This window comes from Zingiber officinale, chromosome 2B (genome assembly GCF_018446385.1).
Source record: "Zingiber officinale cultivar Zhangliang chromosome 2B, Zo_v1.1, whole genome shotgun sequence".
Classification (NCBI taxonomy): domain Eukaryota; kingdom Viridiplantae; phylum Streptophyta; class Magnoliopsida; order Zingiberales; family Zingiberaceae; genus Zingiber; species Zingiber officinale.
Window position 1 is genome coordinate 40,932,356 of NC_055989.1, and position 72,089 is coordinate 41,004,444.

Below are 72,089 nucleotides of genomic sequence, written 5' to 3' on the forward strand. Positions count from 1 at the left end.
CTCACAAATGCTAGGAAGAGAGAAAGAAGGGAAGAAGAGAGAGAGATTGAGAGAAGAAAGGGAGAGAATGAGCGTAAGTGAGTGAAGGATGATAGATTCTAAGATTTCAGTTTCGTTATGATGTTGGTTATTATCTCTATGCATTGTTCATCTACCTAACTCCATGCTTAAACTCATGTATACGAATTCTAACTAAAGTCTAACATAATTCTGCACAAGTCACACCAAAGAGTTTACCTATTTTCTAACGCTATTAAGTAAAGAAGTAATTCTAGAAAGTTCGATTAAAGAGATACCTTCTGTCATAGGATCCCCTCGGTCATACAATCGCTAGAGTTATCCAATTTACTTCCTAATGATAGATTAATGCAATTAAGTAGAAAAAGTAACATAGAAAATTTGGTTAAAGGGATACCCCTGTCATAGGGTCCCCCGGTTATACAATCACTTGATTATATAAGTCACTTCCTAACATTAATTTGAAAACAAAACTCTTAAAACTCTAATTAACCTCCCATGTAGAGAATTGATCTCCGTTTCATGGAAATACCATAGAAAGTAAGGGATACCTTATGTCACAAGGTCCCATGGTCTTACAATCCAAGACCCTTCCTTTATATCATGATCAAAACTCTACACCTGAATGTATTGACCTCGCACATATTTCATCAAACATATACAAGACACAACACACAAGAACAAGTCATAAAACATATCATAGCATAAGAAAATATCAAAATACATAGTTCATACATCACATCATATCATAAATACTCCCTACACCCTAAGAATTAGAGGATTTACTCCATAGAGAAGAAAATATAACTAAAAGACAAAGAAGCAAAGCAATCTACAACTCAAAACATAAAGAGAAGAGAAGATAAAGCCTATCCATGTAGTGTCAGTCTTCTTGGATGTAATCCTTGCTTTGGAGGTGGATGGATCGATGAAGAAGAAGCTTCTAGGGTTTCCCTAAGGGGAGAACACTTTCCCAAGGAATGGGGGTTAGCCCCAAGTCAAAAATTAGTCAAAGAATGGGGGTTTTTGACCTTTTTATACCTCCTCCAAACTGCCCAGGAAAACTAGGATTACAAGGGTATGATAAACTAAGTTTTTCACTCCTTAAACTCGGTTTTCTCATAATCAACCTTGAATCAAAGTTGCAGCCCTTGAAATTATCTACATTCTAATATTTTGATAAATCCTTGGTTCCAACTAAGCTGAAAGTTATGGTGGTTCAAATTTTGGTGTATAGTTTGGGTAGAGGTCCCGATGAAGCCACAGTTGAGAGGCACGGCTGGGTCTTATATCATGGCTAGAACTTGTTTTCTCTCTATTGAACCTGAATAAAAGTTGTAGATCTTGAAGTTAGCTACGTTTTGATATAAAGAATAGCCCATAATTCCAATCGAACAGAAAGTTATAGCCATTTCAAAATAAGTCTACAATCTGCCCAAATTCAACACAACTCTATTTTTGGTGTGACACTACTCCTTGTTTTCTCTGCCATGGTCATGCCTTTGGCACGACCACACCTTGCTATCATGCTATTTGGGAGACACAGCCATGCCATTTTGGCATGACCATGTTCTTCCTCTTATCTGGATGAATGGCATAATCATGCCTTTATCATGGTCGTGTGCTGCTTAGCCATGGGAGAAGGGGCACGGCCACGTGGAACCACACGACCGTATGGAACCCCACGACCTAACTTTGCTTCATCTATGGAAATTACACACAGCCATGTTGATTCCACAAGGCCATAATCTGCCTCTTCTCTGTATCATTGACACGACCATGTGAATTCCACATAGTCGAGATTTGGTTCGTCTCTACTTTGTGGCATGACCATGTGGGTTCACAAGGCCATAGCCTTCTCCTCCTTTGGGCATGTGGCACGGCCGTGTGGATTCCACACGGTTGGGCTCTTTTTCTTCCTTTGTTCTCTGAGTCGTCTACAAGGGGTCATTTTTTCTCTAATAGCACATCCTATCAACAAGAAAATATACAAAGAGAATATCTCTGACAAAGAAGAGTAATTATACTGAAAATATGATAAGAGGTGTAAAAGTGCATAGATCAAGTGTAAATAAAATACGTGAATATGTGTCAAAATATGCATAAAAATATATATAATCTAAGCACATCACACCCCTAAACTTAAATCTTTGCTTGTCCTCAAGCAAAAACTATAATCTAAACTCATGTGGTTAAATAGTGCATCATACTCTCTAACAAGTCAATCTAATCCTATCAAATAACTTCATTGGTGAGCAAGATACAAAAGTTGTTTGAGTATGACCTAGGAAATAATTCTCCGTGCTCAATGCAATAGTGGTCTAAGCTTTTCAAGTTTCAATCCCTAAGCCGAGTCAAGATGTCATAAAACTATGTTCCTTGTGCTTTTGGTGATAGACATTTACTTGCCACATGCATGGTTCATATTTCTAAAATTACATTGTGAAGACCCGATTTTGTTCATGGAGATGGACACTAGTCGATACTATGCTATGTTGTAATGGTATGGTGACCATTCATCTAGTCATGACCCTTCACCTAGCCTCTTAATGGATGACCCTTCACCTAGCCATGACCTTTCATCTAGCCATGACCCTTCATTTAGCCTCTTAATGGATGATCCTCCATCTAGCCATCTCTTCATATGCCTTGGCCACCCCTTTCATGATTATAAATAGCCAATGCATTATCTTCCAAAGGCACACTCAAATCCTTTGATCAACACTTTGTGAAATTTGTCCAAACCTCAACTTCATTTTATGAAAGTTTCTGCCCAAGTTTCAATCAACACATGTAAGTTCAAGTTCCATAAAGTTTCCATCCAAAATCAAAGAAGCTTTTGACCAGGTAAGTGGGCTTTTCATTTTTGATTATAGCTTTGTATGATCTATGTTTTTTTTCATTATTGATCATTTTATACTGCTCATTTTATTTTTCTGAATTCCAAGATGTACTTTCTGAATTCTAAGATGCACTGTTATGACTCAAGTTAGATATGATAAAAGAGAATTTTTGAAAACATACTAAGATATGACAAGTTATGGCCCTAATGCGGTAGATAATAATAACCAATATATGACCTCACCCCTTAGAGGAATTATATATAGGGGACTGATCAGTAATACCATGGAAAATAAAATGATTAACAGTGTTATAAGTATATATTTTCAATTAAGTTATGTTTCTGTCATGTTTCGTGAATTATGTTCCCGTCATAAATTTTGAATATCTTGTTATGTTTTGTATTCTATCATTTTATGTTCGATCGACCCCCATTTACTAATGTTTTTCTATAGTACTAACCCCCTTACTCCCATCCCTAGATAAAGACAAGGAACAAGCCGAGAAAAAGGAGCAAGAGATGTTTTGGGGCTGGTAATGGAGCCATGTTCAAGCAATTCTTCCTTTTAGTTTATGTTATCTTTACTTGTATGCTTCCACTTATCGCTTTTGGATTTTCACTTTGTAAAGACAATATTTCCATTATATCATTACTAGTTTAGTATTCACCATATGTGGCCTATTGTTTTTAAGTATTTATATTCACGAGCAACGCCGGTGTCGGTACACCTAGGTCTTGGGGAGTGACATTATAGTGGTATCAGAGTCAAGTTCAAAAATCTGGTTGGGACATTTTGTTCGCAAATTTGACAAAATTGGATTTTCGACAAACAGCTAGTGCCCCTTCGAAACGACCTAACTAGCAAAAATCACGATCCATTCATCGTGGTGCATGTCATTTTTCTATCGAATTCCATTGTTTAAACCTCCTAAACCATGTTTTTGTCGTTTCGGGAAGGTTTTCGATTGCCTATACCTTCACATAGGAGAGTCAAAATCTGATTTCATCATTACTTAAGCAGTTATCTTTGAACTATCATGAACCATTTCGCTTATCCACTTTTAGGAAATGGCTGACAGATCCGTCCGAAACAACTGTAACCAACTACACCAACCACAACAACAATGAAGATGCAAACTCTCTCCTAGGAGTTAGCCTCAGTCGAGAAGATTTAATGGCCATCGCTAGCATTGTAGCAATCACCCTGCAAGGCTTAGCAACTCCAAGTATTAATCAGAATGCCAATCTGCCACTAGAAGCTCAACCGTGTAGCATTAACTACCACTATGAGTCTCTTCAGAAGAATAGAGCCTCAACATTTGATGGCAATGAGACTCAACTTTGACTACTGGAAATCTTGAAGGTGTTTAAGGTGGACGTCGTGACACCCTTCCTAGAAGATAAGGCACGCAAGTGGTGGGAAATTGTTTCACCAGTAATGACTGAAGTCGGACTAGTGACATGGAAACAATTTAAAGATATATTCTTGAACTAGTACTATCTGACTGAGTTTAGGTTACAGAAGCGGAGTGAATTTGAAAACTTTACTCAGGCTCCGGGTATGTCCATAGTGGAGTACACCTCAAAGTTCAACTCGCTCGAGACCTATGCCCCAACCATCATGGTAGATGACACCCTGAAGCTACATTGCTTCAAGAAGGGTTTGAGTTGTTGAATTCAATCAGCACTAGCAGTCTACAAGCAAACTAACTTTTTCGATATGATGGGAGGAGCCATTAGAGCCGAAACAGACATCAAACGGCGTGAAGATGAAGGTAAGAACAAGCGACCCCTCGCAAGTCAGTCTTCCCCAAGTGAACAAAGCTTAAAACAACCCAACCTATCAAGTGGCTCGTCCAAAGGACCCCCTTTTACTTCACCCTCCCATGGCATTAAGCATGTCCTACCTATAACTTTAGACATCTTGAAGAATGTCGTAGGATCTTCGGTGCATGCTTCAACTATGGGAAGAAGGGGCACCAAATTGTGGATTGTCCTGAACCCAAGAAACAAGTGACTGTGTCAAATTCTTTTGCAGCCCAGAATAAACTAAAGGAGAATAAGCCCAATGCTCGGGTGTTCTCTATGACTCAAGAAGAGGCGGAAGATGCAATCGATGTGGTGGAAGGAACCATTCTAATCAACAAAATGGATGCCTATGTATTGTTTGACTGTGGTGTCTCTCATTCTTATATATCTAAAAGATTCACTAAGAAGTTAGGACTCAAAACTGAAATACTTAGTGAACCATATAGAGTAGCGATGCCCACTAATAAGGCCATCGAAACTCATAAGTTGCATCGAAACTATCAGGTCAGTATTGGTAATCATACATTCGAAGTTGATCTGATTCAACTAAACATGGTTGAGGTCGATCCCATCCTTGGAATGGATTGGTTTGCTAAGAACCACTTATTAGTGGATTGCCATATGAAGAATGTCAAACTTCGGACTTCAAGCCAAGAAGAAATCATCTACCATAGCAAGGCCAAGGAAAAGAGACTACTCCTATCTGCATCTCATACTTGGAAAGCCATGAGGAGCTGTGGTGGAATCTATCTAGCTATGATAAGTGAGGTGGAAGAGAAGACCGAGGCTAGGCTAGAAGAAATTCTAGTCGTTCAAGAATTCCCAGATGTATTTCCTGAGGAACTACATGGCACCGTTCTAGACCATGAAGTAAACTTTGAAATTAATTTGGCACCAGGTGTGACACCAATATCGAAGGCACCCTACCAAATGGCCCTGGCAGAGCTCAAAGAACTAAAAGGATAATTTCAAGAGTTGTTAGACAAGAAGCAAATCAGACCGAGCGCATCTTCGTGGGGAGTCCCAGTTTTATTTTTGAAGAAGAAATACGGGAGTATGAGATTCTGTATCGATTATCGGGAATTGAATAAAATCATAATCAAGAATAAGTACCGCCTTCCAAGGATAGACAACCTCTTAAACCAACTTAAAGGAGCTACAGTGTTCTTCAAACTCAATTTAAGGTCAGGCTATCACCAGCTGAAGGTCTAGGCCGAAGATATACCAAAGACGACTTTCAAAACCATGTATGGACACTACGAGTTCATGGTAATGTCATTCGTCTTAACCAATACCCTGGTAGTATTCATGGATCTCATGAATAAAGTGTTCAAACCATATCTTGATAAATTTGTGGTGGTGTTTATCGACGACATCCTCATATATTCACCTAGTGAAGAAGACCGCAAAGAATAGCCAACTTATCCAAATTATAATTTATGCGGACGGGTAGGAAGTGTGCAGATTTTGTGAGTCTATCCACCACTACCCATATCCCATCATGGCTTTATCATGAGTTTGGAAATCCCACCACAAAGTCCATGGAAATGTGCTCCCATTTTCACTCTGGAATCTCTAAAGGTTAAAGAAGTCCTCCAGGTCATTGGTGTTCTACTTTGACTTATTGGCATACTAGGCACCTAAAGATGAATTCCTTGACATCCTGGACTGGGAATTTTGATTTGTGGGCCTCAGACATTACTTCTTGTCGAAGATTATCAATGTCAGGCACCCACAACCTTCCTTTCATCCATACGATCCCGCTATCATTTGTTTGAAGATCAGGTACTTTCCCCTTTATGATCTGCTCTATAAGTCTTGCTAATATTGGGTCTTGCTTCTGCTTCAACTTGATTATTTCTCGAAGGCATGGTTGTGCTAAGAGCGATGCCAAAACTATCTTTCCCATGCTCTTCTGACTTAATGCATCAGCTACCTTGTTTGCTTTGCCTGGGTGGTAGCTTATTATTAAGTCATAATCCTTTAATAGCTCAACCCATCGTCGTTGCCTCATATTTAATTCTTTCTGTATAAATAGATACTTGAGTCTCTAATGATCTGTAAACACTTCTTACCTGACATCATATAGGTAGTGTCTCCAAATTTTAGCATGAATACTACTACAGCTAGTTCGAGGTCATGCGTTGCATAGTTTTGCTCGTACGGTTTCAGTTGTCGTGAAGCATAAGCAATAACCCTTCCCTCTTGCATGAGGATGCACCCCAAACCTCCTTTTGATGCATCACTGTAAATAGTGAAGTTTATCCTCTACGGGTAGTACTAGTACTGGTGTAGATGCAAGTATTTTCTTCAAAGTTACAAAACTCTTCTCACATTCTTCACTCTAGTTAAATTTGGAGACCTTTTGTGTGAGCTTGGTGAGAGGTATAGCTATCAAGGAAAATCCTTCAATGAATTTTCGATAATAGCCAGCTTGCCCCAAAAAGCTTTGAATCTCTATTACTATCTTTGGTCTTGGCCGGTCTAAAATTAGTTCCACTTTCTTGGGGTCTACAGAAACACCCGCTTTAAAAATTATGTGACCCAAGAAGGTGGTACTTTTTAACCAAAATTCACACTTCTTGAATTTGGCATATAGTTTCTTTTGGAGAGTCTTCAGACTTGATCCTTGGTGAACATGAAACTGATCCCTAGACATATGATGAAGCACTCCAAGATAAAGATGCAACATCTTGTCAAAGTACAATGAACTCTGAAATAGAATCTATGCATTCTAATCAGGTCTGGGAGCTTGTAGAACTACCAAATGATGTAAAAGCCATTGGATGTAAATGGGTCTATAAAAGGAAAAGAGGAAAAGACGGGAAGGTGGAAACCTTTAATGAGAGGCTTGTTGCGAAGGGGTATACTCAGAAAGAGGGAATCGATTATGAGGAAACATTTTCGCCGGTAGTCATGCTTAAGTCTATCCAGATTCTTTTATCTATTGCTGCTCATATGAATTATGAGGTTTGGCGAAAGGATGTCAAGACAACTTTCCTTAATGGAAATCTTGAAGAAAACATCTATATGAAGCTACCAAAGGGATTCATTGCGAAGGGAAAAGAGCATCTTGTATGTAAGCTCAATCGGTCCATTTATGGACTGAAGTAAGTTTCAAGATCTTTGAACATCCTGTTTGATGAAGTGATTCAGTCTTATGGATTCATTCAGTGTTCAGATGAGTCTTGTGTATACAAGAAAAGTGGCGGAAATGTGGTGGTATTTCTTGTACTATAAATATATGATATTTTACTCATTGGTAACAGTGTCAAAGTATTGTCAGACGTAAGGGTATGGTAATCCAAGCAGTTTGATATGAAGGACTTGGGAGAATGTGGGCATATTCTTGAGATCAAAGTAATAAGGGATCGCAAGAAAAGGATGTTGTGCTTATCCCAAGATTCATATATCGATACTATCCTAGCTCTTTTTAGCATGCAAAACTCCAAGAAAGATTTTCTACCTTTTAGGCATAGAGTACCTTTATCTAAAGAAATGTGTCCTAAGACATCAAAGGAGATAGAGGAGATGAAGGCAGTTCTTTATGCTTCGGCTGTACGAAGCCTAATATATGCGATGCTATGTACGAGACTGGATATCTGTTTTGCCATGGGCATGGTTAGCAGATATCAAAGTAACCCAGGACCGATATATTGGACTGTCGTAAAGCATATATTAAAGCACTTGAAAAGGACTAGAGATTATATGCTGGTTTACCAGGCAGATGATTTTCTCCCTGTGGGTTACACAGATTCGGATTTCCAATCAGATAAGGACAATAGTAAGTCAACCTCGGGGTATGTGTTTACTTTGGGAGGTGGAGCCATAGCATGGAGGAGTGTTAAGCAGAAATGTGTTTCAGACTCTACAATGGAAGCTGAGTATGTGGTAGCCTTTGAGGCAGCCAAAGAAGCTGTATGACTCAGAAACTTCTTAATGGACTTAGATGTGATTCCTGGTTTGCCCAAAGTTATCACAATTTATTATGACAACAGTGGTGCAATAGCAAACTCGAAGGAACCACGAGTCCATAAGGCAAGTAAAACATTGAGCAAGTACCACCTGATACGAGACATCGTGAAACGAGGAGAGGTTATTGTCGCCAAGATTACATCAGTAGATAACCTGGCAGATCCTTTCATTAAGGCCCTTCCGACGAGAGCTTTTGATAGACATGTTAAAGGGATGGGAATCAGACGTATGACAGCATTTATGGCAGTATAGTCTTTTAGTATAAGTGGGAGATTGTTGGGATGTATACTATAAGCCTAGCTTTTGTATGAACATCTATTTTGAAATATTTTGAAATGAGAATTACTTTGGTCAAATGTCTGCATTTTATATTTCTATATATATTAATATAGTTGTCCATTTAATTTATATTGTAGATAACATGGTGTGTGGTGTCACACAGATGATCATGTTATCGGTTCCTTATAAATTATAAATAGTAGGTCACAACCAAGATGGATTGGAACAAACCATTGGAATGGTTATAGTGTAATTTGGTATTAGTCTGTCTTGACTATAAAATTACACTAGTACACTATGTGTGTATTGAGTAGGACCATTTGAGGTTGTTTGATTTATACTTACTACATAAAAGAACAGAACCTCTATTATTATGGATGTGCGTCCTCTTAATCCCTATATAATAATAAGCACGTATACTTAGTATTTATTTCTTTGACTTATCAATGGGTGAGATTTATCCGTTAAATCAATAGACCCGATGAGTTGGGAAATAGTATTATTTATATGGTGTGTTGTTGATTATAGAAGGAATCTGTGTCCTAATTATTTAGGCTGATGATGTCCCCTTGAGAAGCTCATAAGGATTATCATGTAAACCTTGCAGGTGGACTTAGTTCGGCATGATAACAAAGTTGAGTGACACTACTCTTGGAATCAGATGTTAATTAATTGAGTTAGCAGTAACTCATTTAATTAATGGGCATACGGTATCTTAAACACGGGGAGATTAACGCACTGATAATAAGAAGGAGCTCATATTATAATATGGGGTTGGTGCAGTAGTTCAATAATAACCCTTTAGTTGTATGGGTTATTATTGATGAACTTGAGTTGGGTGTTCGATGCGAACACGGGAAACCCAAGCCCATCAGGAGGCCTAAACCAATTCCTCCTCTAGGTCCCTGTTGTAACCTCTATATATATAAATCCTCGTATCCACCCATCCATAACCGGGTTTGGTTTAACTTAACTTGGTTTGATTTAACTTAACTTGGTTTGGTTTAACTTAACTTGGTTTGGTCTAACTTAACTTGGTTTGGTTTAACTTAACTTGGTTTAGTTTAACTTAACTTGGTTTAGTTTAACATAGTTTGTTTGGAATTTTTCTAAACAAAATTTTGTTTATTTTTCTTTCCTTGTAACCGACGGCAAGTCTATAAAAAGGAGTAGGATGTGGCCCCTAAAACCTAACTTTCTAATTCTCCACAACTCCCTTCTCTCCTTGTGGTTGTCACCCCCACTTCCCTTGCTAGGGCCGGTGGCACAACTAATTCTCTTCTACCCTTGTGGTCGGCGCCACCTTCTTCCCCACCTAGGGTCGGCGCCAACCTCTCCCTTGCAAAGGGACGGCGGTTTCCTCCTCCACCTTGGCTAGGGTCGGCGATTCCCCTTCTCCCTTGGCTAGGGTCGGCGGCTTGAAGAAGAGGAGGAAGAGAAGAAGAAGAGGAAGAAGAAGAAGATGAAGAGAAGAAAGAAGATTAGAAGGTGCCCCATCCTAGAGACTCCTTTTGTGGCTGGCAGTTTGGAAGAGAAGAAAAGAAGGGTGGTGTTGTCTTGGTAGATCGCCGCCCACATGACGTCTAAGAAGAGGAGAGGAATACGACAGAAGATCAAGAGGTCTTTAGCTACGAAGAAAGGTATAACTAGTTCTTTAATTCTGCTGCATAATTGGTTTTGTTTTCTTCGTGTCGATTTTGGATGTCGATTTTGAATACCAACACAAGAGGTTAGCGATCTTGTACTTCAATCAAGGTGTGCTTTGATCATTCAAGAACTTGCTTGATTGATCAAACACATGTCTGATCGGACGTGTGAGTTGCTAGGAATAGTTCTGTACTTGTACAATTTTTTTGTACGGGAAATTTAAACAAAATGAAATTCCAGCGCCCTTCACTTTCATCTATCCATGACCCTTCACCTAGCCTCTTAATGGATGACCCTCCATCTAGCTATCTCTTCATATGCCTTGGCCACCCCTTTCATGACTATAAATAGCCAATGCATTGTCTTCCAAAGGCATACTCAAATCCTTTAATCAACACTTTATGAAATTCATCCAAACCTTAATTGTATTTTGTGCAAGTTTCTGCCCAAGTCTCAATCAACAAGTGTAAGTTCAAGTCCCATAAAGTTTTGTCCAAAATTGAAGAAGCTTCTAACTAGGTAAGTGGGCTTTTCATTTTCGATTATAGCTTTGTACGATCTATGTTTTCTTTTCATTATTGATCATTTTATACTACTAATTTTAGTTTTTTGAATTCCAAAATGCACTTTCTGAATTCCAAGATGCACTGTTTGTTAGAGTGTATACTAAAAGCCTACCTTTTTATAAACATTTATTTTGAAATAAAGAATCGCATTGGTCATATGTCTACATTTATATGTTAAGTGTAGTTGTTCAATTAATTTATATTGTAGATAACATGGTGTGTGATATCACACACAGAAGATCATGTTATCAATTCCTTATAAATTATAAACAGTAGCTCACGACTAAGATGGATAGGAACAAACCATTAGAATAGTCGTAGTGTAATTTGGTATTAGTTTATCTTGACTATAAAATTACACTAGTACACTCTGAGTGTATTGAGCAGGACCATTTAAGGTAAGTTCTTTTTATACTAACTGCATAAAAGAACAAGACCTTTGTTATTATGGAAGTGTGTGCTCTTAATCCTGATATAATAACAAACACATATATTTAGTATTTATTTTTTTAATTTATCAAAAGGTGTGATTTAGTTCGATAAATCAATAGGCCTGATAAGTTGGGAAATAATATTATTTATAGTATGTGTTTTGATTATAGAAGGAAATTGTATCCTAGTAATCTAGGTTGATGATGTCCCCAAGAGGAGCTCATAAGGATTGTCATGTAAACCCTGCAGGTGGACTTAATTCGACATGATGATAAGGTTGAGTGGTACTACTCTTGGAGCTAGATATTAATTAAGTGAGTTGTCAGTAACTCATTTAATTAGTGGGCATTCTATATCTTAAACACAGGGAGATTAACACACTCATGATAAGAAGGAGCCCATATAGTAATATGAGATTGGTGCGATAGTTCAATAATAACTCTTTAGTGGTATGAGTTATTATTGATGAACTCGAGTTGGGTGTTCGGGGCGAACACGGGAAGCTCAAGTTCATCGGGAGACCAAAACCAATTCCTCCTCTCGGTCCCTGTCATAGCCTCTTATTTATAAAGTGTTATACCCACTCATACCCACCTTAAGGTGGTCGGCCAAGCCTAGCTTGGAGCCCAAGCTAGGGCCGGTCAAACCAAGGTGAGATGGTTTAAAGAGGTGGCCGGCCCTAGCTTGAACCCAAGCTTAGTATGGCTGGCCACAATAAATTAAAAGGATTTTATTTTTTAAAATTTTTCTTATATGGAAGCCATGGTTTTAAAAGAGAGTTTAAAAATTTAAATCTTTCCTTTTATAGCTTTTTACAAAAGATTAAGAGAAAGATTTGATATCTTTCCTTATTTGTAGTTAAAAGGAAGATTTTAATTTTTGATAAAACTTTCCTTTTTTGTAATCATCCTCATGGTTTTAAAAGAGAGTTTTAAAATTTAAATCTTTCCTTTTATAGCTTTATACAAAAGATTAAGAGAAATATTTGATATCTTTCCTTATTTGTAGTTAAAAGGAAGATTTTAATTTAGGAGAAAACTTTCCTTATTGAAATCATCCACATGTTTTAATAGAGAGATTTTAATTTATAAAAGTTTCCTTTTATAACCAACCATGAAGGGAATTTTTAAAGAGAAATTTTTATTTTAAAAATTTCCTGAAATAAATTAGGAAGTTTTAATTTTGTGTTTAAAACTTTCCTTCCTTGGAGGATTAGATATGGCCGGCCACATTAATAGAGAAAAGGATTTTTAATTAGTTAAATTTTCCTTTTCAATGGCAAGGAAAATAAGAAAGTTTTTATTAAAACTTTCCTTATTTGCCAAGACCAAGTAATATAAAAGAGAGGGTAGAGGTGTCTCACCCCACAAGAATATACATCTAGTATTCCTCTCTTCTCTTCCTTGTTGTGGTTGACCCTCTTCCTTCCCCTCTCTTCTTCTTGTGGTTGAACCTCATCTTCTCTTGGAATTCTTGTGGTGGTCAGATCTTGCTTGGAGAAGGAGAGAAAGGAGACTTTGTTTCTAGCATCCCTTGGAGCTTGGTGGTGGTGGTCGAACCTCATCTTCTCTTGGAGTTCTTGTGGTGACCGAAACTTGCTTGGAGAAGAAGGAAGCTTGGGTGGATTCTCGTCTCGGTAGATCGTCGCCCACACGACATCCGAAATAAGAAGAGGAATATGACAGAAGATCGTGAGGTCTATAAGCTATAAAAGATATAACTAGTTATTAGTTTCTGCATCATAACTGGTTCATCCTTTTATTTAGATCTTGAAATACCAAACACAAGAGGCTAATGAATCTAGGTTATCGAATTTATGTTTACAATTTTGTGTTTCTTTTGTTTTTCAAATTTGTGATTCAATTGTTCTTTTTGGTTAAACCTAGGGTTACTATAAGGAAATTCAATATTAAATTTTGTTGAAAGACTTTGTCTAGGAAGTGGTGGATGCTCCCATACCCAAGAAGGCCTAGTGCCTCACCATGTTTAACCTGGAAGCCAATCTCTGAAATTAATATTTAATTAAATTTGTAATATGGGTAGATTTGGATCAATAATGTTAAGCATCGTTTGCGATCCAAGTCTAAACCACTAAGAATAGATAAGTTGAACTTGGAATCAATAATGTTAAGTTCTGTTTGCAATTCCAAATTTAATTTCTAAAGAACACAATAGGTTGTTAGGAATGGGTCAGGACTTATACAAAATTTTTGTACAGGGGAACCAGTACGATATTCCGAGTTGCAACCAACAATTGGTATCAGAGCTAGGGTTTGCTCTATGTGTTTGGTTTTCAGTTTAATTATGCACATGTCATACATAATTTAGGCAGGATAATAGTAGGATATGCTAACTCTGTGGTTGCAGGCTCCAACTATTATGGTTTATGGTTGTTGTGCGTGATTGGACCCTTGAACATGTCAAGGGCATTTTATTTGTGTGCATGATTGTATGTATTAAATACAGCAGGAGCTGTATTAGTTTTAGGATTTTACATTTTTGTTTCGATCTAGATTACATTTACATTCCTTTATGGAATATAGGATCGATATATGTAAAATTCTATTTTTTTCGCGGATCGTATCCTTGCGAGGCGTGGTACTATTTGAGAACTAGAGACGTAGTAGAAAAGGAAGCAAGATAGATGCGGTGACTAGACCCGATTGCGGTGGCTAAAGATGACAGCAGCTAAGGTTGGCAACACACAGAGGACAGTGATGGAAAAGGCCATAATAGTTGAAAAATTATTTTCCCATATTTATTACTTTATTTGCTGTGATGTGTGTGTGCATGGTTAAAATTCCTCACCTTAAATAACTAAGTGGGAGAGGAATTAGTAAATAAATTTCACGGTCTCCATTACTGGTTTGTAAGTGATGCAACAAACTTGTGTGTTGGCTCTGAGTGCCTCCCTCCACAACGGATGAGTTTGTTTGCGGATCACTAGATCAAACTTCCTTAAGATAATGAGTTAGATCGATGATGAGTTATTCATAATTACCAGATTCATTGTAGGGATATACTCTGGAAACAGTAGTGTACATTCTGAATATGGTACCTTCTAAATCAGTACTCTCTACTCCCATAGAATTATGGAATGAGCGTAAGCCTAGTCTGAGTCATATTCGGATATGGAGTAGTCCAGGACATGTGCTAAAGGGAGATACTGACAAGTTGGAATCACGTACAGAAGTTTTTCTGTTTGTAGGATATCCTAAGAGAACGAAAGGTGGTTTGTTTTATAATCCTAAAAATCAGAAGATCATTGTTAACACCAATGCTCGATTTTTAGAGGAAGATTATATAACCATAAGCCCATGAGTTAAATTATTCTTGAAGAAATTAGAGAGGACATGTCTAGTCTATAAGCCCATGAGTCCTAAAAACCAGAGGGGTTCATTGAAAAAGACAAAGAGCATCTAGTGTGTAAGCTAAATTGGTCTATTGATGGACTGAAGCAAGCTTCAAGATCTTGGAACATCCGATTTAATGAAGTAATCCAGTTGTATGGATTTATTCAGTGTCCGGATGAGTCTTGTGTATACAAGAAGTGTGATGGAAACGTGGTGGTATTTCTTGTACTATACATAGATGACATTTTGTTAGTTGGAAACAATATCAAAGTGTTGTCGGAAGTAAGGGTATAGTTGTCCAAGCAATTTGATATGAAGGACTTAGGAGAATACGCACATATTCTTAGGATCAAAGTAATAAGGGATCACAAGAAAAGAATGTTGTGTTTATCCCGAACTTCATATATCGATACTATCCTAGCTCGTTTTAGCATGCAAGACTCCAAGAAAGGTTTTCTACCATTTAGGCATGGAGTAGCTTTATCTAAAGAGATGTTTTCGAAGACATAGATCAAATAAAGTGATCCAAATAAAGTGATCAAAAAGTAATTTCCTAGAGTATCTAAATAAAGTGATCAAAAAGTTGTTGAATACATAGATCAAGGCAAGCAGATACACAATATATATAACTGTGCTAAATACAATCAAGTCTGGTCATCATCGATAGGTGGAGGTGGAGGTTGATCAATCACTCTTAAAGCTTGAAGGATCGACTACATCTGTAGGTCTAGCTGCCGAAATCCGATGGTCATCTCCTCCTGGAGAGAGGTAAATACGGTGGTCATCTCCCCCATGAGAGAGGTGAATCCCTCCGAGACTAACTGTCGGATCTATGCAGAAGACTCCTCAAATCTAGCAAGTCAGTCCTCTACAGAAAGTGAAGTCGAGGGTTGAGTCTAGGTCAAGGGTTGGGTCAAGATCGGAAGAGGTCCAACGAGCTCCTCCATCGTAAATGCTAGCATCTCCTTCCCCTTGGCTGAAATGATAGGTGGCACATCTGTAACGACCGCCCTTCTTGACCCTAACCTAAGGCACGGATGTTACTCTTTTCATACCTTCTAAGGACATTGTTATTTGCACATCGCTCGATTCAGAAATCCAGCCTGAACTTGTTTCGACTGTTAAACCATGGTTTGGAGCGAAGTAGAGCTGAGAGGTACTCTATAGTTGTGAAGGGGTCTGGACCGTGTGACCCTAACCAGCCCTGTGGCCCTACCCGTGAAGGGGCATGTTATGGCCATAAGGTGATGACCGGTCGTGTGGCCTTATCAGACCCAAGTTTGGGCACGGCCGTGTGCGCCACACGGCCGTGTAAGGCCTTCCCTGCTGGAGTAGGGCACGGCCGTGTGGCTTCCACATGGCCATGTCACCTGGCAGTGAGGAAGAGGGGCACGACTGTGTGTCTCACACAGTCGTGTAACCTCGGCTGTGACGAAAGGGTGCACAGTCGTGTGAAACCACACGGTCGTGTCATCTTTCCCAAGAAGAAGAGGTGCACGGTCGTGTGCTTCACACGGCCGTGTCACCTTTACCAAGACCAAAAGTGATGCACGACCGTGTGAAGCCACACGGTCGTGTCACTACGGCCGACAGGAAAAGGTGCACGGTCGTGTGAAACTACACAGTCGTGGCACCCTGGCCAAGAAGGATCTGGTGATGGCCGTGTGAATCCACACGACCATGTCACCTAGGCCGAGAGGGGGTAGGTGATGGCCGTGTGAATCCACACGATCGTGTTACAGGCCGTGCAGGAGTCACACACAGCACTACAAAGGAGGTTGGTTCTCCCCTTTGTACTCCCTCCTGGCTTACGTTCTCTCCCATTTCTTTAGAAAGAGTCTTTGACATGGTAATTACTAACAAACTGTCAATTTCATCATACACAACTCTTAATTGCATTTTTATACTAAGCGGAATAAGACAATAGGTCCATCAGTACCAAAATCTAACATATTCCATGCACTAGCAAGTTCCAAGATCACTTTCCACTATTCTGTCACACGCACCAGCAAACATTGCTCCTGCTGCCCCTCCTTACTCAAGCTTTCCTTTACCTTTATATGTAGTATAAGGAAAAGTAATATATAAGTCAATGCTTAGTAAGTACCATCTACTCACAAAACAATGCATTAAAAAGAGAAAACATGCTTTGCAAAACTGCTTGAAGGAACACAAAACATGCACTCAATAATTACTCATGCTAAAACCCATAATTTGAAAATATGTACATGGCATGTATTTTCAAATAGACTCATCATGCAAACATCAACATTTTTAAATAGGATTATCATGAGACGTCAATATAAAACCATGCTTGTATTGAAAATAAGTAATGAAAACCATAAACTTTGCCATACAATAGAGTTCATCAAAACTGCACCTTATAGTCTCTAATTCCCAAACTTAAGAATGCCTTCACTTAAATAAACAATGAACTTGGGAAAACTTCATATTACGTACTAGTGAAAATAATAATCAACTTGCTTTGGGCCCGGCATTGTACCACTTTGTGCGCATCCTTAATAAGATCTAAGGTAGCTAATTCCGAACCTATTAAAGTACTACTAGGCGATCTAGGGGCCTAGGGGTGATCTAGGAGCCCACCCATGGACCTTGTGTCCAGTACATGTCATCTTAAAGTAAAATACTTTCTTTTTTAATACTTCTTTCTTATACTTAAACTAACTTGTCATTTCAACAAACACCTTATGTGCACTTAATCTATCACACTTATAGAGAAGCACTTTGGAGCACTTGATTATGCTTCTTAGTCCCAAAACTTAATGGGAAGCAAATAAAATACTCTTAACGTGCTCTTAATCCCAACCTTTAGAGGGCATCTTACAATCATAACATCTATCTCCTTTAACATACATAAAACATATCATGGCATGAATCTTCTTTTAACTTACATAGATACATACTACAACATGCATCGATGAAGCAACTTATACCGCGGATAACAAGTACTTGTAGGACCGTTGCGGCCGGCTAGAAGGGGGGTTGATGGATATCCTACAAAAATAAAAACAAACAACCCTTCCTCGAACTCTTTAAGCTAACACTTGCATAAATAATAAGCAGAAAGTAAATAAAACATTAAAAAGACGAGGCACCAATATTTACTTGGTTACAACCGATGTGGTTGTTAATCCAAGGAAGATAAAGCCCACTATCAATCTCCTTCAGGCGGAGAAGCCTCGTACAGCAATGAAGCGCAGAAAACAGAAGCTTAACTCTAAACTAAAGCACACAAGCGTTGGAATTACAAGTAATGAGTTCGTTGAAAAGCTTCTGGACCAAGGCTATATTTATAGCCTTGGTCGGGGCGCCCCGAAGGGTCCCGGGCGCCCTGGGGGGATAAAACTTTATCCCCCAACGTTCAAACGAGCGAAAGACTCGATCTGGTCAAAACGAAACTCCGGGCGTCCAGAATGGTTCAGGGGCGGTCGAAGGTCCGGGCGCCCGGAATGGATCCGGGCGCCCGGAATGGATCCGGGCGCCCGGACCCAAAGTCAACTTTTGGTTGACTTTTGGTCTGGGCTCTCTGCTCCAGTTCAGCTCGCCTTTGGTCTGGGTCTTCCGCTCCGGATTCGCTCGCTTGGGTGATCTTTGCCATCCGGAAAAGGGTTCACCCGAACCCAACTTCCGGTCTTTTCGAGCAACCTTCCGCTCCGACTTCTCGTCCCTCAGAATCGTCGCGTGTTTCATTCTCGTCCACCAGCGTACTCATCCACAGTCTTAGTCCCTCAGTCGCACCCCGTGCCGACCTTCTCGCTAGCTGCGTCTCTTGCTCCCCGAGCAATCTTCCGCTCCGGCTTTCGTCCCTCGGAACCACCGTCCACTTCCTTCTCGTCCACCGGGGTACTCTTACGCAGCACCTCGTCCCTTGGACGCACCGCGTGTCGTCTTTCTCGCTAGTTTCATCTTCCGCTCGAGTATCTGTGCTCCTAAGCTCCTACACACTTAGACACAAGGTTAGAAACACACAGGACCTAACTTAACTTGTTGATCACACCAAAATAACCTTGAGGTTCCAACAGTACTTATATCCTTTTGCTATTTCTTACTCTTACACCGTAAGGGTTAGGGAGAATGAACTCTCTTGTATGCCTCACCCTCCAAATAGACCTTCCCGCATGTACCACTTCCTTGGGAGAATCCTCCTCGTAGATTCTCCCCTTGAAAATCTTCAAAACGTAGAACCCTAGGGTTCTTGGCCGAAAATTGAAAAGGGAAGGAGAGGAAATTCGGCTAGGGAGGAAAGGAAGAGGAAGATGAAAGTTAGGTTTTAATCTCTTCCTTTCCCTTTTATACTAAGTGGAAGTTGAAGAATCTCTTCACCCAAAATCTGCTTATAATCAATTGCTTCCTATTTCCAAGGTGATGTTTTACCACCACCTAATGGATACTTAAACTAATTTCAAGTAAGAGGTATAGGGCTCAATCCTAGCCCAGGTCATTTATGATTATATTTTTATTTCTTTTTCTCTTCTTCTACTTCCTTTTGCTTTATTTAAATAGAGGAAATTTATGGGCTTTACAACATCCTCCTTGACCTCGTCTAGAATGTCTGGTTGTGTTCCCACTCTCCAAGACAGTCCCTCCCTAAGCGGTTACATCTATATACACTAATGCAAGCTGACGCTGACCAATTTAAGCATATGCACTTACAGAAGTGGGCATACCCTAGGTCATATATGTTAGGATCGGTTGAGCTAGAGGGGGGGTGAATGGCTCACTTCGTTTTCTTGATCAACTTGATTTTACGCAGCAGAAACTCGAAGGCAATGCTAACTCAGATATTTACTTGGTATCCACCTCCCCAATGAGGTGACTAGTCCAAGGATCCACACCACTCACACTTTTCCACTATCAAAAACCCTCCCTTCTCGGAATCACACCGAAGGTGGAGAAACCTTACACAGTTACAACTCTCCCTCTCCAAAGTAAAGGATCACACTCACAACAATAAAGAAGAAAAGAAATATTATAGACTTTAGAAAGGCTTCTTCTTCGCTGCGTGAGATTTGAGAAAGTAGCGAGAGGGAGATTCTGAACTTGAGCACCTTTTAAAGATCTTGAGCACTTGAGAGAGTTGAGACCTTGGAGAGCAATGGAACAGTATCTCTTTGTTTTCTTATCTCTTTTCTTTTTCTTCCATGCCTTTAAACGTTGAGAAAACTAGCCGTTTCTCAAGTAGCCGTCGCCGTGAATCGATCGGAGTCATATTTGGATCGATTCATAAGTATCCGTTGGAAACCATCATGTCACGATCAATGGCTTACATTGCTTCACTTGAGTTTGAATCGATCGGTGTAATTCTTGAATCGATTCAGACCACTGCTCGTGAAATCGCAGCTCTGTGGATCGATCGGCTGATCAATCCAAGGGAAATCTGTGCTTCGCACAGAGGCTTCCTGGATCGATCGCTCGATCGATTGAATTGCCCCAATCAATCGGCTGATCAATCCAGAAGCATTCTGTGCTTCGCACAGAAGCTTCCTGGATCGATCGCTCGATCGATTGGATTGCCCCAATCGATCGGTTGATCGATCCAGAAGCATTTTGTGCTTCGCACAGAAGCTTCCTGGATCAATCGCTCGATCGATTGGATTTCCCCAATCGATCGGCTGATCGATCCAGAAACACTCTGTGATTCGCGCAGAACCTTCCAATCGATCGGCCGATCGATTGGCTTCCTTTCAATCGATTGACTTATCGATCCAGAGGCATTCTACCTCATAGTCGTGTCTAAATCAATTTTCTAATCGATTTCTGATACATGAGGGATCATGCATCCAGCTTTATGACCTACAGGAACTTCTTTTGCCAAGAATCCGGTCCTTGACCTTCTTGGACTTCTCTTGCCTTGCATCCGGTCTTCTGACCTGCAAGGATTCTTTTGCCAAGAATCCGGTCCTCGACCTTCTTGGACTTCTCTTGCCTTGCATCCGGTCTTCCGACCTGCAAGAACTTCTCCTGCAAACTCACACTGTATGTTAGATCCAACGTATTAACATAAACTTAAATAGTTGTCAACACATTGAAACTTCCAGGGCATGATTGCACCAACAATCTCCCCCTTTTTGATGTTTGATAATCTATTTAAGTTTAGGCCAATTTCCAATATACCATAATAGTACAATTGATAAATAATGATTGCAACAACGCTGAAAATCATAAGCAGTAAGTATGAGCATACACAGTAAGCTTGAGTTTCAATTTAAATTTTATTTAGAATGAACTTCAACATATATCTCCCCCTTTGGCAAATATAAAAAAAAATAGAACTCCCCCTCAAAATGTGTAATAAGAAAACACAATAAACCCAAGGATTACTCCCCCTAAACCACACAGATATCAACAAAATATAACCACATGAATTGGAGAAACAAAAGAAAAGGTAGAACAAGTAGCATATCATACATCCAAAAATAAAATAGGGCTCACATAAAGACTCCATAACAACCATCAATAAGACATATAATAACATATCACAAAGAAACATAAAACTCGATAAGATCATCGCCCGAAGGAGGGGGATCAGCAGTAGCAGGAGGAGGAGCCGAAGTAGTAGCTGGAGCAGGAACCGCCGCAGAGTCAGCACCAGCAGCATCCTCAGCCTGGGGAATGGGAGCTGTGGATGGAGCAGACTGAGACGGATTACCCGTCACCCAGGAGCTCACTAAATCCACTAATGTATCCATAGTCGCCTGTATCGAAGTCTGTCGATGGACCACGGTTTCCATCATGGAACGCAGGTCAGCTACCTCCATGGTCAGCTCCTCCAGGCGAGTGTCGACAGTCTCCTCGAATGTCGGAGAAGCTGGCTCGGGGATATCCTCCTCAGCATCATCCGCCGCAGGAACCAATGCCTGTGCATCCCCCCTGCAGCGAGCCCTGGGTCCCTCACCAAAAGCACATCCATCGCGTCATCGAACTCCCGCTGGACCACCAACTAAGCCCGTCTTCATGAAGGAGCGGGAAGAAATCTGAGAATAAGCCACAGTCATGTGCTCCAGCCATCCCCGGGAGACATCTATCTTTTGGGACTCCAGCCAATCTGTGATAAGATGCCCGAAGGGCATATGGATCGTCGGCTGCACGGGCTGGGTAAACTGAATGATGCAATGAAAGATGTTCAGAGCGATGTTGATGTCAAGGGAATGACGAATGGCATAGAGGGCAAACATGTGAGGAGGTCGCAGGGCGGCTAAGTCACGAGAAACAATGGGGAAAAGGCAGTTAATGATCACTTTAAACAAAGCGGCGTTCTCAGCCGATAGCTCAAGTGAAGAAAACTTAGTGATATGAGCATTTGGCCCATCCGGACGAGGACGACCAAAGAGGAAATGATGCATGGATGCAATGCTGATATGCTCAAAAGGTGGAGGCAACTCATCGGGAAGATTTGGATAAAAGACAAAATCATTAGTGGATGGTAGACAGTCAAGAAAAGATTGAAGGATCTTATAGGAGAAGTCTAAGCTCCGTTTCGCAACACGAGTGCGATAATTTACACCATCAGAAGTGTGCAAATTATTATAAAATTCGGAGACAAGACCTACATTGACATCCCTCTCACAGGTTAACAAGGAGTCAAGTTTATAGTGCTTGAACCGGTTATAGGTATCAAAACAAGACGTCCTATAGTATTGCAAATCAACTGATCTAGGGGTTATAAGTTTGAAGGTGTTTTTGCTAAAGGCATGCTGCATTGCAGCATTTGGGAATCTTGGATCAGTAGGAGGTTGAGGACGTGATGGAGGTACGGACGATCCTTCGCCTGATTCACGAACCTTTTGTTTCTTTCTGTGGGATAGGAAATGAAAACAAAAAGAAACACAGGATATGGTACACGGTTTGGCAGTGCAACAGAAAAAACAGGGAAGGATATGCAAAAATGCAAGGACAGTGCAGATAATGCAATGCATGAGGGATAATGCACAAAGACACACAAGACACATATAGATTAGGTCAAATATAGAAGCAAAAACCCAAAAAAAATAAGAAGAGAGCAAAGAAATTTACTTAGGGTTAGGGTTTTGAGATCACATGGTGTGTGAGGATGCGGAGACGAGGAAGAAAGGCTGCCCAGTACGTCGAGAGAGAAGGAGCAGAACCGGAAGAGAAGTGGAAGAGGTCCCCTTCGCCGGAGAAACACGTCAGAGTGAACGAGCGAGGCAGACGAGAGAGTCGCCTGGAAAATCGCCTAGGGCAAGATAGGGTCGAGAGAGAGAAAAGGAAGAGATGAGAGTAAGTGGATCGATTCGGATTTAGGGGTTTAAGATGGGTTTTAAGTTCTCAATCGATCGACTGATCGATTGAGATCAGGTGAATTGATCGGTCGATCGATTCACGAAGCTCCTGTGAAAATTTGGAGAGGCGTCTCAATTGATCCAACGATCGATTCAACCGGGATGAATCGATCCATTGATCGATTAAAAAGCCTTCTGTGAAAATCGAAAGGGCATCCCAATCGATCCATTGATCGATTCAAATGCACTGAATAGATTTGTTGATCGATTAAAAAGCCTTCTGTGAAAATCGAAAGGGCATCCCAATCGATCCATTGATCGATTCAAATGCACTGAATCGATCCGTTGATCGATCCAGATGCTTTCTAGAAAGTCGAAACTGCGTTTCAATCGATCCATTGATCGGTCGAAACGCGCTGAATCGATCCATCGATCGATTCTGACGCTCTCTGTGATGAAAAGCAAGTCGCCCAATCGATTAACTGATCGATTGGGAAGGCTGATATTTCTGCATTTCTGAAAACTTTCAGATCCAAGGATTGGAAATGTACAAATAATTGTACACGCCTCTAAAAATCATGAGATTTTGTGTAGTCACTATATATGTCTCGTATTATCAAGGAAAAATAAAGTTTGACATAAATTGATTCTTCTTAGCGAAAACTTACACAAAATCGAAAAGTGTCAAAAACTCTAATACTTTGAGTAAGTATGTATCCAATTGTGTAATGATAACTCTCATTCAACACCAACCTTCAATCAAGGTGTTAAACAAAAGTTTTATACATACTGTAAATTTGAAATTTTCAATCATAATCGTAGGGTAAAATGCACATGATTTGTGCACCTGCTTTCCCTATGATTGGACAAATGAATGTTTCATATGAAAATCACTTTTCTTGACCAAACTAATGCATCATAACAAGCATCATGACCAAGATAAATGTCACTAACCTCTCACCCCATCTAAATCATAGTAAGAGGACAAACCTATGTTCTTGTGAGAGGCAATTTTAAGGTGAATAGAACTTAAATAGCTTTACCTATAAAGTGAGCATGGAGGATGTGATTTTGTCACGCCCCAGAGGAGTCCCTGTCCGAAGAAATTTCGGCAGCACCTCCCCTGTACGGGTGACAATCTGAAGCATTTCTACAGGCATAATATACATCAGCCACAGGCGGCTGGAATATACACACAACCACGCAGTTATATATATATCATCAGCCCACACGGCTGGAACAAAACCAACACAACAAAAATGACAGAAACCCAATACAAACCAAAGCACAAAAACTGCTAGCCGGCTAGGCTTACACAACCAACAACAAATACAAAATACCACATAACAACATCAACACTCAAAAAATAAAATCGGAGTACAGAGCTAAACAAACTGATACATAAACAAACAAAACATACATGAAACCGATAAGTCCTCTGATGTGACGTAAGGACCAGCAGACAGGATACTCCAAGCGACATCATAACAACCTGGTACTTGAAAAAATATAGAGTCCACGGGGGTGAGTTCAACAACTCAGCAGATACCTAGTTGACATGTATAGTAAACTATATCAAATAGTAATAACTATGGAGTACAGTCTCCTGAACGAAAGAAGGTAATGCATAATCGAAAAGGCTGAAGAGTACTGCACTCACCAGGGCCACCTATCAGAATAATCAGGTCATCAGACCGGAAGTGTCATAAATCCTGTATGCATGTCAAACATATGCATCCATCCAAATGCAGCATATAAGTGCAGCAAACACAAGCAGTAAATGTAAAAATGCGTATGATGCCAATGATGCGTCCTGGTAACCCCTGACGCCAGTCAGTCATCTCACACACAATGGTGAGACCGAGTGGGTAGGGTTGTGACAACCGTGCACTCTACTATCACTACACCTGATGAGTGAGTGAGTGGACGGGATGCTGTCGGAGTACTCCTGTCCTCTGACCCCAAATCATAAATGGGGGAGCTCAATGCTCTCATCTCCCGGTACACGACGACGGGGAGGTATCTCTGCCGGCTACCACGCTGAGTCACCTGACCAACGGAGCCAAACAGAGTCCACCGTCTGCCGGCTGCCACGCTGCTACACTAAATGCCAGCGGAGCCAAACAGAGCGGAACTGTCTGCCGGCTACCACGCTGAGTCCTCAGACCAACGGAGCCAAATAGCAGAACCGCCACACACCTGTCTGATATACCACTAACCCATGAGTGGTGGTGTGTGCAGTACATGTAACTGGCGATGTGCTCAACCATAGTGGAGCCGACAATCGCGCAGCATGCAATCATGATGCATGACACTAAGCATGGCAATAAACTGATCAGCATAACCATATCCATATACATAAAATGAGTATCATAATATCGATGGTCAAATACGAAGATCTAAAGTACACAGGTCAGATAGGATATCAAAAACCTAGGTCCTGAACATAACAAGCATGGTATGTCACTATCTCTCTGAGCATATATATATATAATCATGTGGGTACTAGCATAAAATGCATATCAGGTGAGCAAACAAGCATGAAACAGGTATCCCGTAGTGACGTACCGAAACAAGGACGAACATAATTATTACTAAAGGCTATACCCTACTAGACATATCAACAAGACATATCAAAAAGATAAGTCAAGGTACCCGCCTCCAATAGCAGGTCCAATCCAGTCCAATCCAACATCGAGATGCTCGTCTCGAATCAGAGTCCTGTAATACATAATATCCAGATTTAGCTAATTTCATATACATAAATTAGCTAAATCAAATCCTCGAGAAACTATCATAAATTCAGATCCAATTATAAACCCTAATTGGATCATCTAACTCCTCAATTGACTTAACTAATCCATTCGAATTTGGACTTGCAATAAGCATAACCAATCATAGTAATTGACCCAATTTAGCCCTGATTCAACACATATATCAAATTCAAACCTGAATTCAAATAACCTTTAAACTAACTTACCCAAATCCAATCGACTTTGCTGTTGACTCACTCGAAGATACTTGCCGCCATATGATCAAGCAAGATGGTGATTGTTGTCTTCCCAATCAAATACCCAAAATCATCAATTGTTGGTCGGCATTCAATAGGTCCATAATGCTACTAAATGGCTCTGCAAACCCACTGCAAATCAGATGAGTACAACCATCGATCAGGTAGGAAGGAAAACAAAGACAAAAGAGTCTCACCATACTTGCTAAAAACCACCTACCTCACACTTACAAATCGGATCATGAAGAGGAAGTTCTAGCATCGATCCTTCTCCGGCGACCACAACCCCCGACGACAGATACAGGTGTTGGTGCATCTCACTGGTGGTGTCGGAAAGTGAACAGAATCTAGGGCATCTCTCCAAGCTTCGGTGAACAATGATGGAAGGAGACCCGATGCTACTGAAAGTGAGAGATCGGCTGGGGGTCTCGGATGTCGGCGGCCGGCGCTCGAGCGTTGATCGGTGCCGAGAAGAACCAAGAGGAAGAGGAAATCAATTGCTCACCTCCAGAACCCTAACGACCTTTATTCCCACCGGCGATCACTGGATCTGGCCCGATCCAACAGCGTTCATTGTTGGCGTGAGGAGAAGATGTTGGGATCGACAGAGGAGAGGGGCACGGGATCTGGAAAGTCGGGCTCAAATCGCCGGCGATCTGCCCTGCGGCGTCGGAGAAAAGGACGGAGGACGGCGCTAGGGCAGAGGAGAATCGTCACCCGGCGGTGCTAGGGCACAAGCGAGGCGGCACTAGGTCAAAACTGGTGGCCGGCGGAGGTGTTGTGAAGAGGAAGAAGACAACCGGTGGAGGAGGAGAAGGGATCGGGCGGCGGTTTAAGGAGAGAAATCGCCGGGTTGGGGAAACAGAAGAAGTTCGGTGAAAACAAAAGAAAAAGAAAAAAAAAAAAGAAAGAAACAAATAAATTCAACTTTTCCTCGTTAAAACGGGGTAGCCCAAACAGGTTTTCACGGATCCCGTTTTTATCCCCGATAACTCGTCCGTACGAGCTCGGAAAAATTCCCCAAAAATTCCGAAAAATTCCCTTATAATTATTCGCCATTTTCCGGTATTTTACATTCTCCCCCACTAATAAAAATTTGGTCCACAAATTTTATTATCTACCATCAGCAACCACTAACAATAGGTAAAGAGTATAAATGCTGAACGGTAAATTAAATTACACACCTCAAGTAAAAAGATGGGGTATCGAGCTCGGATAGTATCCTCGAGCTCTCAAGCAGCCTCCTCGTCCGTATGATGCTGCCATCCGACCTTAACCAACCGGTTTGTCTTGTTCCGCAACTGACGCTCTTTCCGGTCCTAAAATCCGTACCGGAATCTCCTCATAAGTGACATCAAGCTGAACTGGAACTGAGATATCAGTCAGCGCATGTGTCGGGTCGAGTATATACCTCCTCAGCATAGATACGTGGAATACGTCGTACACGCCTACCAAGGACAGTGGTAGTGCTAGCCAGTAAGCTACCGCTCCAATCCTCTCCAGGATCTGGAAAGGTCCAATGTATCGCGGAACTGGCTTACCTCTAAGGCCAATCTCTTCACCCCTTTCGTGGATGAAACTCGCAGAAATACCTGGTCGCAAATGGAGAACTCTAAGAGTCTCCGACTCCAGTCAGCATAATACTTCTGGCAGTACTGTGCCTCTGACACTCTCCATCTAATAGTACGGACCAACTCTGCCTCATGCTGAGCTCTATGAGGTCCCAACAATTGGGCCTCCACAATCTCATCCCAGAGGGTGGGTGTCCGACAAGGCCTACCACGCAACGCTTCAACGGTGACATCTGGATAGTCAAATGCAAACCGTTGTTGTAGGCGAAATCTACCAATGACAAATGGTCTCCCAACTGCCTAAAAAATCCAATACACAAGACTTCAGCAAGTCCTCTAGAGTCTGAATGGTCCGCTGTGACTATCCATCTGTCTGAGGATGGAAAGCTGTACTGAAACAGAGTTGCGTGCCCAAGGCCTGCTGCAGACTCTGTCAAAAATGAGACGTGAACCGGGGTCTCTATCCGAAATAATAGTCAACGGAACATCACGTGATCTGATGATCTCCCAGCAAAACAGATCTACCAATCGATCCAGGAAATCTGTCATCCGAATAGCTAAAAAAAAAATGTGCGGATTTGGTTAATTGATCAACGATTACCCAAATCGCATCATAGTCTCGTCATGTCCTCGGTAAACTCACCACAAAGTCCATAGTAATATGTTCTCATTTCCACTCAGGAATAAAAATCTGCTGAAGTAAGCCGACAGATCTCTGATTCTCGGCCTTCACTTGCTGACAGACAAGACATCTAGCCACAAAATCCGCGATGTCTTCCTTCATGTCGTTCCACCAATAGAAACACCTCAAATCTTAGTACACACGGGTACCGCCTAGGTGGACAACAAATCATGAGCGATGAGCCTCTGGAAGTAACCCCTATAAGACCGGATGAGACTGAAGTACGCATAATCTGCCTTGGAAGTGTATAACACCCTCCTCATCTCGTGTGAACTCGGTCTGCTGCCCGGAAGCTATCTGACTGCAAATAAACTGTAAATACTTATCAACAGCCTAGGGCTCTCGGATCCTCGTCCTGATTGACGACTGAGCAACCATGATAACCAGAGTACCCTGCTCTGTCTGTCCTTACCTCTCAAGGCCCAACTCGGAGAAACCTTGAATCAAGTCTGTAACCACAACTCTTTGGCAAGCTAAAGTCCCTCTGGACTTTCGGTTAAGTGCATCGGCAACCACATTAGCTTTCCCCGGGTGGTAGCTAATGGTACAATCATAATCCTTCAGAAACTCTATCCATCTCCTCTATCGGAGATTAAGTTCCCTCTAAGTAAAAAGTTATTTGAGACTCTTATGAACTGTGAGAATCTCCAATGTAATGTCGTATAAATAATGCCGCCAAAGCTTCAAAGCAAAGATGATGACGGCTAGCTCTAGATCATGTACAGGACAGTTCTTCTCATGCTTCTTCAACCGACGCAAAGCATAGGAGAATACTCTATCGTGCTGCATCAGAACGGCGTTCAAACCCTAAATAGATGCATCGAGGTAGAGGACATATCCGTCCTCTCCAGAAGGTAAAACCAAAAATCGAAGCCGACACTAGTCTCCACTTCAGCTCCTAGAAGCTGGTCTTGCATTCCATAGTCCAAGTAAACTTCACGCCTTTCATGATCAGGCGTGTAAGTAACATAGCAATCCGTGAGAAACCCTCAACGTATCTCCGGAAATATCGAGCCAAACAAAGGAAGTTGCGAGCCTCTTCTATAGACTCCGTCTACTCCCAACGGTAACAACCTCGATCTCCTGTGGAACCACGGTATACTCCTACTGGTGACCGTGTGTCTCAAACATCTCACAGAAGACAACCAAATCAGTACTACAGATAATCACATATACATGTTCTCGTCGAAACATCTTTAGATCTATGCAAAGGTAGTGTACGTGACTCACCTCAGATCCGTAATAAATCACAACATCGTCAACAAAGACAATGGAAACCGATCCAAACATTCTAGGGATACCCCAATCATTGAGTCCATGATAACATCTAGGGCACCACAAGCACTAATGGTAAAACCAAGACACATAATGTCCGTATCACAGACATTCCTAACCATAAGATCCTCAACAATAAATAGATCTAATCACCAACGATATATAATCACCAAAGAATAGAACCTCCAGTGTGAGAGCAATGCTCTATCACACGAAATACCACATATGTGGGAGCAACGCTCTACCACAAGAAATCCTCCATATGTGGGAGCAACGCTCCACCACAAATAATCCAAAATATGTATCCACAATAAATATGGGAGCAATGCTCCGCTACAAACAACCCGAAATATGTAGGAGCAACGTTCCACTACAAAACAATCCCTAAATATGTGGGAATCCAGAATATGTGGAAGCTACACTCTACCACAAACGATCCATAACATGTGGGAGCTACGCTCTACCACAACAATACATAAGTGCCCAAAGCACCTAACTATCTAGCTAGAGACTGCACAAGATCTCTCTACCATAGATCACTGTGGGTAGCCTAGGGTATAACCACCCAGTAAGCAAATCAAATCCATAGTCAACTTTATCTTCCTCCTAGTGGGTCGGTCACCCACTAATGGGAAAATTAGTTGACAGGGTAAAACAACCAATATCATAATGTAGACATTTAACATTCTACTTTTAACATAGGTAGAATCATCATGATGCTACCAACGATACATTTGACACACGTGCACACACAACATATGTATGATCGACATAATCCTTCAATTAGTACACACCAAAAATACTCACATCATAGGTATAATTCACCATGATACCTCCAACAATGTATACCGAACCCGTGTGCACATATCATCGTAGGTAAAATCAACAATACCCTCAAACAACACTCACTTGACATATATAAACATATGCCAAGAGTATAATCAACGTAATACTTCCAACAAGGCATACTAAAACCCAGGTGCTTTCACAAATCACACATAATCATCAAGATACCTCAGATACTACACCAAACACATATGTACATATCACAACACCGATGTAGTCGACAAGATACTTCCAACATGACATTCACACCCATGTGCACATACCACTACACATATTTAAATCAATAAGATACCTCCAATATGTCAATCAGACACGTACAGCTAACTAAATAGCTATAATCCACAAGGAACCTACAATAACCACATCGAGATGGGAATACCCACACTATCTGCAAATGAACTATCCATCATAGAATTCCTTCAACTCATAACAATCATATCTACACACCACATAAATATGCATAATCAACATATTTTAAATCCAATCTACCACACAAACCCTACGCCACCTTCTAAGTTATCCTACAAGATACATACAGTCTAAATTTAAGGTACCCACGGAATAGGATAAATCAATCCTCTAAAGACTGACCAAAATCGACAATGATATACGATCAACTCAGTCTTTTCCACGTCAGTACAAAACATGTACTCAAATGTGCTCTGATACCAAACTAAGCACAAACAACCCAAAGATCAGCATCTCCATAAAAAATAGGGTACGATGGTCCTCTACTGATCGGTCCAACAAAACTAAATCGGCCATCTACCAACTGATCAAGATTACATTAATCCCCTTCAAGCAACTATGGTAAATCAAACTTCTACTGATCGATCTCACAAGAGTAGATCAATTATCTACTAATGAAATTAACTAAGATAACATGGTATACTACTGGCTAGGTCAACATAAAGATATAAATACTATCCACTACCCAGCTATTAAAAGCAGAGGCTGGTATGTGCCTCAATCTGTTAACCAACTAGTAATAACATAAGCTAAAAACTACTAGTGTATGATATGATAAATCACCAGAAACTGTAACCCTTAATCTCTATCAAGGTCGATCATCATCAGGGTTTTACCTAATACATAAAATATCTACTATCTCAACTAGACAGGTACTAGTAAAGAGTGTTAATACATGTCACAAACTATAATAGTCAACGGTGCATATACTAACAAAAATGTAGGATAACAGTATACCAACATACCTCCTATAGCTTGGAGATGTCCTGCTGCTGCCAGGTCCCAAAATTTGAAAAGTCACATCGAGAAGACCAAAATAGAAAATCCGAAACACCGGGAAAATAAGACTCGTAAGCCGATCTCTGATACCAAATAAATTGATATCAGATAAATCTCGAAAATCCAAAACACATAGCAAGTATCGTATACCTGCTCTGATACCACTAAAATTGTCATGCCCCAGAGGAGTCCCTGTCCGAAAAAATTTCGGCAGCACCTCCCCTGTACGGGTGACAATCTGAAGCATTTCTACAGGCATAATATACATCAGCCACAGGCGGCTGGAATATACACACAACCACGCAGTTATATATATATCATCAGCCCACACGGCTGGAACAAAACCAACACAACAAAAATGACAGAAACCCAATACAAACCAAAGCACAAAAACTGCTAGCCGGCTAGGCTTACACAACCAACAACAAATACAAAATACCACATAACAACATCAACACTCCAAAAATAAAACCGGAGTAAAGAGCTAAACAAACTGATACATAAATAAACAAAACATACATGAAACCGATAAGTCCTCTGATGTGACGTGAGGACCAGCAGACAGGATACTCCAAGCGACATCATAACAACCTGATACCTGAAAAAATATAGAGTCCACGGGGGTGAGTTCAACAACTCAGCAGATACCTAGTTGACATGTATAGTAAACTATATCAAATAGTAATAACTATGGAGTACAGTCTCCTGAACGAAAGAAGGTAATGCATAATCGAAAAGGCTGAAGAGTACTGCACTCACCAGGGCCACCTATCAGAATAATCAGGTCGTCAGACCGGAAGTGTCATAAATCCTGTATGCATGTCAAACATATGCATCCATCCAAATGCAGCATATAAGTGCAGCAAACACAAGCAGTAAATGAAAAAAAATGCATATGATGCCAATGATGCGTCCTGGTCACCCCTGACGCTAGTCAGTCATCTCACACACAATGGTGAGACCGAGTGGGTAGGGCTGTGACAACCGTGCACTCTACCATCACTACACCTGATGAGTGAGTGAGTGGACGGGATGCTGTCGGAGTACTCCTGTCCTCTGACCCCAAATCATAAATGGGGGAGCTCAATGCTCTCATCTCCCGGTATACGATAACGGGGAGGTATCTCTGCCGGCTACCACGCTGAGTCACCTGACCAACGGAGCCAAACAGAGTCCACCGTCTGCCGGCTACTACGCTGCTACACTAAATGCCAGCGGAGCCAAATAGAGCGAAACTGTCTGCCACGCTGAGTCCTCAGACCAACGAAGCCAAACAGCAGAACCGTCACACACCTGTCTGATATACCACTAACCCATGAGTGGTGGTGTGTGCAGTACATGTAACTGACGATGTGCTCAACCATAGTGGAGCCGACAATCGCGCAGCATGCAATCATGATGCATGACACTAAGCATGGCAATAAACTGATCAGCATAACCATATCCATATAAATAAAATGAGTATCATAATATCGATGGTCAAATACGAAGATCTAAAGTACACAGGTCAGATAGGATATCAAAAACCTAGGTCCTGAACATAACAAGCATGGTATGTCACTATCTCTCTGAGCATATATATATATAATCATGTGGGTACTAGCATAAAATGCATATCAGGTGAGCAAACAAGCATGAAACAGGTATCCCGTAGTGACGTACCGAAACAAGGACGAACATAATTATTACTAAACAAGTCCATATCAACCTACTAGACATATCAACAAGACATATCAAAAAGATAAGTCAAGGTACCCGCCTCCAATAGCAGGTCCAATCCAGTCCAATCCAACGTCGAGATGCTCGTCTCGAATCAGAGTCCTGTAATACATAATATCCAGATTTAGCTAATTTCATATAAATAAATTAGCTAAATCAAATCCTCGAGAAACTATCATAAATTCAGATCCAATTATAAACCCTAATTGGATCATCTAACTCCTCAATTGACTTAACTAATCCATTCAAATTTGGACTTGCAATAAGCATAACCAATCATAGTAATTGACCCAATTTAGCCCTGATTCAACACATATATCAAATTCAAACCTGAATTCAAATAACCTTTAAACTAACTTACCCAAATCCAATCGACTTTGCTATTGACTCACTCGAAGATACTTGCTGCCATATGATCAAGCAAGATGGTGATTGTTGTCTTCCCAATCAAATACCCAAAATCATCAATTGTTGGTCGGCATTCAATAGGTCCATAATGCTACTAAATGGCTCTGCAAACCCACTGCAAATCAGATGAGTACAACCATCGATCAGGTAGGAAGGAAAACAAAGACAAAAGAGTCTCACCATACTTGCTAAAAACCACCTACCTCACACTTACAAATCGGATCATGAAGAGGAAGTTCTAGCATCGATCCTTCTCCGGCGACCACAACCCCCGACGACAGATACAGTGTTGGTGCATCTCACTGGTGGTGTCGGAAAGTGAACAGAATCTAGGGCATCTCTCCAAGCTTCGGTGAACAATGATGGAAGGAGACCCGATGCTACTGAAAGTGAGAGATCGGCTGGGGGTCTCGGATGCCGGCGGCCGGCGCTCGAGCGTTGATCGGTGCCGAGAAGAACCAAGAGGAAGAGGAAATCAATTGCTCACCTCTAGAACCCTAACGACCTTTATTCCCACCGGCGATCACTGGATCTGGCCCGATCCAACAGCGTTCATTGTTGGCGTGAGGAGAAGATGTTGGGATCGACAGAGGAGAGGGGCACGGGATCTGGAAAGTCGGGCTCAAATCGCCGGCGATCTGCCCTGCGGCATCGGAGAAAAGGACGGAGGACGGCGCTAGGGCAGAGGAGAATCGTCACCCGGCGGTGCTAGGGCACAAGCGAGGCGGCACTAGGTCAAAACTGGTGGCCGGCGGAGGTGCTGTGAAGAGGAAGAAGACAACCGGCGGAGGAGGAGAAGGGATCGGGCGGCGGTTTAAGGAGAGAAATCGCCGGGTTGGGGAAACAGAAGAAGTTCGGCGAAAACAAAAGAAAAAGAAAAAAAAAAGAAAGAAACAAATAAATTCACTTTTCCTCGTTAAAACGGGGTAGCCCAAACAGGTTTCCACAGACCCCGTTTTTATCCCCGATAACTCGTCTGTACGAGCTCGGAAAAATTCCCCAAAAATTCCGAAAAATTCCCTTATCATTATTCGCCATTTTTCGGTATTTTACAGATTTAATCAATACAACACATTCCCAATTCCCTTCTAAGAAAGCTAAATTCAACTTCGGGAAGAGGTTTAGTGAAGATATCGGCTAAGTTTGATTTGGATCCAACATAATTTAAGATGATATTACCTCGAGTTACATGAACATGAATAAAATGATGTTTAACCTCTATGTGTTTCGTTCTTGAATGATGAACGGGATTTTTGGTCAAGTTAATTCTACTCACATTATCACAAAGAACTTGAACATTGGTATAAGTAAGTTTATAGTCCTCTAGAGTATGAGTCATCCACAATAATTGTGATACACACTCCCCCATGGCAATATATTCCTCTTCGGTTGTGGATAGAGCTACACAATATTATTTTCTACTTGACCAACTTACTAAAGAAGATCCTAGAAATTGACAACTACCACTAGTACTTTTGCGATCCAATTTGCAACCGGCATAATCGGAATCGGTATAACCCACTAGGTCAAAAGTTTCGGTTCTAGGATACCAAAGACCAACATTTTGAGTCCCCTTGAGATAACGAAGAATTCGCTTAACGGCACTCAAATGTGACTCCTTGGCACAAGATTGATACCGTGCACATATACCTACGGCAAAAAGTATGTCGGGTCTACTAGCCGTAAGATAGAGAAGACTCCCTATAGCACTACGATACATCTTGGAGTCAACTTCTTTCCCCTCAACGTTTTTATCCAATTTAGTACTAGTGGCCATGGGAGTAGATATTTCCTTTACATTTTCCATTCCAAATTTCTTAAATAGCTCTTTAACATATTTAGATTGATGAATGTAAATGTCTTCTCTTGTTTGCTTAATTTGTAACCCTAGGCAAAATGTCAATTCACCAACCAAACTCATTTCAAATTCACTCTCCATGTGAATAATGAATTCATTTAAATAATATTTATTTGTAGAACCACAAATAATGTCATCTACATATACTTGGGCCACAAACATATCATTACCACTATTTTTCAAAAATAAAGTGGGATCAATGTTTTCTCTATGAAACCCTTTTGATACTATAAATGTTGACAATCGTTCATACCAAGCCCGGGGAGCTTGTTTTAGCCCATATAAGGCCTTTTTAAGTTTATATACATGATTTGGACATTCCAAATTTTCAAACCCCGGTGGTTGCTCAACATATACCTCTTCTTTTATAACACCATTCAAAAATGCTGATTTTACATCCATTTGGTACAATTTGAACCCCTTGTGGGCGGCAAATGCCAACATCATCCTAATTGACTCCAATCTTGCTACGAGTGCATAAGTTTCATCATAGTCTAACTCTTCTACTTGATTGAAACCCCTAGCAACCAATCTAGCTTTGTTTCTTACAACGATCCCCTTATCATCAAGTTTGTTTCTAAAAATCCATTTTGTATCAATAATCGATTTGTTTGTAGGCCTAGGAACTAAATCCCAAACTTGACTTCTCTCAAATTGAGATAGTTCATCTTGCATTGCTAAAATCGAATCGGGATCAAACAAGGCATCATCAATGGTTTTTGGTTCTATTTGAGATATCAAGGCGACTTGGCTTCCTTCATTTCTAAAGTAAGATCGAGTTCTCACTCCTTGAGTGATGTCTCCTACTACTTGATCTAAAGGATGATTTACATGAATCCTAGTAGGTCTTGATTCTTGATTTATTATAATTTCGGGTTCAAGTGGCAAAGATTCATTTTTCTCACCATCACTTTTTTTATTTTCTTCTCCTTGATGATCTACTCCATCCAATGTTAATTTCTCTAACTCAAAGCATATTTCTTCATCGTTTGTTCTTATAGAGTTCAAAGAAGGATTTTCTTCAAAGACAACATTTAGTGATTCTTCAACTAATTTTGATCTTTTGTTGTAAATTCGATACGCCTTGCTATGACTTGAGTAACCTACAAGGATCCCCTCATCCGCCTTAGCGGAAAACTTTCCCAAGTGATCTTTGGTGTTTAGAATATAGACCTTACACCCAAACACTCTAAGATGCTTAATTGTAGGTGGTTTACCAAACCACAACTCATGAGGTGTTTTTCCTAGAAACCTATGTATTAATGTTCGATTTTGCACATAACATGCCGTATTAATTGCTTCGGCCCATAGGAAGCTATGAAGTGAATATTCATTTAACATGCTCCGAGCGGCCTCTTGCAAAACCCTATTTTTCCTCTCAACAGCTGTGTTTTGTTGAGGAGTCCTAGGGGTGGAAAATTCATGTTTATATCTTTTTTCTATACAAAAAGTTGTGAATCTATCATTTTCAAACTCACTTCCATGATCACTTCTTATCTTGTTTATCTTATGAGCCTTTTCATCTTCTACTCTATTACAAAAAGTAATCAAGGTATCTAGAGTTTGATCCTTATGTTTCAAGAAAAACACCCATGTATATCTAGTGTAATCATCCACAATCACAAAGCAATATCTACTACCATTTAAAGAAATATATTTACTACTATCAAATAAATCCATGTGAATGAGCTCCAAAGCATTTGAGGTACTTACAACATTTTTACCTTTATGAGTAGCTTTGGTTTGCTTACCCATTTGACATGCATCACATATTTTGTCTTTTTGAAACTTCAACTTTGGCAATCATTGCACCAACTCCTTCTTTGAAAGGTTTTTGATATTCTTCATGTTGGTGTGAGCGAGTCTCCGGTGCCAAAACCATGTCTCCTCTTCTTTGGACATGAGACACTTAGCAAACACATTAGTAGTACCAAATAGTTCAACTTGATAAATATTCTCTCTTCTATGGCCTATGAGAATATTGGTGTTTAGTTCACTATGCTTGATTAGGCATTGAGATGAGTTGAACTCAACTCCATAACCCGAATCACATAGTTGACTAACACTTAAAAGATTAAAGACCATGCCTTTCACTAATAGCACATTTTTTATAACAAATTTTTTGGAAATTCTAATATCTCCTATTCCTACAACTTTTAACTCACCACTATTACCAAAAGAAACGGTACATTTACTTTTGTGTCTAAATGATGAAAATTTTGATAAGTCCCCCGTCATATGCTTAGAACATCCACTATCTACGAACCATGTTGTTGGATGCTCCCCCTCGGTGCATGCCTGTTTAAACATAATAAACCAAATGTTTTGGTACCCAAACCTTGGGTCCGGTAGCATCAATAACAAATTACTTGGGTACCCAAGCTTGAACAAACTTAACTCTTGAAGCATGATTTCTACTAATTAAAGACATGAATTTAACTTTCTTATCTTGTGATTTAAAACCTAGTCCCGCTTTGTTGTACACACCCCTTTGAGCTCCTAGAATCATGTCTAAATACTTTGAGCTTGAAGTAAATTTTTCTAGAGCACATCTAAGATTATGAACTTGTAATTTCAACGATACATTTTCCTTTTTATGATCATCAAAATCATTTTTGTCATTTTCATGAAGCATGCAAGTTTCACATAACACAACTTCATTTTTAAGTGATTTCAAGTCATTTTGCAATTTCTTAACCTTCCCTTTTGATTTAGCTAGTGCGTTGGTTAAGCATGCAATGGTGGCATACATCTTATCAAGCTTGGAAGAAATTACCTCGTCATCACTAGATGATGACTCACTTGAAGACTCCACATCCTCTCTATGACTATCTTCATCTTCACTATCTTCAACATGGCTTAAGGCCATGAGAGTCATATGCTTTGAGCTCTTCCTTTCATCTTCTTCCGATGAGCTTGACGATGAGTCATCCCATGTGGCTTTCAAAGCCTTCTTCTTTTTCTTGATCTTTTCCTCTTGCTTCTTCAACTTTGGACACTCCGTTTTGTAGTACCCCTTTTTCTTGCATTCATAGCAAATAACATCAGTCTTAGACTTAGAATCCACAAGAGATTTACCTTTTCTCTTTTCATCATTGAAAATCTTCTTGACATCCTTTTTGTCAAACTTCCTTGAATGTCTCATCATTCTTCGAACAAAGTTTGTCATTTCACTAGATGATAGCTCTTCATCACTATCACTATCACTATTTTGTTCAGATTCCGAAGATGACTCCTTCTTCTCCTTTTTCTTTTCCTTGTGATTTTTTTTGCTCTTTTTACCTGCAACCAAAGCTATACCTTTCTCTTTGTGGCTTGTGTTAGCTTGCTCATGTAATTCAAGTTCACAAAATAATTCATCCAACTTTACTATTGACAAATCCCTTGATACCTTATATGCATCCACCATGGATGACCATAATGAGTTTCTTGGGAAGGATTTTAAAGCATACCTTATGAGGTCTCGGTTCTCTACACTCTTTCCAACTGAATGAAGAACGTTTAGGAGTTCCTTGAACCTCCCATGTAGTGAACTTACCGTTTCTCCCTCCTTCATTATGAAATTTTGGAGTTGGTTTATCAAGAGATCTCTCTTTGCAATTCTTGAATCCTTGGTGCCTTCATTTAGCTCAATGAGCTTGTCCCATAAATCCTTGGCACTCTTGAAGGGTCCAACCTTGTTGAGTTGTTCCGAGCTTAATCCACATTGAAGAGTCACAATCGCCTTTGCATTTGCTTGAGCCTTCATTTTTTGTTCAACAGTCCACCTTAATGATTCAAGCATTCTTCCATTTTCGGTTGGCGCTGTAAATCCCTCCGTGATTGAGAACCACATGTCAATCTTGGTCATAAGATAGTGTTCCATGCGGCTCTTCCAATACGTGAAATTACTGTCTTCATAGAATGGTGGTCATGAAGTACTATGTCCCTCCTTCAAAGACATCTTGTAGCTCTTTAACTTGTGCTTTCTTGGCGATGAATCCTCAAAAGCAAACCAATGCTCTGATACCACTTGTTAGGATCGGTTGAGCTAGAGGGGGGTGAATGGCTCACTTCATTTTCTTGATCAATTGATTTTGCGCAGTGGAAACTCGAAGGCAATGCTAACTCGGATATTTACTTGTTATCCACCTCCCCAAGGAAGTGACTAGTCCAAGGATCCACACCACTCACACTCTTCCACTATCAAAAACCCTCCTTCTCGGAATCACACCGAAGGTGGAGAAACCTTACACAGTTACAACTCTTCCTCTCCAAAGTAAAGGATCACACTCACCACAATGAAGAAGAAAAGAAATATTACAGACTTTAGAAAGGCTTCTTCTTCGCTGCGTGAGATTTGAGAAAGTAGCGAGAGGGAGATTCTGAACTTGAGCACCTTTTGAAGATCTTGAGCACTTGAGAGAGTTGAGACCTTGGAGAGCAATGGAACAGTATCTCTTTGTTTTCTTATCTCTTTTCTTTTTCTTCCCTGCCTTTAAATGTTGAGAAAACTAATCGTTTCTCACGTAGCCGTCGCTGTGAATCGATCGGAGTCATATTTGGATCGATTCATAAGTATCCGTTGGAAACCATCGTGTCACGATCAACGGCTTAGATTGCTTCACTTGAGTTTTAATCGATCGGTGCAATTCTTGAATCAATTCAGACCACTGCTCGTGAAATCGCAGCTCTGTGGATCGATCGCTCGATCGATTGAGTAACCTCAATCGATCGGCTGATCGATCCAAGGGAAATCTGTGCTTCACACAGAGGCTTCCTGGATCGATCGCTCGATCGATTGAATTGCCCCAATCGATCGGCTGATCAATCCAGAAGCATTTTGTGCTTCGCACAGAAGCATCCTGGATCGATCGCTCGATCGATTGGATTTCCCCAATCGATCGGCTGATCGATCCAGAAGCACTCTGTGCTTCGCGCAGAACCTTCCAATCGATCGGTCGATCGATTGGCTTCCTTCCAATCGATCGACTGATCGATCCAGAGGCATTCTGCCTCACAGCCGTGTCTAAATTGATTTTCCAATCGATTTCTGATATGTGAGGGATCATGCATCCAGCTTTATGACCTGCAGGAACTTCTTTTGCCAAGAATCCGGTCCTCGACCTTTTTGGACTTCTCTTGCCTTGCATCCGGTCTTCTGACCTGCAAGGATTCTTTTGCCAAGAATCCAGTTCTCGACCTTCTTGGACTTCTCTTGCCTTGCATCCGATCTTCCGACCTGCAAGAACTTCTCCTGCAAACTCACACTGTATGTTAGATCCAACGTATTAACCTAAACTTAAATAGTTGTCAACATATTGAAACCTCCAGGGCATGATTGCACCAACAATATCTACCCCTATGGTCAAAAAAATGGAAGTCAAGACATAACAGTAGGGCATATGAACCTGTTGCCTAGTAATGAGACTGGATACATGAATGATATTCTAAAACATATGTAATGCAATGTTGTTGTCTAGGCGCTAGCATAGTGCATAGAAGAAGAAAGAGTGAGAGGGTCTCATCATCGCAACATCACGAGATGTGATGAGTAAAATGCAGGTGGTCAAAAATCAATACAGAACATAGTCCTGAACCTTAAGAGAGAGAAACCTGAAGTCAGTCACAATGGGTACTCTCTCCTCCCCAAAGAAATACATATGGATAATATATAATTTAATGTGGGAGTAGGGTTCGCCAAATGACAAATCCTTACTAGGGCAACACAGAAAAGGGCATGTAGAACTCCTAAATCCTAAACTATCATACAATAGAGTGGATGAGAACCTAAAGTTCTTACCACCTACTCTGGTGGAGTATGTCAGGTCATCATTCTTAACTAGATTGTTATAAAATTAGGCACATAAATCTAAGTTTACTTAATGGCTATAGTAAACTAACCTATCTAACTGATAATAATTTATAACTTCTATAATAGAGGCATAGTATTGGGTAAAAAATGATCTACTAAAAAACCTAGATTTTAATGCAATATATGACCACTCTAGGAAATCTAGCCTAAGTTGCTCAGTAGGAATCTAGCATTAGCAGAAGGGATACTGCTAGAACTGGGCTGGGACAGAATAATATTCTATCACTTCTTAAAGTAGTTTATACATACAAGCATTCAAGAAAAAAACATACAAGTAGCATAAACAATTAGATAGATTGAGTTAGAGCGTACCTAGGAGGTATTGTTGGGAATTTTGGAGGAAAAGTGGAGTAAAAGATGGAAAAACTAAGTGGAAGGCGTCTTGTTGTGAAGAAACGCAAACAAAGAGCAAACCTCTATTCGTTGCAAAAATTTGGGTTGAAGGAACTTTCAACCAAATGAAAGGCACCATCAATATGTTATAGAGGGCACCTTCAAGTATATTAAAGGTACCTTCAGTCGATTGGGAGGGAATTTTCATGTCCTTCTCAGTCCCTTTTTTCTTATTTTTAAATTTTAATTTAATTTTTAAGTTAAGTTTAAATTTGATTTTAATTTCAAGTTCAATTTAAATTTGATTTTAATTTTAATTTAAGTTAATTTGATTTAAGTTTTAAGTTAATTTTAAATTTTTTAGTTAAGTTTATATTTGATTTTAATTTTAAGTTTTAAGTTAATTTTTATGGTAAATTTAAAGTTAATTTTTTACTTTTAATTTTAATTTTTAATTTAAATTTAAGGTTAATCTTTAAATTTTAATTTTAATTTTAATTTTAATTTAATTTTAAGTTAAGTTTTAATTTTAATTTTTAATTTTTAATTTTTAATTTTAAAGTTAAGTTTTAAGTTTTAATTTTGAGTTTAAATTTTAAGTTGATTTAGTTTTGAGTTTTAATTTTAAGTTAATTTAAGTTTAAGTTAATTATGCCTTAATTTTTTTAAGCTAAGTTTTGTTTCATTTTAATTTAATTTAATTTAATTTATCCTTATTCATCTCATCCAATCTATATTTTCAATCATGTTATCCTATAATTTTATGAGATGAGTTAAGTTGAATTTTAGGATTTTGATTTAACTTATTTTAGATTCAAGTTTAGCTTTGGATTCAATAAATAGGTATTTTTTAGATAAATGTCTAAGCTGTGGTGAGTCACCTGGACATCATTAGAGTAACTACACCTTTAAATTTTTTCAAATAGTCCTGTCCACTAAACTTAGTACAAAACTTTATTCTAACCAACTAGAATTAGTAAGGGGTAACTTCAGTTAGTTTCACTACGCCAAATGTACCAGGTCGAAGTCATATCTTTCTAGACATGCATAGATAGAACTTCCCTAACCTACTATTGTCCAAAACTTCTCCAATATCATTTATCAAGTTAAACTTTTATCCCTATTTAACCTAATTCTAATTACCCAATCAAATAAATTATTAATTTGGAGGTGTCAACTAATTTGGAGTCTCTCCCTGAATTATTGAACTTTGGGTTTAGGTTTTAGGTTTGTATTGATTTACTTTATAGTTATAATAAACTTGATTATAGTTTGAATTTAAATTAATTTCATATTTACTTGATTTAAGTTTATTTTTTAATCTCATTTTATTTTTTAGGTTTGAATTTAGTTTTGAAGGTTTAATTTTTTAGCGTAATGGTGAGTTATTTGTTTTATATTGATTTAGGTAGTATATTTTATTTTAGGTACATAGTATTAATTGATTCCTACTTGCTTGATTAGGCACGCTTTCGGAACCCAGGTTTTGGTTTAATTTTTATTTTGGGTGACTAGAGATATAAAGGTTTTGCTAGTCGAGCTAGACTTATATCCAAGTCCGGACTTATTTTACATAGCTCGTTGTGATCCAAGTACTAGTTGTGAATTTTTCTAAAAGTTATTTTTGTTCAATTACTTCATCTTTTAATTTAGAATTATCTTCCTCAAGTTTTACAACTTGAGTTGGGATTCCAATTTGAATCAACTTAGTTATTTAGGTTAATTTTAGTTGTTTGTTAAGTATTTTATTTTCCATACTTAGTTCATTCATTTTGTTTGCAGAGATAGTCAATTTCCTATGTAAATATGTAATTATTTTGAATTTTTTTTGCTTAAAATATATTGTACCTCGTCGAAACCTTCATAAATGAGTACGAACTCATAGCTCGATTCAGGTTCGGACCCATCTTCTTATTCACTTTCTGATTCTGGTCCATTTACCATCAGCACGAGATAATTAGTGTGCTTTGGTTCGTCATTGTCGTCCGACTCTTCCGCGGACGATTCATCCGAATCTTCCGCGGACGATTCGTCCGACTCTTCCGCGGACGATTCGTCCTAGGTTGCCTTGAGGGATTTCTTCCTTTTGAGATTTGGGCAATCGTGCTTGTAGTGTCACTTCTTGTTGCATCCAAAGTATGTCACATTTGCCTTGTTGTTGAGAGTAGACTTGATTTTCTCCAGATCCTTCTTGGTGAAGTCTTTTTTTCTCCTAGTGAACATCTTTATTACCAGGTTCACTAGGTGTTCTTCATCGCCTAAGTCTGGGTCAGACACATCTTCTAGTTCTAATTTATTTCTGGATTTTTTCTTTAGACAATCCTACAACAAGAGCAATACCTTTCTCAGCAGGTTTGGCGTTAGTTTGTTCGTGCAACTCTAATTCACAGAATAATTCATCTAATTTTAATTTAGATAAATTTCTCAAAACTTTATAGTCATCCACGATGGATGCCCGCAGTGCATTTCGAGAAAATGTATTTAGAGCATACCTTATTAGATCTCGATTCTCCATCTGGTGGCTGATTGTGTGGAGTCTGTTGAGGATGTCCTTGATTCTTGCAATCTCTCCTTCATATATTTTGATGTTAAATAACTTATTTAAGAACAAATCTCTTTTAGTTACATTTACGTCGCTGGTCCCTTCGTGTAGTTCTATGAGCTTGTCCTAGAGCTCCTTTGCATTTTCATATGGTCCGATGCGGTTCAACTCTTCCTTCGTCAGACCACATTGAATTATGTTGAGGGCCTTGAAGTTGATCTGGGCCTTTTTATTCATCTCTAGATTTTAATCTTATGGATCAATTAGATTTTCGGTGTTGTAGTCGGCTGGCGCCTTGTATCCTTTGGTGACGCTGAACTACTCGTCAAAGTCGGTCTTTAGATATACTTCCATTCTTCTCTTCATGTAAGGGAAGTCATCTCCTTTAAATAGCAGAGGATGAGTAGTGTTGGACCCCTTGGTTTGGGTCATTAATTTACTAAAATAGAAAACTTAAAATGGATACCAAGACAGGGTCTTGGGGTAAGTAGTGTGGAAAAAAGGTACAGTTATTGAAGTTATAATTAAGCGACAGAAATCGAAGAAATCGAAAAAGCAATGATCCACCTGCTCGATCGGTGGTTGCACCAATTCAGAGGTAACTAGACTCTGATACCACTTATTGGATCGTGAGCACATGAGAGGGGGATAAATCACGTGTTTTTGAAAAAAGAGTAATTTTAAACTTTAAATTAAAATTACAGTGAAAAGATTAAACTAAAAAAGAACACACAAAAAATTCAGTCGATTTTACTTGGTTTGGAGACTTCTATGACTCCTACTCCAAGATCCAGGTCCTGCAGACCTATCGATGGGTAATTAACTAAATGCCTCTTTCAGAATCGCTGGAGGAGGTAATTGAATGTAAGGATAGGGACAGTGTAATAGCCTACACTTTCCTTTTAAAGCAGCAGTATAAAAATTAAAACACTATAAAACATTACCAACAATTTATAGCGCTCGATGTATTGTTGTCGATCTACCGGAGATGATTGAATGACACAAAAAAGTAGCTTGGTGGTAGAACGACTTCTTTAAAGCAACAGCAGAAAGCTGGAGCAATCGGAACTTTAAACGGATGTGTAGTAGATCGTAGAAGTGATGTGTGAGAAGCTTTAGTTGAGATGCTCTTTTATTGAGCATGGAAGGCACCTTCCATAGTATTGAAGGTGCCTTCAATGTGTAAAATCTTATCTCGAATAGCTCACTCCTTATCATCGATGAAGTTTAATTTTATCCGATGGAAGACACCTTCCAAGCCTTCGAAGGTGCATTCCATGAACAATACTCAAGGCACCTTCCATCTCTTGGAAGGTGCCTCGTGTACTGTTCACCCGAGGCCTTTTGTGCTTCTTTTGCCCTGTAAAATGTGTTAATCCAATAAAAATATTTAATCTGTAAAACAAAGTTAGCATAATCTATAATATGATTAATATATAACTTAGACTATGTCCTCCATACTAGGATCTAGTTAAGGTCTAAATTGGACCTAAATTGAATCGGCACCTACTATCCCCTTAATTGGGGCGCATCCTCACTGAGTCACATCTTCCAGTGACTTATCTTTACTTACCAACTTACAATCTATCAACTAGGTTCTTGACCCACCTGGTGCTCTCACCAGTTGTTAGGTCCATAGACCCAACTAGACTTTGACCAACTGTCAGGCCCCGCGGACCCAGCCGGACTTCCTGCCAAATATTAGGTCAGCCCTTTGACCTATCTGGGCTTCGCACCAACTATTGGATCCTCAGACCTAGTTGGATTTCATCCTGGTGTCAAGCCCCATAGACCCGTCAATCCTTGCACACTCGATAAATGCATTAGATCACAATAATACTCATCAAAATTTGAGTTAGACCGTTAGTAAAAATTGCTCCAACACAAGCAAACAAGATTTTCATTATAGTGTATATTTACTTACTTGTTTTGCTTGTATTCTTGTTGTGAGCTTGTACAAAGCTTCTTCACCTCCAGTTTATTTTCGAGGAGTGATTTCATAGTGGATGAGATCATGAGGAGAGTGAACCCTTGGATTAGTCTCCTTAAGGAGGTGGATAACAAGTAAAATCAAGGTTGTTAGCATCACTTCAAATTTTCCACTTCAAATCATCTTCAACGAAGCGATTGGAGCTAATCACCCCCTCCCCCCATCTAGCTCCCAAAGTGTCCTAATAGGCTTCACCCTTGTGTAGTCGATAACTGTTGGTCGACCCTCCCTCTTATCATCGGTTCCTCTTGGTGTTGCCAGCGCTTCTTCTCTCTTTTGTCGTCTCCTTTATTTGGCTAGTATCATGTGAAGAGCCAACTTATGGCTTGTGAAGTCGTCTTGAAGGCAATTCGGCATGGACGCTAATAGCGGCAAGTTTTGTGAGACTAGCAATTTGGTACCTTTTCCTATAAACCTCATAAGAAAGGTATTGCTCTTAAACTTGTCTTGATCTATGATTATATCTTCCATATGTATGGTCTTATCCTTTTGGGATGTGCATAATCTTTTTAAGAATATTATTTTCGCTTCCACTACATGTTTTATCATAAAATATATGTAATTTTTCACCTAACCCCAAAAAAAGAGTTTGAAACCAAGGTTGATGGACATAGTCACACTTAAAAAGAGTCCTTAGGAAACATGAGTATTGATTTGGAGTGAATATGATGTGTTTAAATCTAATAATTACTTTTGGCTAGAACTCACTCATAACCGGAATTAGAGTATAGTGTGGATGAGGGGTTGAAAGGAATACAAAGAAGAACATGAATGCATTAATAACTTGTGGTCAAAAGTCACTAATGATTAAAAAAAGTCTAGTCATAAGGAATTAGAGGATGATTACGTTCATCCTAAGCTCCCTTCACAGTCTTACTTTAGATTATGTAATAGAAGATAAATCATAGGATCATCTTATAATGGATTGCTAAGTGGCTAGAAAATCATTAGGAATTAGGGATTGAAGAGGATGAAGATGTGAAAGGAATGGAAAGAGGGTCAGTAGGACGTAAATAGAGACCTCCAAATTTATCACTATTATTTTTTATTTTTTTATTTTTTATTTTTTATTTTTTTGCTTACGATTGATGGTAAAGAAGCCTCGGAAGCAAGGACTCAGTGCATGGGGAAGCAAGAGGGGAGTGAAAGGATGACGACAACATATTTATCACAAAAAACTTTACCTTTGGAGATGCGTGAGTTTGAACCTAGAACTTGCGACACTGTGTAAAAGCACACGAGAGTTTAAAATCATCGTTGGAAACAATAGTTGAGATATATTAAGGGAACGAAACCAATCAAAGGAGACAAGCAGCAGCAATAACCAAAGCCAGCAAAAGCAAGAAGGAAGTTGATATTTGGGACGAAACAGGGGACAAGCAGTAGCAATAACCAAAGCCAACAAAAGCAAGAAGGAAGTTGATATTAGGGTTTTCAAGGAGACAAATTTGAAAAATGATAGATGATCAAGCGGGAGAGCAACAAGTGCTATAAATCCAATAAAATTCTACCCATGCTTCTAGAATTTAAATGTGTTTATCCCCAGGGCTATGGCCGAATGATAAGAGGTGGGAAAACTACTTAGATAATGGAGATTTAAATCTTACTCAGAACATGTTACACCTGAAAATTTTTAAAAACTTAACACTGATTATCAATCAAAATTCATCATACTTTTTGATTTTTTTAGTGATCAATAAACAATTAGTATAAGATCAGACTAATTATTTTCAGAATTAATTAGAGGGTAGAATTGAATATTTAGATTATTAAAAAAAAAAAGGTTTCGGTGCCTCTAATGGGCATGTGACATTGATATGGATAAACAATGGTACTGAAAGATAAGTGTATTATTTAGTAAAATATAATTCATCATGCATGATTTATATATTTATATTTGTGAAAGCTAAATAAGCGGTTCAATAAATCACAGTAAAAGATAAAATGATATTTCACATGATGATTTGCAAATCATCTTGCACCTGGATTCATATGATAAAGATCTGCTATGAGATCCTATATACTTTAAATGCTCATTTTTTGATATTTTCAAACCTAAATATGGTACAAATATGTAATATTAAAACTGTATACTTTTTGTAAATCAATTTACAAATCGATTTGGACTTTAAAAATCATATATTTGTAATAGTTTAACTTTAAGCTAAAGTTTAAAATTTTAAGAATCAAGAACTAGCTCATTTTTCTCTAAATTTGAACAAATAGATATTTTTTTTAATAATTCGTCAAAATTATAGCAGAGCCTTAGGAAATTATACACATCAAGGGCTCTTATTGATAAATTACTTTTTTTAAAAATCTAAATATCTAGACTTTTGATCTGACTAATCTTAAACATGGACAATCTTCCCTCCAATTCGTCCACCAAATAAATCTGAAAATATCAACGAACATAATATTACCCTATCTCGAAATCAAGACGTGAGTATACTGTCATTCCTCCTACCGCTGCATTACACCCGTGGGTGATAAAGTACTCTTCAATAATTGGTAAAGTCAAGACTTGATACAATTGTTCGATTTTAATATGACAAAAATAAATAAATCATGGAATCAACATATAAGTAACTATCAAGTGACTAAAAGTAGAGAAATTTTTTTTCTCTATCCATCAAAATTAACCTCTTATCTTATTATAATAAAACTGTCACCCTAAAGTACTAAATCTTTAAATCATAAATTAGGAGATTATGTGAAAATAACGAATATAGTGAGTGCCCGAGCAAAACTAGAAACCGGAGTCACACTGGTAATATTAATATAAGATGTAAAAAAAAAATAGCTTAAAAAAACATCTTTCTTTTCCATTTAATCATGATTTGTTAGATTATGTAACCATGCTCCATCATAGTGTTCAAACATTTTGAAAACGTTTAAGAGAGGCCCACGCTCGTTAATTTGGTAATGCTTGAAAAGGAAATGGTGTCCAAGGAAATGCTCTCCTGTATTATTACTCACTAGACAAACATTGAAAATAACCCACTCGATGCCTTTATCCACTGATCCAGGGAAAACCTTTTTCACTGGCTTGCAACTTAAAAATTTTCAACACCTATGCACTTGTAAGAAACGGTTAAACTTGCATTCGTGTTGGGTGATTAGTTGCTCGTTATACTAAAATCACCTTATACCACTCTTTATGACTTTAACTAAAAGCTATCTGGTTCTTTTTTTTTCACTTGTTATATCTTTCTCGCCATTCACGCAGTCCACAGGTGATACTACCAAAATCAACGCTTTAGCTTCTCATGTTGATTGGTTGTGTTTCGACGGATTAGGGGTGGTGAAAGTTAATTTAGATGTGTCATTAGTAACTTCCTTCACCATTTCTTTAGCACCCAATTTAACGATTTAGTTGACAAGAGTCAATTGGGTTGAAGTTTTGTATGATGAGTCTATCATGGTTTTAACTGCAAAGTCATGCTCGCTGACTCGACGATAGAGAAGAGCTGAAGCTTCCACCCTGTTAAAACAGAAAAACGGTTCAATTTATGAACTTATGAAATGGATTAGCACCAGAGGAACACATTAGCTAAAAAGGCAATAAAGTATCTGGCAATTGACAAGGAAGCCATTTCTCACCAGCCAGGATGAACAACAAATCTTCCTGTGGATAGAGCCCAATTCACCTGTGATCCATTAATAGATGTGAACAAAACGGGGCATTAAAAAAATCATATCGTTCTAACTTCACAGTTGAAAGAGTTGTGTTCAGAAGCGTACTTTCTGATCAGCCATAAGATACTAGAAGAGTGTCATACCTTGTCGGTTCCAAGAGAATTGGCTACAACATGAGTAACCTGTTCATCAATTTGGTTAGTGCAGACGGCACCAAACTGTTCAGCTGTCTGCCACAGAGGATGCATATGAGGATTTGCTTCCCCAACTGGGAAAATCCGACTAAAAACTATACGACAACCAGCAAGAATTTTTCGTTGCTCGGCTGCAAGTATATTACGGACGTCAACATCTTTTAAGGAGTTGTGCGAGAAGAAGTTCTGGTGAAGACGCTCAATGACCTGATAAAGCCAGAAACAAGGAATCAGATGTGGAGATCAAAATGGATTCGAAAGTAGGCATCTCCCAGAGGACAAGGTGACATTACCGCCAATGAAGAAGCAAGTGTACCATCTTCTGGCCTCTCATCGTGATCAATCTCAAGAAGAGAAGGTCCAAGAAGTCCAAATTGGCGCCTACTACTAGGAAAGTAGGTATATCTGCAATAAAAAAGAATGGAAACAATAAACTCAACAACAATTAGAGTTAGGTGCAAGATTTCAGTCCTACAAAGCCTATACCTCTCCACAACAATCAAATTGAGTTTGTTGTGTGGCCATACTCTAACAGAGTCATCAATAATCACCACTGCTGATTCCATACCCAAAACACCATCTAGATCTTTGCTTTTGGGAACCCTTTCATCACCATCAAAAGTATCAGCATCATCTCCCTTAGAGATGACCCGGCCAGCAAACAATGTCCCTGTTGGATCTAGCACCTTTGCCATTTCTGTAGCATAGAGTTTGTTTCCCATGGTATATAAATGAAGTTCATAGAGGTTGCTAGCCTGTAGGCAGAGCCAGAGAATTTATTTCAGAACACAAATGCTCAGGACTTATGTCATAGCAATACTAAATATTTCTTTTACATTTTTTATTAGATTTTGAATCTTATTTTCTAAAAAACAAAAAATAAACATACGAAATTTTCATTAAATAAACAAGACCTAACCTTCTCCAGAAAATTCCAGATGCCTGGTCTCAATTTTGTCCACATTCCCATATGTTGGAAGCGGAAAAGATGTCGTTGTGACATCTCTTTATCTTGCTCTTCTTTTCTCCTCAAAATATCTTCGTGAGCCAGATCAACTTCTATAAACTAGAAAGAATCCAAATATTTTGCTTGTGAAAAATTATGTAGAATTATCTAATTTGTACAAAGATCAAGGTTCGGTATTCTATAAAATACCTTTGCAGAATTAAGTAGGGTATGGTCCAAATCAAGGACAAGACAAAGCTTCCTAGCAGCAAACATTTTATTCTGTTCTGCTATCCTCCTTGATCTCTCTTTTTGGATGGTTGCCTTTTGCTCATCGTTATAGCCATCAAATAAGTGGTCAACATCTCCCCAAGGATTGGCTGATTGTCTGGTACCTTTCTCGCTGCCTACTTCAGAAACCAAAAGAGAGGTGGTCTCTGAATCATTCAACTCTCCTGAAGCTGCCTCTACTATCACTTGGTCGGCTTGACTTGCAACTGGCTGGTTGTTACAGGGTGGAACCACTGGTGAAGTGGTAACTACTTGGGAACTCGGCAAAACATTTGCAAGGTTCTTGGTTAGCTGCAAAGGAGCAGCCAAACGTACCAAACTACTTTGAGGATCAGAAGCAGCTGCATCTATTTTGCTTTGTTGATATACAACACCATCATTCTTCTGAACCATACTATCATGGAGAATACGGCGGGGATCACGAGGTTTCATGCGAATTCTCGCAACATCAGGTTGGGTGCTCTGTAAGCAAGGATAAAGTTAACATTGTTGCTTGTTCATATAACAAATGCGCAAATGAAACTAAAATTATATGCATAAGTTTTGCAAACATGAATATCAAGGCATTATGATTTGAGGACCAAAGGTTTCCCAAACACTATTGAACTGCTGAAGTTGAAAGTTAACCATTGAATAATTAAAATTTACTTTAAAGCTACAAAAAACAAATTCAAACAAATTTCATACAAGTGGATAGCAGTATAAATATATAAAAGCAATAGAAAAAGTATACTACAAAAGGTTATAGCAATACAAGCAACAGCGGGGGCATGTGAGAAAATAAATGACATTGAAAGCCTTACCGAAGAAGCCATCTGTGAAGGGATCAGAGATATTCCAGGTTGGTTAAGTCCAGATTCTTTTGACTTAAGTGGAGTCGAATTTATTGAAGCAGCTGTTCCTGGCAGTTCATTAACACTCAAAACATTTGCACTGTCACTTGTTGAAACAGCATTTTTCTTCTGATTCTCTGCTGCTATCCTCTGCTGTTCCATTTGATGTAGTTGCATAAGAATGGTTGGGTTTACAGCTTTTAGTAAAGAAGGCAACGAAATAGTGGGAGTGGGATTACTTTTAGGAATTGATCTAAGCCCACTTAACTCGTCAAAATTATTATCAAAAATTGGTTTTTTATCAGGAACAGCTGCTGCAGTTCCTGATTTTCTAACATCAACCTGAAAATTTTCATTCACTTGGATCTTGAAACTTGGTTGAGGGATAACATTCTTGGCTTCTGACCACCCACTCCCTGATGCCGTCTCCATTTCTCTGGAAGTTGTAAGCTTATGTCTTTGTTTTTTCATCATATGGTCCCTAGCTACAGACTCATCTGTCTTATGCTTCTTACTATTTGTAGCCACTCCTACTGGATCACTCTTGAGTAGATCAGGTTCTGTAACTCTTCCCTCATCAGAAATACTTTTCACTTCATTGTTCACAAACTTAAGCCTTGGATCTCTCCTCTTTAATGCAGGTTTTAAAGCAGGTTTTGACATGGGGTTGAGCTGCTCAACCGGATGAGATTGGTTGCTAATTGAGCTATTTGTACATGGAGCACTGCTCCTAGATTTGACCATCTGAAATTGAGTTGCCGCATGAACAGCTCTTGGGTTACAAGAAACTGTAGAACTGGATACTTCCTCGGTGGAATCATCTCCTTGGCCACCATCCTCTGAGGGAGTTGGGCTTGGAAGCCGATCAGTTGACAAAATAGAATTACTGCCAAATTTAAGCTGGTAGGATGAGACAGCCTTTAGTGCATCAGTTACATATGGATGTAACATAACATCTTCACCTCCATTTTTAGCAGTTATTGGCTGAGAAGATACGGGCAGCACCATTCCAAGACCAATGGGTTTTGGTATAGAGAACTTTGGTAGATTCTCTCTCGTAGGCGAAGGAAGACTATCTTCATTGTAATCTGCATGAAGATCCAACAGTGGACTAAAGTCTACCCTATTTTTGGAGCGTGTAGGTAACACCAACTTTGGCAAATCAAGTGCTTCTGGAACCAAACAGGCTTTCTCCAAAACATTTGAACCATGAAGAGAGACAACAGGACCATTAGTAAGATCTGCTTTCTCCTTTTTATTATCCTCGAAAACAAGTGAATTAACCAGAGTATCAATCTGTTAAAGCAAAAGAATGCTTCAAAATTGACCTAAACTCTCTCAATAGTAAGTATAAGAAAACATGGAGTTACTATACAAACCTCTTTCACTTGTTCTAGAGTAAAAAGAACAGAATACTGGTTCTTTATGTGAATCAGTAACCTGACCAATGTCAACAAGTTTAAAACTAATTACAAGCCCCAATGACCAAGAATGAAAGTGAACTACATTCGAGACATCTGAGAAGGATCTAACCTCAAAAGAAGTTGCTTGTTCTGGTCCTTCTTCTGCATTGTAACTGAATTGAGTGCCTGTTCCCAATATACCAGTACCATTTTATAAACCTACCAAAAATTTAAATTTAACAAGAATCAATAGTAAATATTATAGTTGTTCTTACAGAATAAGTTGTTTGGATTGCCATAACAGCCTGCTGGACTAGAACAAGCAGGACTGTATCTGAACTCTCTATGCCAGTAAACATCGGCTTCAGGTCTTCAAAAGACTTGCGCAACCTTAAACATACAGCTTCAAAGGATCTACAAGTAAGAAGAAAACCAATAGCATCATAAAATGCTATTTTCATTCAAAAAGTTGGTAAGTTATAGTGTGCAATATTATGAAAATCTTTCTAACAAGCAAAACTTTTTGCTCATCAATTTTTCGCCCCATTGAGCTATATCGAAGACATTGAGTTTTACAGCTTGCATAGAGTTCAATGGAGAAAAAAGATTCATGTGATCAGCCCAAATAGTTGAACAGATTTTATGATGATAATTTAGGGTTCTTGCAATAAATTTGAGATTTTATGGTGGAAAAAATTAATTTTTCTGGTTGGGAATTATAGTTCTTTCTTTTTGAAGTTCTCAAATGCTCAAACTTACGTCTCAGCCTCCTCCACAGTAATCGTATCTAGCTCTTCCAGGATTAAGCTTATACGCTTGTCAAATTCACTGATATCTTGCAACTCTTCTCCATCTGATTCCTTCTTTTCTGGCTCATTTTCAGGTATATCTGAAGACAGCTGAGTAGTTTCGTCAACCACCAACGGCTCTGACCCAAGCTCAATCTCCCCTTCCTCCAACTCCCCTTCCTCCTTCTCCATTTCAACGTCACCCTCCTGGCTACTATCTTCTACAATCACATCATAAGCTTCCTCCTGCGGTTTACCCTTGGCATCGACGTTGTCAGTGAGATCGCCAGCACTCATTGGCTTCAAATCTAATCCCAAAGGCTTATTCTGCACGGCCTGCGCCCACGCAAAGTTATACAGACTGGGGCCGTAGTTCTTCGACATCGGATACCCCATCCAAACCCTAGATCTCCCAGCCCTTCCTTCCTGCTTGAAATCTTCTGCCGAGATCTCCTCCAGCGACTCCGATGAGTCAACATCAGACGTCTCCCCATCCAACGCACGCCCTCCGCGTGGGCGTTCCCTCGCCATAAGATCTAGTGGTTTCTCCTCGCTATGATTCAAGAACAACAGATTGGATCCGGCGAAGAGCATAGAGCCGGGGACCTTAGGGGAGTTAATCCGGATGGATCCGGTGAACTCACAGCTCGCACGTTTAGATCCCAAGAGCGACGAGTTCTAGATGTCGATTCCGAGGCCGAAGGCTTCCGTGTAAGGCGATTCTGAGATCGGTTGAAGAGGTCAGGAGAGGCCACTAGGCGGTAGGAAGATCGATCCGCAATGATTTCGCAACCGGAAACGCGATCGTTCACAAAAACGTGGCGGCGATCGATCTCGCGGGGATAGGAACGGAAGCGCAACCGGACGGAGGAAAGGGGAAGATTATGGGTAAGCGAGGAGGCTGCGAACGGAGACGATCTAATTTAAAAGGGATTAGCTTTCATCCACGCCGTCGACGTCAACGAAACGCCGTAGGTTTTCAATGTGAGATGAAGTATTCTAATTTGAAAATATTGAAGTATTCTAATTTGAAAATATTCTTCTCACGTATTGTCTGTCACGCATTGGCCCCTCTTGTCCCCGGTCGAGTGTGCAGCTGGCTTAAGTGGATGGGGGGCTGGACCAGACCGGTTCAATCAAAACTCGGCAATTTCTAAGGAGGTAAACGGTCGAGGTAAGTCCAATTTTATGACGTTTAAATTTATTTAATAAAATAATTAAGTTAAATTAAATTGAGTTTAATGAATTAAATTATTTAAATTAATAAAATAATTGAGTTTGGTCCGATTTGAGTTTGGTATCTTAATCTTATTTTATACTTTAAACTTTTTTTTTATGGGTTATTAAGTTTGATAAAATAAATTTATTATTCATTTTGAAAGTTTTTTCTATTTATTTAGTATGTTGATAAAAATTTTATTTACGAATATTATTTATGAATATTAACAAATTGAATATATATTATTAAAATAATTATTTAAATTAATAAAATAATTGAGTTTGGTCCGATTTGAGTATGGTATCTTAATCTTATTTTATACTTTAAACTTTTTTTTATGGGTTATTAAGTTTGATAAAATAAATTTATTATTTATTTTGAAATTTTTTTTATTTATTTAATATGTTGATAAAAATTTTATTTACTAATATTATTTATGAATATTAACAAATTGAATATATATATATATACATGTTTAATTTAATGAATAATTCAAACTTATTTATTTAATTGATTTTGTATGTAATAAGCAAACATAAATAAATTCTTATTAAGTCAAATATTAAATTTATTCATGAATGTTCGGTTCATTTACCGTTTTAGCAATTTCAGTTTAAAATTGATCACGGTTAATATTATTATTATTATTTATATTTTAAAAAATGATTCTGCCCGAAAGTCGGGGAGACGGATGCTGGGGATGTGGTGCTCTTGCTGACCTCCGGTGGACTTCGATCCCGCGTGCAACACAAGCAGCGTCAGTCCCGAGTCAGGGAAGGGGTCCCCGGCGAAGCAAGAAGAAGCAGAGAGAACTGTAGCGCAACAGTAAAAATCGTGAGAAAAGCATACCTCCACCGATGCCTGGACCCCCCTTTATATAGGGCTCCTGTAGCGTGTGTGCATGCTTCTTAAAATGAGCACGCTATCCCAAGCTTTCTCTAAAGAGACATGTCAGCAAAGTGTCCCTGACACAGTACCTTAACGGGCCGACCATATCTTTTAAGTGACAGTGGAAGCTTCCGTCGTATGGTCCTTTATCTGACCATGCTGCCTGTCAACGGCACTAGCTCCCAAAAGGATGTCGAAGGATATCTAGCTGTGTTTGTTGCTTGGCCGAGAGGAATGACCGCTCAGCCAGAATTCTAATATCCCTGTGTTATCTGCTGCCACGCCGAGCGGGACAACCGCTCGGCTGAAAGTCCACTATCGCGCCGAGCGGGAGAGCCGCTCAGCTGAAAGTCCTATGTCCGTGTCGTCCATCGTCGGGCCAAACGGGATAGCCGCTCAGCTCGGCTTCTACACGTCCCTTGAGCGTCAGTCTGATTACTCCCTGTGCCCAACCTCCCGATCGGCGCTCAACCTCCCGATCGGCGTGTAACCTGCCCAATCGGCCACCCGGTCGCCCATCCGTTGACCATCTTGATTTTGACCTCCAGGCGGCGGTAGGGTGGGGCCCCCCCTAATCACCACATCACAAGTCTTCCCTCTAAGTCTAGTCAGAGGAGGTTATAGTCCGACTGACTGGACCTTTGTGTGAGCAGATTCCCTCCCAATCGGCATTCATCGCTGTATGGACTTCAAAAGGGATATGGCATTTCTCGCCGATCGGCTTACTGAAGTTTGTTGAACAGGCATAAGTACGCTTCTTATATCTGATCGCCTTGACGGAGGTTTGCACTTGTTAAAAAAATTTCGTGGAATGCCTCCGGCGAGCGCGGGTTGTGTTGACGTCATCCCGATTTCTTGGGAATTATGCAAATCCCCTCTCATTAAGGCAGAACAGGTTCCCACGCTTGCATTAATTACCAACCCATGGTAGCATGCCACGTGTTATGCCCATCGTCGTTGCACACCTGATGTGACAGGCATTGATTGCGACGCTTGGCGGTTTGAATTCAACGATGAGATCTCGTCCTAGGTTTCCGTGACCTAGATTGGACGACCTCGGTTGGCCGAGCCCGGGGTTTATAAACTCGCCTCGCCGCCGCATCTTCCATACTTTCGTTGCTTCGAGTGCTTCTGGCGACTTGTTGATCTCGCGTGCTTTGCTCTCTGGCGATCCTCCGTCCCCCTTTTCCGATGACCCCTCTTTTTCCCAGTAAGCTATCTCCCCATCACATTCGTTTTTGAGCAGTTGACTCGTTTTTTGGTTCCGGTGAAACCCCCAACGACTTTTTTTTCCTTTGATTGTGTTTCTGCCTCTCGGCTGCCCCCCTTTTCCTTTATTTCGAGATGGCAAGCTCTTCGCAGCCGTCACCTCCCATCCCTGGACTCTGGTATACCACCATGGAGTCTAGGTTTGATGAGGGCAACGCTGAGGACCTTAGAAATGCCTTTGAAATTCCATCCACCACGAGATCATTCTGTCTTTCTCATCTGATCGACCAAATGCTCCCCCGACCGACACCATCTATCTGTTCAGGGATCACTTTACCGCCGGTATGCGATTCCATATCCATCCTTTCATTATCGCAGTTTGTAAATACTTCCGCATCTCTCTTACTCAACTCGTGTCGAACTCCTTTCGTCTTCTGTGCGGCGTCATCGTCTTGTTTCGGCAACACGACATCCCTCTTATCCCTTGGGTCTTCCATTATTTTTATTACCCAAAGCTGTCCGAGCCGAGGACCTTCCTCTTCTAGTCTAGGGTCGATTTAGTGTTTTTTTGATAAAATGTCAACTTCCAATAAACATTGGAGGGAGTACTTCTTTTTCATGCGTTTTCCCGAGCGGCCAAAATTCTCGACCCGCTGGCAGCTCAAAGTGACACCTCAACCCCCACTGAAAAGCTACAAGAGCCAATCAGACTATCTGAATGTTGCGGTGATGCTTGCTGGTTAAAAGTACGATATCCACAAGTTACTGTTTGAGGGTGTCCTCTACATCTTAAGCCTCAGTCCGATCCGCACCCGGCTCCCGACCAGCCTAGGTATGCAACTACTTTACCCTTTCCCTTTGATGCTAACTGATTTTTCTTTTTTTCTCCTATAGCCAAGTCATGATGCGAGCGCGGATGGCCGGCAAGGAGAAGCTTACGGACACCACGATCGAGGCGACGGCTACTAAAGAGCTGACGAGCTAAGGTCTGCAACCGGTCGGCTCCCACGAAGACCCGCTCGGCCGAAGTGAGGAGCTGCCCATGGAGGTGGGCAAAGGCGAGGCTAGCCATGCACCGAGCGGAGGAGCCATCCCAGACTCACAGCCTCCAGCAGAGCAGTACCGCCCCATTATTCCCGTCGAGGAACCATCAGGCTCGCCCTCCTCTGACGTGCCACTGACTAGGCGCAAGAGGAGCCATCTTCGTGTTCTGCTACCCTGGGCACGCAGCCGACCGAGAGCGTCGGAACTTCGACTCCGGCTTTGCTCCTAGAAATTGTGGAGGCTTCATTGTCCGATCGGACACCCTCCTTGGTCGAGCTATCGCAGGGGGCTGTCACCGCATCGCCCGTGGCCTTCATGCCGCCATCACATAAACCTCTAAAGGTTGAGCGGTCTGGCATCCTACCGGCCTCCGGTCGGGAGGCCTCAGCTCACTCGGCCCCGAGCGGCCGACGGTCTATCACGGTGATCCTCCATTTGCCAACGGAGGACTATAGCGAGCCGAGCACCCAGTCCCAGACCCCTGAGCACCAGATCATCATCTCGAGGCTGCTCGTCGAAGTCTGGGAGGATGCACGAGCCCATGCAGCAATACTACCTCTAGGCGCCCTGGCCAACAGTCATATCTAAATGGCCACCGGAGTAAGTTTTTTAATGTAAATTCATGGCTTACCTCCGTTTGGCTCTAACCTTTTCCCGTTTACCTGCAGTACAGGGTGGAGAGCCTGGCCATGTGCCACAGGCTCACATTCTTGGAGGATGAGTTCAAGAAGCTTAAAGTCTCGAGCAATGCCTCCTCCTCCCAAGGGTCGTCTATCTCTAAGGTCGAGAAGCTGAAGGCCGACCTGGAGAAGAGTAATAAACTTCTAGAAGTCGAGCGGAGAAAATCCACAAATCAGGAGGTGATGCTGGCTTGGCTCAACAAACAGGTCACCACCTTCAACAAGAAGATAGAGTAGTCCACTGCCATGAAGCAACGGGCCATCGATAATCTGGAATTGAAGAACAAGGAGGCCCGGAGCCTTGCCCAGAAGCTCAAGGAGGCCGAAGATTTTTTGGTGGCCGAGCGGAACAGCCGCTCGGTCGAAGAAAAGTCCCTCCGCAATCAAATTGTCTCCAAGGATGTCGCGCGGCGTTGTGGATTTACCAGGATGCTGAAGGGAGTAGGTTTGAAGCTATGAAGCAAGCCTACCTTCGTTTGGACGCATTCTGCAATAAATTCACCAATCGGGCCCTTCGACTATTCGATTAGGCAATCAAAAAGATGATCGATCAGCTTCGCGAGGGGGGCCACCTGCCGACCGTTGTGACTAGCAAGGTCATAAGCCGGGACAAGCTTATAGCCGCGTTGCTCGACAACATACTAGATTACCTAGAGTGAGGCCGCGTGCTCAACCTTTGTAACCTCCGACTTTTGAAGCACTAATGCATGCCTGTAACCTCCAACTTTTGAAGTATTAATGCATGTCAGGCCATTTGGCTGAGCCTTTTTTTCTTACTGTTTGTTTTCTGGTCTTCTCTCGATCGTATTGAAGTCTCATAACTCCTCCGATCGACAGTAGTTTGTATGCATGCCTGCTAGTTTCGTTTTGCTTTCCAAGTTGTGGAGCTTCAAGTATTCTGGTACATTCTCCTGAATGGGCTGTTCATCTGCAAATTTAGGGGCTTTGGGGCAACCTTTATTCACAGCCAGCTGTTCGACAGCCCGCGTAGACTAGGGTTTGTCGTCGCCGCTTGACTATTTGATGAAGCCTCGGGTTTAACATCGCCGCTTGACGATTCGCAGTAGGCTCGTGTTTAACGTCGCCGCTCAACAATTTGGTGAAGACTCGAATTTAAGGTCACCGCTCGACCGTCGATGGAGACTTGCATTTAAGGTCGCTGCTCAACCACTGGTGGAGACTCTCGTTTAAGGTCGCCACTCGACCGTTGATTTAGACGAGGATTTAAGGTCGTCACTCGACCGTTGATAGAGATACACATTTAACGTCACCACTCGACGGTTGTAGGAGACACACGTTTAACATCGCCGCTCGACGGTTGATGGAGACACGCGTTTAACGACGCCGCTCGACAGTTGGTGGAGACACGTGTTTAACGTTGCCGCTCGACAATTGTTGGAGACGCGCATTTAACGTCGCCGCTCAACGGTTGATGGAGACACGCGTTTAACGTCGCCGCTAGACGATTTATATATGCTCGCACCCGGATTTAAGGTCGTCACTTGACCGTTAATGGAGATGACCTTGAAGAGGCCTTTACTTTTTTATTCAAGCTTTGCCCTGCGTTCAGCAAACACACAACAAATACAAAGTACAGGATTCACTTGCGCACCTCTCATCTAGCCCTGTAGGGTTGAAGATGATTCGCGCTCCACGGCCTCTCGAGCTGTATCCCGTCTTTATCCTCCAGATAGCATGTGCTCGATCAGAGCTTCTGCATGACCTTGAATGGTCCTGCCCATGGTGCCTCGAGCTTGGCGACGTGATCGACCGGCTTCACTTTCTTCTAGATGAGGTCGCCGACCTGAAAGGACCTCGAAATCACTCGCCGATTGTAATTCTGCTTCATTCGCTGTCGATACGCCATTAGTCGAACGGTGGCTTTTGCCCTTGCTTCGTCTACCAAGTCGAGTTCCATCAGCCTTCATTCAGCGTTCCCTTCGTCGTAGTACTGCACCCGATCAGATTCTACCCCGACTTCCTTGGGGACAACTGCTTTGTCGTCGTATATCAACTGGAATGGGGTTACATCGATCGCTTCTTTTGGAGTCGTGCGGAGAGCCCATAGCACACTAGGGAGCTTGTCAACCCAACTGCCTCCCATGTGGTCGAGCTAAGCATGCAAGACTCTGAGGATCTCCCGATTGACGACTTTCGCTTGCCCATTGCCTTGGGGGTAGGCCACCAAGGTGAAGGATTGTTAGATGTCATAGCCTTCACATCATTCTTTGAGCTCCCGACCGACGAACTGCCTCCCATTGTCGAACACGAGTTAGCACGGGATTCCGAACCAGCAGATAATGTTTTGCCAAATAAATTTGTGACCATCCGCTCGGTGATTCTGGTAAGCAACTCGACCTCTACCCACTTTGAGAAGTAGTCCACCGCCACCAGTAGAAACTTTCATTGACCGATTGCGATAGGGAAAGGCCCAACGATGTCCATGCCCCATTGGTTGAACGAGCACGATACCGTGGACGCTTTCATCTCCTCAATCGGTCGGTGCAGAATGTTATAATTGTTAGAATGTATACTAAAAGCCTAGCTTTTGGTATAAAACATTTATCTAGAAATAAGAATCACATTAGTCAAATGTCTACATTTGTGATAAATGTAGTTGTTCAATTAATTTATATTGTAGATAACATGGTGAGTGGTGTCACACACAGAAGATCATGTTATCAGTACCTTATAAATTATAAACAGTAGCTCACGACCATAATGGAAAGGAACAAACCATTGGAAGGTCGTAGTGTAATTAGGTGTTAGTTTATCTTAACTATATAATTACACTAGTACACTAAGAGTGTATTGAGTAGGACCATTAGAGGTCGTTTCTTTTATACTGACTTTATAAAGGAACAAAGACCTCAGTTATTATGGAAGTGTGTGCTCTTAATCCTAATATAATAACAAGCACATATATTTGATATTTATTTATTTAATTTATCAATGGGTGAGATTTAGTTCGATGAATCAATAAGCCCGATAAGTTGGAAAATGACATCACTTATAGTGTGTGTTGTTGATTATAGAAGGAAACTGTGTCCTAGTAATCTAGGTTGAGAATGTCCCCAAGAAGAGCTCATAAGGATTGTCATGTTAAACCCTGTAGGTGGACTTAGTCCGACATGATGATGAAGTTGAGTGGTACTACTCTTGGAGCTAGATATTAATTAAGTGAGTTGTCAGTAACTTACTTAATTAGTGGACATTTGTTATCTTAAACACAGGGAGACTAACACACTCATGATAAGAAGGAGCCCAAAATGTAATTTGGGATTGGTGCGGTAGTTCAATAATAGTTCTCTAGTGGAATGAATTATTATTGATAAAATTAAGTTGTGTGTTGGGGGCGATTTAATTTTATCGGAGACCAAACCAATTCCTCCTCTCGGTCCCTATCGTAGCCTCTAGTATATAGAGATTTATACCCACCTCTTACCCCAATGGGGCCGGCCAAGCTAGCTTGGAACCCAAGCTAGGGCCGGCCAAGACCAAGTGGATGAGCCATGTAGGTGGCCGGCCAAAGCTTGGGTCCCAAGCTTAGGTGGCCGACCACTAGAATATTAAAGAGGATTTTTATTAAAATTATTTCTTATGTGGATATCATGATTTTAAAAGAGAGTTTAAAAATTAAAAATTTCCTTTTATAGCTTTCTACAAAAGATTAAGAGAAGAGATTAATCTCTTTCCTTATTTGTAGTTTAAAAGGGTGGTTTTAATTTTTGGTAAAAACTTTCCTTATTTGTAAATCATCTACATGTTTAAAAGAGAGTTTAAAATTTGAAATCTTTCCTTACTTGTTGATTAAAGGAGGATTTTAAATTTTAAGAAAACTTTCCTTTTTAACCATGTTCATGATTTAAAAGAGAGTTTAAAATTAAATATTCTCTTTTATAAGTTTCTACAAAAGATTAAGAAAAGATTTGATATCTTTCCTTATTTGTAGATTAAAAGAGATTTTAATTTATAGAGATAACTTTCTTTTTATCCACATGTTTAAAAGAAAGATTTTAATTTATTAAATTTCCTTTTTATAAACTAATCATGAAGGGATAAAATTATTGGAGAAATTTTTATAAATTTCTGGAAGCAAATAAGGAAGTTTTAATTGATGTTTAAATTTTTATTTGCTTGGATATATTATTTGTTATGGCCGGCCATTGTAATTTGAAAAGAGAAAATTGTTTTAATTAAATAAATTTTCCTTTTCAATGGCAAAAGAATTAAGGAATTTTTTATTAAATTTTCCTAATTTGCCAAGACCAAGGATTATAAAAGAGGGGTAGAGGAGGCTTCAAGGAGAAGGACTCTATTCTATTTTTCTCCCTCTTTTCCTTGGTGTGGTGGCCGGCCCTTCCCTTTCTCTTCTCTCGTCTTGTTGTGGCCGAAATCTATCATCTCTTGGAGCTTGGAGGATGTGGCCGGATCAAGGAAGGAGAAGAAGGAGAGAAAACATGCATCCCTTGGAGCTTGGTTGGTGGAAAATTCATCATCCTTTGGAAGTTCTTGTGCTTGGTCGAAACTTGAAGGAAGAAGGAAGAAGGTGCCTACGTGGTTCTCATCTTGGAAGATCGTTGCCCACACAGCGTCCGAGGTTAGAAGAGGAATACGGTAGAAGATCAAGAGGTCTTTCTAAAAGGTATAACTAGTAATTTTACTTTCCACATCATACTAGTTATTTTTGGAAATAATATTAAATACAAGAGGCATACGATTCTAGTGTTTCGAATTTGTTTTCGATATAGTGTTCTTTTTTTTTCTTTTCCTTGTGATTTGATTGTTCTTTTCGGTTGACCTAAAGTTATTTTAGAAAATTAAATATTAGCTTTCCTTAAAAGGTTTTGTCTAGTCGGTGGTGGTTGCTCCCATATCCAAGAAGGCCATGTGCCTCGCCACGTCAGTACTGGGAACCAATTTTGGAAATTAATATTTAATGGAATTAATAACTTAGGTGATTTGGATCAAACGTGTTAAGTTCCGCAGGAGATCCAAGTCAAAACCTAAAAGAACAAATAGATTAAGTTTTTGGATCAAACGTGTTAAGTTTCGCAGGAGATCCAAAATTTAATTTAAAAGAATACATGGTAGCTAGGAAAAAGTTCAGACCTTTGTACAAAATTTTTGTACAGTGGAACCTCTAGGTTTTCCGAGTAGCAACCAACAACTGGTATCAGAGCTAGGGTTTTGCCTCTGTGTATTTGGTATTAGTTTAATTATGCACATGTCATACATAATTTAGGCAAGTTAATAGTAGGATGTGCTAACTTTGTGGATGCAGGATCCAACTATTATGACTTATAGTTATTATGTGTGTGATTGGACCCTTGGACATGTCAAGGGCATTTATTGTGTGTGCATGATTATATTATAAAATACAGCAGGAGCTGTATTTAGTTTTATTAGGATTTTATTTTGATCTAGTTACGTGTACATTCCTTTTATAGAATATAGGATCGATGGATGTAAATTTTATTTTATGTTCGATCTAGTTTACATGTACATTCCTTCGAGGAATATAGGATCGAAAAATGTAAAATTCTATTTATGTCGCGGATCGAATCTTGCAAGGCGTGGAACCTTTTTGAGGACCAGAGGCGCGGCGGAACAAGGAGCAAGATGGATGCGACAACTAGACCCGGTGGCGGTGGCCAAAGATGACAGCAGCTTTGGTTGGCGACACAAGGAGGACAGCAATAGATAAAAGCCATAATAGTTGAAAATTAATTTTTCTATTTATTGCTCTTTATGTTGTGTTGTGTGTGCTTGTTAGTATGCATGTTAGGTAGACTAGCATAGTTAAAATTCCTCACTTTAAATAACTAAGTGGGAGAGGGATTTATTTTAAATAAATTCTACGGTCTCCATTACTGGTTTATAAGTGATGTAACAAGTTTGCGCGTTGGCTCTGAGTGCCTTCCTCCATATCGGATGAGCTTGTTTACAGATCACTAGATTAAACTTCCATTTTGGATGACTATAGGAAATTAATTAAGAGCGTGTGATCTTCCCCATCGGAAGGGGCATAATCTTATTAATGGACTTAGTGTCAAGTAATGGTATACACTTAGGCACGTCTAATAGTATCCTCCCCATCGGAGTCACTGCTATTATTTGTGTGACCAAAGAAAATCAACTATTAATTTGTCAAATAAATAGGTTGACAAGATAATAAAATTAAAAACCCCTCTTACGAATGTTTGATTTTGTATACGTCCACACTATCGTGACATACAAAATTCACGGTGTTTGAGATAATTTTATTTGTCATAAAGATTTATTGACAAGGTAATTAATGGGTAAACCCCTCCTCTTACAAATGTTTAATTTTGTATACGTCCACACTATCGTGGCATGCAAAATTCACGGTGTTTGAGGTGTTGGTGAATTTAAATAATATTGTTTGAGGAATCAATGTTATTTTAAATTCAAAAAGTTTTGACCAAATATTTGATCAAAGACAAATCAACTATTAATTTTATTCATCATAAAGTAAAGTTGACGAGATAATAAAATTAATGAATAAAATCTCCTCTTCAATTTTGTATACGTTCACACTATCGTGGCATACAAAATTCATGGGGATTTTAAGGAGTTGATCTTGACCAAATATTTTTATGATTCTTAGGATTTAAAATGTTTGTCAATCCCCTAGTAGTCATACTATAGAAAAGACTTAGTAGTCCCAATTGTAATGATTGGAAATAGGACTTGGACATTAAGGTAGACTGTCTTCTTAGAATTAAGAACAATATAGGTGTATTTAATTCATTAGTTGAAACATGTTTAGTGGTGTTATCTACCAGAACCTGGAGTGTAGATACAGATGTCATTAATCATGTCCGCAATTCATTGCAGGGTTCCAGGAAACCCGGCAACTAAATGAAAATTAAAACACCGTCCACATGGACACTACTATAAAAATGGTAGCTGTTGCAGTGGGAGATGTTTATCTTTTGATAAGAATAAAACATGGATTTTTGAATAATTGTCTTTGTTAGAGTGTATACTAAAAGCCTAGCTTTTGGTATAAATATTTATCTAGAAATAAGAATCACATTGGTCAAATGTCTACATTTATGATAAATGTAGTTGTTCAATTAATTTATATTGTAGATAACATGGTGTGTGGTGTCACACACAGAGGATCATGTTATCAGTACCTTATAAATTATAAACAGTAGCTCACGACCATAATGGAAAGGAACAAACCATTGAAAGGTCGTAGTGTAATTAGGTATTAGTTTATCTTAACTATATAATTACACTAGTACACTTAGAGTGTATTGAGTAGGACCATTAGAGGTCGTTTCTTTTATACTGACTTTATAAAGAAACAAAGACCTCAGTTATTATGGAAGTGTGTGCTCTTAATCCTAATATAATAACAAGCACATATATTTGATATTTATTTCTTTAATTTATCAATGGGTGAGATTTAGTTCGATGAATCAATAAGCCCGATAAGTTGGGAAATGATATCACTTATAGTGTGTGTTGTTGATTATAGAAGGAAACCGTGTCCTAGTGATCTAGGTTGAGAATGTCCCCAAGAGGAGCTCATAAGGATTGTCATGTTAAACCTTGCAGTGGACTTAGTCCGACATGACGATGAAGTTGAGTGGTACTACTCTTGGAGCTAGATATTAATTAAGTGAGTTGTCAGTAACTTATTTAATTAGTGGACATTTGTTATCTTAAACACAGGGAGACTAACACACTCATAATAAGAAGGAGCCCAAAATGTAATTTGGGATTGGTGCGGTAGTTCAATAATAGTTCTCTAGTGGAATGAATTATTATTGATAAAATTAAGTTGTGTGTTCGGGGCGGATGCTTAATTTTATCGGAGACCAAAACCAATTCCTCCTCTCGGTCCCTATCGTAGCCTCTAGTATATAGAGATTTATACCCACCGCATACCCACCTTCTTACCCATCCATTGGGGCCGGCCAAGCTAGCTTGGAACCCAAGCTAGGGCCGGCCAAGACCAAGTGGATGAGCCATGTAGGTGGCCGGCCAAAGCTTGGGTCCCAATCTTAGGTGGCCGGCCACTTGAATATTAAAAAGGATTTTTATTAAAATTATTTCTTATGTGGATATCATGTTTTTAAAAGAGAGTTTAAAAATTAAAAATTTCCTTTTATAACTTTCTACAAAAGATTAAGAGAAGAGATTAATCTCTTTCCTTATTTGTAGTTTAAAAGGATGGTTTTAATTTTTGGTAAAAACTTTCCTTATTTGTAAATCATCTACATGTTTAAAAGAGAGTTTAAAATTTGAAATCTTTCCTTATTTGTTGTTTAAAGGAGGATTTTAAATTTTAAGAAAACTTTCCTTTTTAACCATGTTCATGATTTAAAAGAGAGTTTAAAATTAAATATTCTCTTTTATAAGTTTCTACAAAAGATTAAGAAAAGATTTGATATCTTTCCTTATTTGTAGATTGAAAGAGATTTTAATTTTTAGAGATAACTTTCTTTTTATCCACATGTTTAAAAGAAAGATTTTAATTTATTAAATTTCCTTTTTATAAACCAATCATGAAGGGATAAAATTATTGGAGAAATTTTATAAATTTCCGGAAACAAATTAGGAAGTTTTAATTCTTGTTTAATTAAAACTCTCCTTGATTGGAGGAAATAAGTGGCCGGCCATGTTTTAGTGAGAAGAAAATTATTTTAATTAAAATAAATTTTTCCTTTTCATGGCAAAAGAATTAAGGAAGTTTTTATTAAAATTTCCTTATTTGCCAAGACCAAGGATTATAAAAGAGGAGGTAGAGGAGCCTTCATGGGTGAACAACCTCTATTATTTTCTCCCTCTTTTCTTCCTTGGTGTGGCCGGCCTCCTTCCTTTCTCTTCTCTCCATCTTGTGGCCGGACCTCTCTTCCTCCTTGAAGATCAAGTGGTGGCCGGATTTTAGCTTGGAGAAGAAGGAGAGAAAGCTTACATCCCTTGGAGCTTGATTGGTGGAAAAAGATCTTCATCTCTTGGAAGCATAGTGCTTGGCCGAAACTTGAAGAAAGGAGAAGAAGGTGCTTTGGTGGTTTCTCATCTCGGAAGATCGTTGCCCACACAACGTCCGAGGTTAGAAGAGGAATACGGTAGAAGATCAAGAGGTCTTTCTAAAAGGTATAACTAGTAATTTTTCTTTCCGCATCATACTAGTTATTTTTGGAAATAATACCAAATACAAGAGGCATGCGATTCTATTATTTCGAATATGTTTTTCGATGTTGTGTTCTTTTGTTTTCTTTTTCCTTGTGATTTGATTGTTCTTTTCGGTTAACCTAAAGTTATTTTAGGAAATTAAATATTAGCTTTCCATAAAAGGTTTTGTCTAGTCGGTGGTGGTTGCTCCCATATCCAAGAAGGCCATGTGCCTCGCCACGTCAGTACTGGGAACCAATTATGGAAATTAATATTTAATGGAATTAATAACTTAAGGTGATTTGGGTCGAACGTGTTAAGTTCGCAGAGACCCAAGTCAAAACCTAAAAGAACGAATAGATTAAGTTTTGGATCAAACGTGTTAAGTTCCGCAGGCGATCCAAAATTTAATTTAAAAGAACACATGGTAGCTAGGAAAAGGTTCAGACCTTTGTACAAAATTTTTGTACAGTGGAACCTCTAGGTTTTCCGAGTAGCAACCAACAATTGGTATCAGAGCTAGGGTTTTGCCTCTGTGTATTTGGTATTAGTTTAATTATGCACATGTCATACATAATTTAGGCAGGTTAATAGTAGGATGTGCTAACTTTGTGGATGCAGGATCCAACTATTATGGCTTTTAGTTATTATGTGTGTGATTGGACCCTTGGACATGTCAAGGGCATTTATCTGTGTGTGCATGATTGTATTAAAATACAGCAGGAGCTGTATTTAGTTTTATTAGGATTTTATTTTTGATCTAGATACATGTACATTCCTTTTATGGAATATAGGATCAAAATGTAAAATTCTATTTATGTCGCGGATCGAATCTTGCAAAGCGTGGAACTTTCTAAGGACCAGAGGCGCAGCGGAACTAGGAGCAAGATAGATGCGACAGAGAGACCCGGTGGCGGTGGCCAAATATGGCAGCAGCTTGGGATGACAACACACGGAGGACAACTAGAGATAAAAGCCATAATAGTTGAAAATTAGATTTTCTATTTATTGCTTTTATATTGTGCTGTGTGTGCATGTTAGTATACATGACTAGTAGGCTAGCATAGTTAAAATTCCTCATTTATAAATAACTAAGTGGGAGAGGATTTTAAATAAATCCCATGGTCTCCATTACTGGTTTGTAAGTGATGCAAACAAGCTTGCGCGTTGGCTCTGAGTGCCTTCCTCCATAACGGATGAGCTTGTTTGTGGATCACTAGAACAGACTTCCATTTTTGGATGACTATAGGAAGTTAATTAAGAGCGTGTGATCTTCCCCAACCGGAAGGGGCATAATCTTATTAATGGACTTAGTGTCAAGTAATGGTATACACTTAGACACATCTAATAGTATCCTCCCATCGGAGTCACTGCTATTATTTGTGTGACCAAATGAAACCAACTATTAATTTGTCATAAAACTAGGTTGACAAGATAATAAAATTAAAGGGTTAAAACCCCTCTTACAAATGATTGATTTTGTATACGTCCACACTAACGTGGCATACAAAATTAACGGTGTTTGAGATAATTTTATTTGTCATAAAGATACGTTGACAAGATAGTTAATGGGTAAAACCCTCCTTTTACAAATGTTGAATTTGTATACGTCCACACTAACGTGGCATGCAAAATTCACGGTGTTTGAGGTGTTGGTGAATTTAAATAATATTGTTTGAGGAATCAATATTTTATTTTAAATTCAAAAGTTTTGACCAAATATTTGATCAAAGACAGATCAACTATTAATTTTATTCGTCATAAAGTAAAGTTGACGAGATAATAAAATTAATGGATAAAATTTCCTCTTTGATTTTGTATACGTCCACACTATCGTGGCATATAAAATTCATGGGGATTTTAAAGAATTGATCTTAACCAAATATTTTTGTGATTCTTAGGATTTAAAATGTTTGTCAATACCCTAGTTGTTATACTATAGAAAAGACTTAGTAGTCCCAATTGTAATGATTGGAAATAGGACTTGGACATTAAGGTAGACTGTCTTCTTAGAACTAAGAACAACATAGGTGTATTTAATTCATTAGTTGAAACATGTTTAGTGGTGTTATCTACCAGAACCTGGAATGTAGATACAGATGCCATTAATTATGTCCGCAATTCATTGCAGGGTTCCAGGAAATCCGACAACTAAATGAAAGGTAAATCACTGTCCACATGGGCACTACTGTAAAAGTGGTAGCTGTTGCAGTGGGAGATGTTTATCCTTTGATAAGAATAAAATATGGATTATAAGTAATTGTCTTTACGTACCAAGTTTAGAAAGAACCTGATTTCAGTTTCTAAACTATTATAGAATAGATATTGTGACTATTTTGATAACAAAGTTGTTATCAAGAAAAATAGGGAAGTTATCTATTCTGATGGTTGACAATTTATAATCCAATAACTCCCACGATGCAACAAATGGAAATTAGTAACACATCTTCTAATTTTAAGAGAAAGCAACCTTCGGAATTGAACCAATTATATCTTTGGCATCTAAAGCTAGGTTATATTAACTTAAGTAGGATTCATTGGTAGCTGATGAACTTTTGGGTTCATTAGTAGTGGAAATCTTTCCAACCTACGAGTCTTACTTGGAAGGAAAAATAACCAAGAAGCTTTTAAGTCTAAGGGGTATGGAATCAAAGATATATTGGAATTGGTTCATTCTGATTTGTGTGATCCTATAAGCATCCAGGCAAGAGGTTGTTTCAAGTATTTCGTCTATTTTATAGACAACTATTTGAGATACGGATATATTTACTTGATGTGCCACAAGTCTAAGTGCTTTGATTAGTTCAAAGAGTACGAGGCTAATGTGGAGAAACATCAAAAGTAAAAGTATCAAGACACTACGGTGAAATTGTAGTAGCAAATACCTCTTGGGAGAATTTAGGAGTCATTTATCAGAAGTAGGGATTCAATCCCAACTAACTGCACCTGGTACACCCCAACAGAATGGTGTAGAAAAAGGAAGGTATAGGACTCTTATGGAAATAAGTAGATTGATGAGTTATTTAGAATATTACCAAAATCATTTTAAGGATATACTCTGGAAACGGAAGTGAATATAGTACCTTCCAAAGTCAGAACTCTCTACTCATATAGAATTGCTGAATAGGCGTAAGCCTATTTCGAAGCATATTCGGATTCGGGTAGTCCAGCACATATGCAGAAGAGAGACAATGATAAGTTGGACAGGAATTCACTTGTTTGTGGGTTATCCTAGTGAAATGAAAGTAGATTTATAGTCTTAAAAATCAGAAGGTCATTGT

General features: G+C 39.5%; 2 protein-coding genes across 2 annotated transcripts; one reads left to right on the forward strand and one right to left on the reverse strand.

The window, feature by feature from the left end:
• The first annotated feature begins 4,583 nt into the window (after positions 1 to 4,583).
• Positions 4,584 to 5,635, forward strand: LOC122048246. The gene is made up of 2 exons (XM_042609840.1): positions 4,584 to 4,635; positions 4,791 to 5,635. The coding sequence occupies exons 1-2, from the start codon at positions 4,584 to 4,586 to the stop codon at positions 5,633 to 5,635; spliced, it is 897 nt and encodes a 298-aa protein (XP_042465774.1).
• Positions 5,636 to 49,462: 43,827 nt separating this feature from the next.
• On the reverse strand, positions 49,463 to 55,515 carry LOC122045607 (RNA polymerase II C-terminal domain phosphatase-like 3). The gene is made up of 12 exons (XM_042605897.1): positions 54,584 to 55,515; positions 54,100 to 54,238; positions 53,955 to 54,010; positions 53,801 to 53,861; positions 52,392 to 53,717; positions 51,508 to 52,050; positions 51,271 to 51,417; positions 50,838 to 51,106; positions 50,645 to 50,756; positions 50,301 to 50,558; positions 50,122 to 50,168; positions 49,463 to 50,002 (listed from the first exon to the last, which is right to left on the reverse strand). The coding sequence occupies exons 1-12, from the start codon at positions 55,204 to 55,206 to the stop codon at positions 49,891 to 49,893; spliced, it is 3,693 nt and encodes a 1,230-aa protein (XP_042461831.1). The 5' UTR covers positions 55,207 to 55,515; the 3' UTR covers positions 49,463 to 49,890.
• Between the last annotated feature and the right edge of the window lie 16,574 nt (positions 55,516 to 72,089).

Coding starts and splice junctions, on each gene's coding strand:
- LOC122045607 (XM_042605897.1), bottom strand. CDS start 55,206: ATGCTCTTCGCCGGATCCAATCTGTTGTTCTTGAATCATAGCGAGGAG. Junction 53,862..53,954: donor AACAAGCAACTTCTTTTGAG/GTTAGATCCTTC, acceptor GACATTGGTCAG/GTTACTGATTCACATAAAGA. Junction 52,051..52,391: donor CTTCACAGATGGCTTCTTCG/GTAAGGCTTTCA, acceptor CCTTGCTTACAG/AGCACCCAACCTGATGTTGC.
- LOC122048246 (XM_042609840.1), top strand. CDS start 4,584: ATGGGAGGAGCCATTAGAGCCGAAACAGACATCAAACGGCGTGAAGAT. Junction 4,636..4,790: donor CAAACGGCGTGAAGATGAAG/GTAAGAACAAGC, acceptor GACATCTTGAAG/AATGTCGTAGGATCTTCGGT.